At 42.9% G+C, this 65,838-nt stretch overlaps 3 protein-coding genes across 3 annotated transcripts; all 3 read left to right on the top strand.

The window, feature by feature from the left end:
* The first annotated feature begins 13,957 nt into the window (after window positions 1-13,957).
* LOC141612599 (mavicyanin-like) lies at window positions 13,958-16,629 on the top strand. The gene is made up of 2 exons (XM_074431410.1): window positions 13,958-14,096; window positions 16,229-16,629. Exons 1-2 carry the CDS (start codon window positions 13,958-13,960, stop codon window positions 16,627-16,629), a joined length of 540 nt encoding a protein of 179 aa, XP_074287511.1.
* A 1,351-nt stretch (window positions 16,630-17,980) lies between these two features.
* Window positions 17,981-20,534, top strand: LOC141610654 (tyrosine decarboxylase-like). Its single transcript, XM_074428851.1, has 2 exons — window positions 17,981-18,888; window positions 19,601-20,534. Exons 1-2 carry the CDS (start codon window positions 18,073-18,075, stop codon window positions 20,309-20,311), a joined length of 1,527 nt encoding a protein of 508 aa, XP_074284952.1. The 5' UTR covers window positions 17,981-18,072; the 3' UTR covers window positions 20,312-20,534.
* Window positions 20,535-29,093: 8,559 nt separating this feature from the next.
* LOC141610653 (uncharacterized) lies at window positions 29,094-30,802 on the top strand. Its single transcript, XM_074428849.1, has one exon. It carries the CDS (start codon window positions 29,203-29,205, stop codon window positions 30,517-30,519), a length of 1,317 nt encoding a protein of 438 aa, XP_074284950.1. The 5' UTR covers window positions 29,094-29,202; the 3' UTR covers window positions 30,520-30,802.
* Window positions 30,803-65,838: the final 35,036 nt, after the last annotated feature.

The raw sequence follows: 65,838 nt of genomic DNA, 5'->3' as shown, positions 1-65,838 counted from the left end.
TTGTTGTCTGAACGGTTTATTCTCTCTTTTGTTCATTTTGCGATGTTGTTCTAAGTTGTGTATTAAGCTAAAACGATTTTACGATAAAATATTATAAAACTATATAACAAATATTTTATGCCCTTAAAAAGTGGTGGTTGATGAAAGTTTATTATAAAATTATTTAGGTAAATAATATCATTTGATTTTATAATAACATTTGTGTAAAACAAATTTATACCAGAAGTATTGTAAACTTATAAAGTACACTAAAAACAGTGAGAATTTATTGACCATGTTCTTGGAAATGGTCGCACATGAATACATGACAAATATTTAAGAGGGTGGTCTACATTTTGGTGATTGTGGTGATGATAACTCTATTCACCCAACGCAAATTTAAGAGGATTTTAAACGTGTTAGAAAACAAATATAAATAATTGCTATCAATACTTGGACGGAGATTATTCAATTGTCGATACCATAGAGGATATTCTAAGTAATATTCTCTCCGTTCCGATTATTTGTTATCTATTTTTATTTGGGTATATCAGTGAACTGTTATCTATTTTTATTTTCTGTAAGTTTTATATATAAAAGTTAGTGTGCAAGTAAGTGAAATAATAATATTGTATTACTTTGTTAGACATCCACTTGCTTTTTCCTGGTCTTTGGCTAAATATAATAGATGATAAATGATCAAGACGGAGAAAATATAAAAAATAAATAATTACTATAAATGTTCTACCTAGTATAAAGGGAATGTCTTTTAAAGGCTTCTTAATGGTCCCTTATTTTGAGAAAACAAAAAAAAGTCACTTTTTCTTTCTCGTGAATGTGCTCCACCATTTCTGGTAGACTTGGCAAAATGGGCCGGGTTAATTCGGGTCTTTCAGATTAATTCGGGTCGAGACAGGTCATTTTGGGTTTCTGTTGAGTTTGTTGGTCAGATCTGTTTCAGGTCAAACGGGTCGGGTTGTTGGGTTGTTCCGGGCCGGGTCGTTTTCGGGTCAATGAATAATAGAAAAATAGTCATTTCAAGTCGTTTTGGTTCAAATAGAGTTATATTTTGTTGGGTTATTTTCGGGTTTGGTGGTTTCAGATCGGGTTAGTTACGGGTCAAGAAAGCTCGAGTCGGGTCGGGTCGGGTCAATTCAGATTTTCGGGTCACATTCGGGTGATGTAGTTCGTCAGGTTAGTCTTTCGGGTCGGGTTGATTTTGCCAGGTCTAATTTCAAGGTGCTTAATTTAAAAGGACAATGCTAGGACACCACTGGATTTGTGACGTATTGAAAGGAGGGGCAGAAAAGTAAAAACTCATTTTGTCTCCACTATTAAGGTTTGTGCTGGAATTTACATAGCTACGGGCCTACGGCTTCTCTACTCGTTTCTTCCTTCCACATACAAGGTTCATACATACAATCATACCCATAAAACCATGTGCTAAAGGCATGAGTAGTTAAATGATGTACAATCATACCCATCAAGGTTTATAATGTTAATAAATGCTCTATACAATCATAGTTATCAATTATCATACCCATCAAGCCATGGGGTTTGTTCAAACTATACGACATACGTTGTGATTAGTTAATAAAAACCAGACAATTTTTAGGCCATGAATTTATTGGAATTCGTTTTGTTGCCAATCGTCACCATGCAACTCTATTACTCCCTCTGGCTTTTAATTTTCTTCCCGTTTCTCTAATATATGTGAGGAGTATTATAATGAAATGGGAAGAAAACAGCAAGCCGGAGGGAGTATATACTGTATATTTCAGTTTGAATTGTGATTCGATTTCCGTCCGAGGTTTGAATATCACATTTTGGTTTGAAAAGTTGAATGTGTTCTCCATCGTTTTGCTCATCTATGGCGAAAATGTGTGTCATTAGCATTGCGGCGGTGGCACATCGGAAATGAATTGGCGTTCCCGGGGAAGCGAGCGGGAGTTGAAGGCACTGATGTTCCAAAAACAAGGACTTAGTATTCCATTTCTACCCTTAACTAAATGATTTGACTAATCTTAAAAAAATATTCAAATGTTAATAAACTTACAATATATTAGAAAGCTCCCGAACAATCTAAGTACTTTCTGAGAAAAGCAAATGTTCCAATTGAAGATTCCTATCCCTATCCCGAGTGAAGGGAAAACTACCGCCTTCTTCGGACGTCGATCAATCTATCACTCGCGATGGACGAACAGACTTCTTAGATTGTTGGACCTTTCATTTCAAAGGATAAGGTTCTTGGTGGTACTCAAAATCGGTACGACAGGTGGCGTCATCTCATTTTCTTTTAATTTAATTGTACAATCATCTACAATTACAATCCTGGACACACTTACATGGAAACTCTATATTATACACAAAATTATCAAAAAGTTATCATATATACAATCCCTATTAACTAAAACAATAGGCGAAACTTCAATTTTTCCCGCCTAAAACATATTTCCTATAATAGTACTTGTTTTTTTTTGCATATACTATATGTATGAACATGATAAGTTATAAATGGACATAATTTTTTGCATTTAATTAAATATTTATAAACATTCAATATTTCACATTCTTCACAAATTTATCTCTGATCTTTTTATGAGAATTTTTTTTAAAAAAAAAAATTATGATAAAAATTCATTGATTTTTATGACAAAAAGTTGTGGCTAAAAAACACTATGTTATTAGTAAATATTTGTTAAAAATTCATTGAGTTTTTATGATTAAAAAGTTGCGGCTAAAAATATATTATTAGTAAATATTCGTAAATTATCATTAATTTCTCGATAAAAAAACAAAAAAATACTTCTTTCATTACTTCTTACTATTTAAATTTTTATTTTTCTAATAAAAATACAATGAGAAGAAGCATGAAAAATAAATGAATTGTCAATCTAAATTCCATAAATAATAAATAATACACTAATGAAAATGTTCCGGGTGTAATTCCAGAGCAAGTATAGTTACCACCCGTGGCTTGTTGAATGATGTCTTGAGTTGGATTCTCCCTTGGCCTTAATCGTTCCTCTCGGCCTCTCCTGCAACAATGAACGAACTGAGGGCTTGGCTTTGAGCCAAGCGTACCCACTCCGACGCCCAAGTCAGTAAACTTAGATGTATAAGTTGTATGCTAATTGGCTAGGAATATATTGTAGAGAGATAAGGAAGATTATACCAGATGAATAGTGTATTTAGGTTAAGTTGTATATTTCTGGATTGGATCCTTTCCTCAATGAAGGTTGAGGAGTATTTATAGACTTCACCTTTTGTCACGTAGTGGCCAAGTGGCCAAGTGGCTAGCGGTGGAAAGATCGATCTACCCCTCGGCCGAGGGACCTATGGCTGGCCGGCGGCTCTGTGACCCACCGCCGAGGGGTCTTGGATATGAGTACGCGGATATGTGCCCCGGCTGGCAGGTTGGCATGCCGGACCCGGCCGACAGCCGATGGGTCTGATCGGCTAGGTTGTCTAAGTCGTTGACTTGTTTGTGAATATCTTTGACCTTGTCTAATGTGTTGACTTGGTCGGCGGTGCGAATATGCCCCATCAATTTGCCCCCGCGTAGTCTATGCCGTGGTATGGGCTCATGTACGTACGTCGAGCGTATATTCTCGCAAGTAGTTTGTAGAAAATTTTACGCATCGGCTTCTTTTTGCTCTGCCTAGTCTCTCTTAGGCCGTACCATATCCCCCTCCACATGGATGTGTATTGGGCATCCGATGTGGATAAGAAAGGGACGCCGGCCGAGACCGGGGTTGAGACTAGGGTTATTTCGATTGCCCCGGCCGGCGGTGTGTCCGCTTGGTCGATCATGTGGCCGGGGAGAGAGCGGATGCTTGGGAATTTGTTGAGGAAGGTGAATAGGCGGAGAGATTTGAATAGGCGTGTTGAAGACGTTTGGTCACTGTTGCATTGATTGACACAATCGTTGCAACGATTGACATCCCCCGTTGCATGTCCGACACGTGTCCGCACGCCGATTGGTTGACGCTTCATGGGTCATTTCTCTCGATTGGTCCCGCTTCATGGGCTTTTCCCTATAAATAGGGCAGTTGCCCCGTGAAATTGCCCACCAATTTCATTCTTCAAAATTTTCTTCTCTCTAAACTTCCTAGGGTTTCTTTGTCTTCTAATTTCCATAGTTGTTACTCCGTGAGCGTTTTCTTCAAGGTAAACAAACAAACTTTCCAATTTTTAATTTTGTAAGTTCATTGTAAACATGTCTTCTGCTGACGCCGGGCCTAGTAAGCCGGGCCCTAGGTCTCCTTCTCCCGAAGTCGATCCTCGGATTCTGGAGGAATGGGAGGATGATTCTGATGTCGATGATGACGCGGACGATTTTGGTGATGATGCTTGAGGAGGCTCGTCCTAATACCGTGAGGCGACGTTATGGATCACGGCCTCGCTTTGTAAGGCACGCGTTGACCGAGTTTGGGCCCATAAGTTGGCGCTTCTTCCGGTGAGAAATTTTTCGAGGGCCATTTCTTCTTTGGCAGGGGATACAAGATTGTTATCCCCGAGGAGGGCCAGGCCGTCTGTTGCCCTCCACCGGGCCACACTGGCGTATATATGCGACATTTGGAGTACGGGCTCCGGTTTCCGCTGAATGGATATGTTGTGGCCATCCTTAAGGCCGTGAACGTTGCCGTTGCCCAATTGCACCCGTTGGCTATGAGGACCATAATCGGGTTTGTCTGGCTTTGTCTCTTCAAGGGGAGGCCCCAACGGTGAACTTATTTCGCCGACTTCATTACCTCCACCGTCATTCTCCGGCCGCGCCGGTTGGCACGATGTGCACACGGAGAAGGGTTATGTCTCTGTGACAAACTTTCCTCTTGCAAGGGCCGACGGGTCGGTGGGTGTACGTTAAGGTGCCGGACGACTATCCGCGCCCCTCCTTTTTCAAAGATCAAGTTAACTTGCGGTGTGAGACTAAGGCGGAGCATGACAGGATGGGTCTCCGGAAGAAACTCAAAATGGATCTTTGGCGGGGTTCTTCTCTCGGAGGACGAGAGGCTGGCAATGCGGCTTTTTGAGGTAGACAAGGGTGGGCTGCCGAAAAGATGGATTCCTCCAACGCAGATCATTCTTCAGGATGAGCCGCTTTGCCATGTCGGCCTCATACCGGCCCTAGCGCAGGGTGAGTGGGGTCGGTGTGAGGCCCATCACCGTTCTCTTGTGTCTTTGAACTTTGATTTATTTCTTCTACTTAACTCTTGCTTCGTTTCCTTCGCAGCCATTTTGGACCGGACTGCGAGGATATCCTCCGAGAATGGGACTGAACAAAGATAAGACCGTTGCTAACTTACATCCCAAAGCTCTCCCCAATGACCGCAGGAGGTCGCCGACCGATCTCATAGAGCAGCGGCTGAAAAGCTTAAGTGCGGTGGAGACCCAGGCGAAGGTTGTTAGTAACGTGCCGCGCCACACGCGAAAAACGAAGTCCTCGGCGGTGGTGGCGTCGACATCGGCTCCGCCTTCCATCCCCCCTGTTCAGAAGAAGACGGTGGAGATTGTTTGTATCTCCAACGGGGATGACTCCGACGAGGAGGAGGGGTCGCCCCTTGTCCGTAAAAGAAAGCAGACGGCCTTTACCGCGACCGTTGATTCTGCTGCTGACGAGGAGACGCGCGTTTCGGCCAAGAAGGCCAAGCACGGTATTGTTCTTTCTGTGGCTTCAGATTTAGCCGGTTCCTTAGGCGCTGCTTGTGGCAGGCTCTTCGGCATGTCTGCGTATGTCGATACTTATGCTTACTTTAAATTTTGTAGATCGACCGCAGTCGTCCGCCGCTCCCGTTGGGCAGCAAGTGGAGGGGAGTTCTGTGCGTGCTGGTGATCAACACGTCACCGCGGACTCTCCATCCCAGAAGGTTTTCCTCTCCCACCGCAGTAGGTGATCAAAATGTCACCACTTGTCCCTTCATCCCGAAGGTTTCCTTCTCCCGCCTCTGACAGGTGATCAAAATGTCATCACTGTTTCCTCATCCCAGAAGGTTTCCTTCTCCCAACTCATAGATGAAGGCACGGAGCTTATCAAGGAGCTGGCGAGGTGGAACGGTCTTACCGGTGCTCGTATCGTAGAGCAGGAGAAGGCCTTGGCTCAATCCGCTTTTGAGCTTAATGCCACTAAGAAGGTGGCCGCGAAGGCAAAGCAGGATCTTCTCAATGAGCGAGAGGCTTAGGGGGAATGCCGAGAGGGCGCTCTCGGCCGAAAGAAAACTTAGGCGGGACGTTGAAAAGGAGGTCCTTCTTGAGAGAGCCAAGGCCGAGGTCTGCGGCAGCCCAAGCGCTAAGTCTGGGAAGTGTACACTTGTTCGTAGGCACGCCGACCTCTACCTCCAGCAGAGGAATGAATCCAGGGACCTGTTTAAGGCCCAAAGGAGGTGGTTCGGATCAGAGATGCCGTCATTAGGCAAAAGGAGAAGGACATTGAGATGCTCCAAACCGTCATGCTCCCTAACATGTGTGCTTTGAATTCCGGATTTAGCCGAAGGAGCTGCTAGGGAAGTGATTGAGGAGCTCTTCCCTCTTGATGGTTCCTTTCCGTGGGACAGGTATGACAAGTCGCTTGATGACAAGCTCGAAGCCAAGGAGAAGGCCGTGGCGGAGAAGGCTAAAGAGGCGGTGAGGGCGAAGGCGAGAGAAGGAGGCGGCGCCGAGAAGGCGCTACGGGTGAAAAGCTTAAAGAGGCCCAGGAGGAAGCCAAGCGGGCAAAGGCGGCCGAGGCCGCCGAGGCTAAAGCCGAGGCCGCTTTGAAGCCGAGGTCGCTAAGGAGCCGCCGGGTTACCCATCGAAGAAAGTGCGCCGCGCCGATGGCGAGCAACAACGGACATAGGGAGATAATATCTGTAACCTTTTGTCTTTTGGCTTATGCTTGTAATTTCTTGTAATTCATTGAATATATTTAATAAGAGTTCGTTTTTACTTCACTTCTTTTCCTTGCGCTAGTATTTGAGCTTCGATCGCCCTTTTAGCGTCTCCGTCTTTGTATGCGGTTGTCTCCTTCCGTTATTAATTGAGTGTCTCTTTTGTTCCCGCCTCGGCTTGGCCGAGGCGGTCTAGAGTGCGTGTCTCAATTGTGTTAACGCTTCTAAGGCATTGTGAACGCTCCGCGCGTATCACCTGCGTCGATGATTGCCGCTCTTGTCGGTGTGTGACAAAGTGTGAGCTCGCATTCGCTTCTTGTTATCGATCGCCGTGGCGTCTACCACTTGGAGGATCACGACGGCGTCAAACCTCTTGGGGTGACGGCCGTGGCATCTACTACTTGGGGTGACTGCGACGGCGCTGTTTTCTTCATAGAGACGCTGTGTGGCGTCTACCACTTGGAGTGACTGCGACGGCGTCAAACCTCTTGGGGTGACGGCCGTGGCGTCTACTACTTGGGGTGACTGCGACGGCGCTTTGTTTCTTCATAGAGATCTGCCGTGGCGTCTACCACTTGGAGTGACTGCGACGGCGTCAAACCTCTTGGGGTGACGGCCGTGGCGTCTACTACTTGGGGTGACCGCGACGGCGCTGTTTCTTCATAGAGATCGCCGTGGCGTCTACCACTTGGAGTGACTGCGACGGCGTCAAACCTCTTGGGGTGACGGCCGTGGCGTCTACTACTTGGGGTGACTGCGACGGCGCTGTTTCTTCATAGAGATCGCCGTGGCGTCTACCACTTGGAGTGACTGCGACGGCGTCAAACCTCTTGGGGTGACGGCCGTGGCGTCTACTACTACTGGGTGACTAACGACGCCTTTGTTTCTTCATAGAGATCGCCGTGGCGTCTACCACTTGGAGTGACTGCGACGGCGTCAAACCTCTTGGGGTGACGGTCGTGGCGTCTACTACTTGGGGTGACTGCGACGGCGCCTGTTTCTTCATAGAGACTGTCGTGGCGTCTACCACTTGGAGTGACTGCGACGGCGTCAAACCTCTTGGGGTGACGGCCGTGGCGTCTACTACTTGGGGTGACTGCGACGGCGCCTGTTTCTTCATAGAGACTGCCGTGGCGTCTACCACTTGGAGTGACTGCGACGGCGTCAAACCTCTTGGGGTGACGGCCGTGGCGTCTACTACTTGGGGTGACTGCGACGGCGCCTGTTTCTTCATAGAGACTGCCGCTCTTGTCGGTATGACAGTGTGAGTCGGTGTCTGCTGCTTCCTAGTGACTATGGGAAGAGCGAACATTCTGATGAAAGACTTGGATGATTTTTCATTTAGGTAAAAACATGCGTCGGGATGCCCACAGCTGTTTTGGACACCTCCGCCGCTACATAGATTATTCCCGAGATTACCAGCGTCCTAATGGCCTAGTCAGCCACTAGTTACATCCATGAGGTCGCCCTCCTGTTGTAAGGATAGACCCTTCCCTTTTTCTCGATTTCTTTGCCACTTTGAGGGATTGCATGTTGCATCCTCCGCGGCTATCCGGACGTTGACCACCTCGTCATTCTCGTCTTTGGAGACGAGCTTATGCGCTTCCCCCGGTCCGAGACATACATCGTGTTAGGGCCCGGATGGACATTATCGCGTCGCCTCGCTCGGGTGACTCGGCCTATGAGAACGTTGTAGGCGGACGAGCCGTCGATGACCACGAACTCGGCTAGGACATTCTTAGCCGCTTTCTTTTCGCCGAACGTTACGGAGTCCGATTGATCCCAGTGGCACCAGGCCGGCCCCGAGAAGCCGTATAGTGGGTTGGTGCGGGGGCTCAAGTCCTTGACTTTCAGTAGAGGCCGAGGAAGCACTCCCGAACATGATGTTCGTGTACGCGCTTTGTGTCAATCGGCACCTCTTGACCAGGTGGTTGGATATGTCCAAATTGACTACAAGTGGGTCGCTGTGAGGAGCGATGACTCCTTCGTAGTCCTTCCTTCCGATGGTTATATCGGGGATGTTGGAAGCGGGGATCGCTGTGTTGGGCACAAAGTTGATGGCCTGATATAGCTCGTTCAGGTGTCGTTTGTGCCCATGAGCGGACCCTCCGTTCTCGTTGCCCCCGATGACAACATGGATCACTCCTATCCGTTCGAAGACGGATTTCTTACCCGTGCTGCCGGCGTCAGTCTTTTGGCCTTTGGCAACGTACTTGCCGAGGCTCCCCTTCCGGATCAGCTCTTCAATGGCATTCTTTAGATGCCGGCAGTCGTTGGTTAAATGGCCGGTGTGGCCGTGGTACTCACAGTACTGGCTCGTGTCACCGTCACTTTTTGGCTTGGGGGGTTTCTCCCACTTCTGGCCCTCGCTTTTGCTCAGGGCAAAGACCTCGGCGGCTGACACGACGAGTGGGGTTTTGTCACTATACCGCCTCTGGTGGTACGTTCCCGAACTCCACCCGGTGCCCGTCGAGTCCTGTCTCCTGGCAGATTTGTCCGACCGTGACCTATTATTCTCACGGCGTCGTTCATCGGGCCGTGACCTATTGTCGTCACGGCGTCTTTCATCCGGATTATCCCCCCGGCGGCTCTTCTTTTCTAAGTGCTCAGCCTCGCTGGGGCCTACCCAAGTCTTGTGGTAGTCCTCCACCTTAATGGCTTGGTCGGCCATCTTCCTGGCGGCATCCAAGCCCAGGCCTCCGCACTTGATGAGCTCATTTTTCAGATCTCCCCTTGGGAGGCCCTTCATCGCGCGAAGGCCGCCGCCGGGATTAATCTCTCGAATCTGTTGGACCTTTCCGTCGAACCTCTTCATGTAGCTTCGTAGAGACTCGCCCCCCTCCTGTTTGATAGTTAGGAGGTCCGATGTCTCCACGGCCCTTCTCTTGTTGCAAGAGTACTGGGCTAAAAAGGCGTCCCTTAGGTCGGCGTAGTAGTACACCGAGCCGTCGGGAAGCCCCTTGTACCAACTTTGAGCCATCCCATGCAACGTTGTTGGGAAAACTAGGCACCACACTTCATCGGGCTGCTCCCATACCGACATGTGAGACTCGAAAGCCTCAGCGTGGTCGGCTGGATCACCTTCCCCTTTGTATGATATGGGCGGCAACTTGAGCTTAGTTGGCACCTGGATTTTTAGGACATAGTCGCTGAGGGGCTGTCTGACCACGTGTCGAACGGCACGCGGCGATCGGCTCCTCACGTCCCTAGTTCGGCTCCTCTCCCCGTGGCGGGTAGGACTTCTTCCCTGACTCTGGCGAGTCGGGCTTCTTCTTCTCCGACTCTGATGGGTCGGACTTCTTTCATTTCTCCGGGGCAGGCCTCGTGGCTGCTGCGGTGACGCTGTCCCCCCGCGAGCGCGGTCAGGACTTGTGTCCACCACTTGCATTCTGGGCTCTTCCGGCGTTTTGACAGGGCCAACTTCTTCTAGCGCTCCATTCAAGTCTCTTGGAGTCACATTCTGGGCCCTGGTCTCCTGTGCGGGTTCCGCCGCTCTTGTCGGTGTGACAGTGTGAGCCGACGTACTACCAATGAGGTCTAGAAGTTGCTTTAGTAATGCCACGTCGACCACATGTCCCATGAGGGTGACTTGGTTGGCGGGCAGCGGCGCATCTGGTGTTATTGGCATCCCGAACTCCGGTTGGATCACTCCGCCGGTGGAGGGCTGCATGACTCCAGAATTGTTGAAGGTATCATCTGGGTGGAGGGGCTCGTCGGTTACGAACACCTCTTGCTGTTTCGACATCTTCTTGGCTTTTTGGGTGGGTTTTTGTGTTTTTAAGGGATTTTATTAGCTTTTAGTATGCGCTTTCCCACAGACGGCGCCAATTGTTCCGGGTGTAATTCCAGAGCAAGTATAGTTACCACCCGTGGCTTGTTGAATGATGTCTTGAGTTGGATTCTCCCTTGGCCTTAATCGTTCCTCTCGGCCTCTCCTGCAACAATGAACGAACTGAGGGCTTGGCTTTGAGCCAAGCGTACCCACTCCGACGCCCAAGTCAGTAAACTTAGATGTATAAGTTGTATGCTAATTGGCTAGGAATATATTGTAGAGAGATAAGGAAGATTATACCAGATGAATAGTGTATTTAGGTTAAGTTGTATATTTCTGGATTGGATCCTTTCCTCAATGAAGGTTGAGGAGTATTTATAGACTTCACCTTTTGTCACGTAGTGGCCAAGTGGCCAAGTGGCTAGCAGGTGGAAAGACTGATCTACCCCTCGGCCGAGGGACCTATGGCTGGCCGGCGGGCTCTGTTGACCCACCGCCGAGGGGTCTTGGATATGAGTACGCGGATATGTGCCCCGGCTGGCAGGTTGGCATGCCGGGACCCAGGCTGACAGGCCGATGGGCTGCATCGGCTAGGTTGTCTAAGTCGTTGACTTGCTGTGAATATCTTTGACCTTGTCTAATGTGTTGACTTGGTCAGCGGTGCAGAATATGCCCCATCAGAAAAGTAAAACTCTACAGATACCGTGTATACATTGCACGGGGTCTATACTAGTATTCTCATAATAGAAATTAAAACATTAGAATCTCAAGCTCTGAAAAATAAACATCTCAAGATCTGAAAAATTACTCCGAAAAAAACGATTTTGAGTTAATACTCCATATAATCTAATCTGATTGAATTAATATAATCTAATTATTTTAAATGATCTCAAGAAAGTGATTACAAATATTTAACATCTAAATGAAAAAATTGTTTTAAAATCTTCAAAAAAAATACAATTCCAAAAAAAATTGACCTCTTGAATACCTTGCAAATAAAAAATAGTAAAATAAAAATGTCATCACCGTCATCATCAAAGTCATCGGCATCATCGTCCCTCTCATCATCATCATCCTCCCAATTCTCCAAAGCTTTCGGATCAACTTCGGGAGAAGGAGACTTAGGGCCCCCAGACCTTATCGGGATGGCGTCTAGTATCTCCTCCTCATCAAGACGCGACGGGAACCCCCGGGCGGATTACTAGTCCGGCGTCAAATGAGAAGACATGTTTACAACAAAAACTTAAAAAGTTAAAAAGTTGGAAAATTTATTTGTTTACCTTGAAGAAAAAGTGCTACGCCGAGTAACGCTTCGAAGAATAGAGAGAAGCTTCGTCAAAGAAAATTAAGCAAGAAGAAGGAAATTTTTTGAAGGAGAAATTTTTTTGAGAAAATGAATTTGGAAGGCCAAATTCAAAGGCTAACTCTCCTATTTATAGGGCAAAGCCCACTCAATCCGACCAATCAGGGCAAAGCCCATGAAGCGTCAACCAATCAACACTGAGCCACGTGTCAAGCATGCAGCCGTGGAATGTCAATCGACAAACAGTTGCAAAGCTTCTTCAACACGCTCCTTGACAGAATACCAATCGACGAATCTTCTTCGACACGCTCCTTAAATAATCTACTTGCCAAACGGCCAGCTGATCATCCAAGCTTGGCAGCACCGGCCGGGGGCAATCAAAGCATCCGCCACTCTCAACCTTGGACCCGCCGGCCAGCGACATCTTCTCTTCCACATTTGATGTCCATTACACATCCATGTGGAGGGGGGATGTGGTACGGCCTGAACAGAGCCATGCCGAGGTAGAGGAAGCCGGGGCAGAAAATTTTTACTTGCGCAGAATACGCTCAACACTCATCGAAGGTCCATACCACGGCATAGATTACGCTGGGGGCAAATTAATGGGGCATATTCTGCACCCGCTGACCAAGTCAACATATTGAGCAAGGTCAAAGATATCCACAGCAAGTCAACGAGTTAGACAGTCTCACCGACGCAACCTGTCGGCCAGTCACCTATGTCCCGGCCACGGCGACTAGCCAGCCGGGGCACATATCCGCGTACTCATATCCAAGACCCCTCGGCATGGAGTCAACAGGGCCCGCCGGCCTACCATGGGTCCCTCGGCCGAGGGTACATCAGTCTTTCCACCTGCTAGCCACTTGGCCACTACGTGACAAAAGGTGGAAGTCTATAAATACTCCTCAACTCTCATTGAGGAAAGGATCCACAATTTAACCTAAACACCTCATAATCTGATAATATCTTCCTTATCTCTCTACAATACATACTTCGCCAAGTAACACATAACTTAATCCCTTTAAGTTTATTGACTTTAGCGTCGGAGTGAGTACGTTCGGTGCAAAGCCGAGCCCGCAGTTTGTTCATTGTTTCAGGAGAGACCGAGAGAAGGATTCGATCAAAGACGTCATTCTATAAGCAAGTGTGGTAGCAAATAACTGCTCTGGAATTACACCCGGAACAATATTTATTTTCTATTACGCTCTCTCACTCGAATGCCCATTGGGCTCGAAGAGTGGTTAGTGCACAGGCTCCCCCATACCACCATGTGCTGAAAGTCCACTTCGTGAGTTATTGGAGGCTGCCAGAATTTGAACCTGTAACTACCTTTAGTCACACTGGCTCTAATACCATGATAGACGGTGTAAGACGATATAAGGCGATATAATCAGGTGATCATTATTAACTGAGACGATTACAATATATAGGAGAATGCCTTAGAGAACAATCCAAGGATATTCCACAAGATAATATCCTAACAAATACTTAATTTTAGAACCTGCAAGCAAATTAAATGTGCCTAGACACTCACATGTAGGTTTATATTCCAACACTTAATACTCGTGACTCGTGAGTCGTGAGGGAGAGCTTTATCGTCCTTCCAATTCAACCCGACTCAAATCCGAACTAAATCAGATGGTATACACCAAAGAAAACAAGCAATTAGATTAAAATTCACAAATTTTTCATCATATACAACCTATACAATAACAAGCTAACAACAATGATAGATCAATCTAAACAACGAAGTCGGTGACAAATTGTCAAAGGAAAACACATTACATACAGTTGTATAACTTCTGTTTTCTCTGTCATATTTTATTTCATTATTAATCAATCATATAAGATGCCCCAAATAATAATGCAATTAATCACTACTAAATATAATAATAAGAATGAAAAGACTTGTATCATTGTATGTTGCATGCATAGCACTATATAAACTTTACTATGCTAAAACATTCCTATACAAATATACTTTGTCAAAAATATACAAACGGGAGTAAAATGAGAATGCACAAGTTTTTGATGACAATGGCTGTTTGTGCCATGATTGTTCGGTTTTCGATGGCGGAAACTTATGTTGTGGGTGATCCTAAGGGTGCTTGGGATGAAAGAACTAAAATGCAAGAATGGGTGAAACCTATTAAGTTTGTTGCCGGTGATAAACTAGGTGAGATTCTTCATTTTCTAATTAATATTCCATTATGTAATTGAGGGGCGGCCTAAAGAATTTGGAGGCGCTGTTCCGAATTTTATTTTAGGTCCCAAATGTTATCTTTGTGATTCTTGTTACAAAAACATTTGAACTTTATTTTAGCCTACTTTATGTCAATAGTCCCCGTAAACAAATTACACTGCTAGTAAAAAGAGAAGGTGGGGCCTACAGTAACAATTTGTACTCCGTACAAATTGTTACAACGAAATGAATAGTTGCAAATTTACAATAATGAATGAATTTGTGATTAAAGGAGGCCCCTCATTCTGTTGGGCCCCGGTTCCTAGGACCAAATTGCACACTTAAGGAGCCGCCCCTATGGCCTATGTAATGTTCCCTCCGTCTTAATTATTTTTGGCGTGGTTAAATAATGTGAGTTTTCCCGTAAATATGTTTATGTAAGATAATTCTAATCTATGGTAAGATGTCACGTGTGAGTATTCCACATTTGACACTCCCACATTAACGAACTAAGAGGGTATAAATAAACCCTGTTGGCTGTTGCGCTAGTAAAACGAACTCTCCTTTCTTTCAATGGTCATGTCTCGGGTTCATACATCAGTACATGTACTTCCTTCATTCAACTCCACTCTACCACTTTCCTTTTTCACGTTTGCCAACGCGTGTTTTACGCGCTAAATATCGTTAGCTACGTATTTGTAAAAAATATAAAAGTTAGATATTTTTAATGTACTCGTAAAGACGAATCAAACAAGATTTCACATGAATATATTTTCACTTACGTATAGAGAGAAAATTGAAACTGAATACTCACTCGTGAATAGTGTTCAAAAATGAAATAGGTAAAGTAGAGTTGAATGGAGGTAGTATTAAACATGGTAGCCGGCCGCCGGGCCCATAATTGTGTGACTTTCTCCTCCTATTGTATAAAGCTTAAGTTTTAAATGTTTTGTTGTTGAGAGAACTATATGGTAAATAACTAAATAAGTAAATATGATGTTAACGGGATTTAAATTCAAGTAAGGTTAGAAATATTGTTGTCAGAATCCCGATTCGATCCTATGATTCTACGATTTTACGATCTAAAAATGCTTGACCGATCCCGGATCCTACGATTCTATCATGTTTGTAGAATCTTACGATTCTATCTATTCGAAATTTTCTAGAGGTAGGATCATAATACGATTCTACGATCTTACGATCTACGATCCGACTCCATAACAAACATATTAAAATATATTTTTATATAATAACATCGTAAAATCCAAATTTCATGTAATTTGTAGAAACATGTTCATGAAATGATACTAAACTTATTAATTATCAATATTTTGTGTATAAATAAGTGTTTTGATGTTCAATTATATATTTTTACCAAATAAAAAACCATATTTAGTAAATTTGTAGAATCTTACGATTCAACGATCCGATTCTAGCGATTCGATCCTACCCCCAACGATTCAAAGTAGAATCCCGATCCTAACAACATTTCACTTAGAAACATACATTATTGTCTAAATTAGATGCATCTAAAAATAGGATTAATAATAGTAGGACCTCAATAATAGATGAGCACGTTTTACAGTCTTTACAAGTGATTAGAGTGCATCAATTATTCATTATTCATAATAATGACTAGTTTAAATTACTATCAGATTTTTACAGCTTGTATATATCTCCAAATTGGATGTATCAATCGACACTATTGCAGGAAATTTTTTAGAAAAGGCGGTAGTTTTTAAAAACGTGTAAAGAATGTAAAATATTTTATAAAATTAATAAATAAGTATTATAATAATATTTAATTTAGTTATTATTTTATAAAAATTGAATTGGTCCATTATATTGTTAGAAAAGATCAGTTAACGTATTATACAACTAAATGTATATACAACTTATTCAATATAGTTAAGCTTTGTTACAAACTTGTCGAGTTTTATTAACAAAATTATCGAGTTATGCTACGAAGTTATTGAGTTTAATAAAATAATTATTAAACTAAATAACTTCGTAAAATAACTTAATAACTTGTAAAATAGCTCAACAACTTTGTGTAAAAACTCAACGACTTGGATTTGATCAACAATTTTCCAATACAGTAACTAACATTTGGATTTGATCAACAGTTTTCCTATACTCGAAATCCCACGACGTACTTGAAGTCTCAAAATCAGACTACGATGCCTGCGAAACAAGCAATGCAATCGTTTCAGACAACAGTGGTAAAACTGTCGTCCCATTAAAAAAGCCGGGAAAGCGATACTTCATCTGTGGCGTACCGGGTCATTGTAAAATGGGCATGAAATTAGAAGTCAATGTTATACCATCAACTATTTCTGCAATTGCAACATCCCCTGTCACATTGCCAGGCATGCCTCCTTCGACTATGCCTGGGTCGCCTTTGACGGGTCCTAGTGAATCTCCGCTCTCATTGCCGCCTGCACAGCCCTCTTCGGCTGACCTAGGCAGCAATGTTAATGTTTTCCTAATGTTTTTCGTCTCTGCATTTGTTGTTCTTGCATTCTGAGAGTGTTAGAATTATTATACTCCTATGTCAATTGATTGATTCATTGTCTAATGTATATGGATTATTTTATTTATTATATTTCGAGTATTAAATTAAGTAATTATTTTAAAACGTATTTTTTGTTTGTATCCAGTTGTTAGAGGACCTGGACATTTCAGTGGTAGAGTTAGAATTCAAAGTTTATGGTTATTTTCTGACTCATATCATTTGCCTAAAATAATCATATTACAGAAAAACGTAACAATATAAACGTCACGTTTAAATATGTGAGATCTCAAGATCCATGTAACCTATATATCGCTCTGCCACTGAGTAGTTGATAATAATAGCGGACTTATTGACAAGGAAAATGAAATAACGTCACTAGTTAGCATCAAGTCTTGATAACACCCTCTCACATACCTTTACATAAGATCTTTCATAAGGGCATGTGACAGGTTGATACCGAGACTTGGTATCACACTATCACCTAGGTCCTAGGGTCACCCTAAGAGCTGATCAAGTGCAGGCCGACCTATTTGGCCCGTCCCGCTTAATAGCGGGCTTGGACATAAAAATATATTAAATTATCGGGTAACAGATAACAAAAATTGGCCTGCTATAATTAATGGGCGGGTATGGACTAAAAGAAATGCCAATGGCCCGCCCGCTAGGCCCGCTTTAAAAAAATATTTTCCAATTTTTATTAATATGATAACTTCATTAACATAAAAAAAAAAATGTATTATAACAATATGCTAACTATTTTCTTAGATAAATTTAAGCAAAATGAAGTTGAGCTAAAAAAAAAATCAATTAGTCTCATTGTAGACGGGTGTATCCGTCTAAAGATGTAGACGGGTCAAATAATCTCATTTTTGCATGAATAATAACCCGCACCATCCCACATGTTGTGTGTTATTATGTAAGTGGTCACATATTTGACCCATCTACAACTTTAGACGGATAGTGTTCGTCTAAAGTGAGATTTTGTGAATTTTGTTATAGCTTGAGCCCACGAGCCCATGGATAGGCCCGCCAATTTTAATGGGCGGATATGGACAATCAAACTAGGCCCGCTATAAAGAACACGAGCAACAAATTTAGGTCTACCAAACAATTCTTGTAAGTTTGGGCCCATTTATATCGGCCCAAACCCGCTCTTGATCACCTCTAAGTCCCGAACACGGTCCGTCTAAACTTTGTCATGGATAAAAGATGGTCAAAAGGGATGAGAATTTTGATCATGGGCTCTTGACCAATCATATATAGTGAGAATATCCAATTTTTAACAATTAAAATAAGAAATAAATATTTGACTAGCCTGCTGCACCGGCCACAACTCTATATAAATAGAAAGTACTCTTAATATTTTCTCACATCATTCTCCTCATACACATTTCTCTCTACCAATTAAGAAATAAATATTTCTTCTTACCATTTTCACATTTTTTTCCCTCAAAAATGGGTTTACTAGACATTAACAACCTTGAATCAACACCATTACTAAAAAATCCCCTAGACCCGGAAGAATTCCGAAAACAAGGCTACATGGTCATTGATTTCCTCACTGAATACTTCAAAACCGTTCAAAAATACCCGGTCCGAAGTCAAATGGAGCCGGGTTACCTCAAAAAACTCATACCCACATCCGCCCCATATGACCCTGAGTCAATGGAAACCATCCTCAAGGATGTACAAAATGACATTGTACCGGGGATAACACATTGGCAAAGCCCTAATTACTTTGCATATTATCCCAGCAGTGGTAGCACTGCTGGGTTGCTAGGTGAAACCCTAGCTGCTGGTTTTAATGTGGTGGGATTTAATTGGATATCGTCTCCAGCTGCAACAGAGCTGGAGACGATAGTTATGGAATGGCTAGCAAAAATGTTAAGTTTACCAACTTGTTTTACAAAACAAGGTCATGGCGGTGGTGTTATGATGGGGACCACATGTGAAGCCCTATTAACCACCATTGCCGCCGCCAGAGACCGTGTACTAGACAAGATCGGAGCTGATAATATTAATAAATTGGTGGTTTATGGGTCGGATCAAACACATTGTTCGCTTTTTAAGTCAGCTAAAATAGCGGGTATTTCACCTAAGAATTTTCGAGCTGTGACTACGTCAAGAGCTCATGCGTTCGCGTTAAGCGCTCACGATCTTAGAGCCGCCATACGACATGACGTTGAAGACGGGTTGATACCGTTCTTTCTTTGTGCAACCGTTGGGACAACTTCAACTGCTGCTGTGGACCAACTTCGTCCTCTTTGTCAGGTAACATATATAGTGCTTGATGTTTAATTTGAATTGAATTTGTACTATTTTGCACGTTTTTAATACTCAGAATTATATTTGTCGGTGAATACTAGTAGTTTATGCTGGTTTTGTTTTGCAAGAAAAAAAACAAAGTAAATGTAAACTTTTTCCTTAACGGGAAGGATGAGACGGATGAAATACTTTTTTTAAACAAAATAAAGTAAATGTAAACTATTAACTGGGAGGATGAGACGGATGAAATACTTTTTTTAAACAAAACAAAGTAAATGTAAACTATATAAAATACTTTTTTTAATACTTTTTTTAAATGCATCAAGTTCTTTTTTTTTCTTGGTAGCGGTGCGCACTGAGTAAATAAGATACAAGGTGGAAAGACTTAACGAAAAATGTTTACTAAAACCAAATATAAAAGTAGGAAACCGATTATGAAAGATCGTACAAATTTTATGTACAAGTATTATATTATTATTGTAATATATTTCAGTTTGAATATAATACCCTCTACTACGGATTACAGTGTACATACTACATAGGAACATGGCAAGTACTCGGTACTTCTTAATATTGAATTAGAAATGAAAAAAATTACTAATAAACATTTTAATTACAAGTTTAAAAGGTTTAATTGAGGTATAAATAAATGATTATACGCTTAATTACGTTCAATCGATAGTTCTATACCTTAATTACGAATTTAATCTTATTCCAGGTTGCCAAGGAATATGACATATGGGTCCACGTAGACGCAGCTTATGGTGGAAATGCATGCATATGCCCAGAGCTCCGACACAACATAGACGGCGTAGAGCACGCCGATTCCTTCAGCTTCAATGCACACAAGTGGTTCCTAACCACACTTGATTGTTGTTGCCTGTGGGTGCAACACCCAAGTGCACTTATCAAGTGTCTCTCTACAAACCCTGAGTACCTTAACAACCACGCAACCGATTCTCAACAAGTTGTGGACTACAAAGACTGGCAAATCACCCTGAGTCGTCGTTTCCGATCCCTCAAAATGTGGATCGTGATTCGAAGCTACGGTGTCACTTATCTCCGCGATTTCCTTAGGAGCCATATCAGTATGGCTATCCATTTTGAGGATCTGGTCGTGGCAGATCCAAGATTTGAAATTGTTGTTCCCAGAAAGTTTGCCCTGGTCTGCTTCAGGCTCTCAGCCAGAGCCCTCAATAAGGGCCCAGGCCGAGAGCCAGTCGAGCCAGAGACGCTGAACCAAGTGAATGCTGAGTTACTCGACTCTGTTAACTCGTGTGGTCGTGTGTATATGACTCATAGCATTGTTGGCGGAATTTTCTTGATTAGGTTTGCGGTTGGTGCGACATTAACGGAGACTCACCATGTTACGTCTGCATGGAGGATCGTTCAAGAGCATGCAAACGTTGTTTTGGCTCGTAGAACATGACTTAATACGTACGGAACCCAAGAATGTACGTAACATGTCATTTTAAAATGTGTCAATGTATATTTTGATGCATTTCTTTTAATTATTTTTTCCTTTTTCTTCCTCCTACGTCATATTATTTGCAATTTTATTGTCAACGTGTATTCGTAAATCGTAATAATCGAGTCCATGTCAATTTTATTGTTAATTTCTCCGAATAAATATGTCAAAATTCATGTTGTCACATTCCGAATCTGAGCATTATTAATTATACTGTTTTTATGTTACTTTCTTTGTCTTACTAATTTGTTTACCTCTAATTATGACACAAAGATTCAGAGAAGAGTAGAAGGGAATTATTTGTAGATATAATTGTTGGATGATAAGTGAATCAAGATGAGGTGAGTGATCAAATAATTCAGGAAAAACATTCCAAAATTAGAAATAAACAAATAAATGAAACACCGAAAAATGAAATAGGTAACTAATAAATGACAGAATTGGTAAATATAGATGGAGCACTTTTATTTGTTTAACTTGTACCTCATGCATGGGTGATGGGTGATGGGTGATGAACGTAAATTGAATATACAAAATATGTATTATTTTTTCACATACTAAATTTACTCTTTCACATACGTTATTTATAATATTACCTTTGTCATTTTATCATCCCTTGCCCAATTTCCTATGTCTCCCCTAATCTCCCTTCACCACTAATGACTGACACTCATCTCTGGTCAGTCCAATCGCCGGCAACACTCACTCCGGAAGACTTACCCCGGCCAGCCGACCTTCCCTCTCCCCCCGCACTCTCCACCCCACGTGCCCTCCCCTCGGTTTTCTGCCGCCACCACCACCCGACCACATGCCGACTCCTGGCATCCTCCTTCAATCGCTCCCTTCCCCGCACTCCCTCTCCCTGGGCCGACCACCATAGCCTCTCTGCTCCGATCCGACCACCATCGCCCCAACAATTAAATCACCATGCCTTCTTCTTGTAACCTAATTGAAAAACTTGAAGATAAACCCTAATTATGATTCAAAATAATTAATAAAAAATTATTTTTTAATTGCTAGACAAAATAATTACTTCACTGGTTGAGAGTTGAAAAATTGTAATCCATGGTCAAGTTTTTAGAGCAATTTAGTTTTAATTTGTTTAGATTTTTTTGAACGAGACTAATTTATTTAATTTAGGAAAAGGGTATAGTATAGAAACTTTGTGAAAAAATATATGTGAAAGAGTAAAGTCCGTGTGTGAAAAAACAACACCCAATCTCAAATAAATCGTTTTATGGCGAACAACAACCTCATAACTATGTGTTACTTCCTCTAGTCAACAACTACTTTCCAAATTAAAATATGGAAGTTGTACGGTTTAAAAAAAATAAATGTAAACAATAAAACACATATATATATAATGATGAAAGTGGGTCAAATTGGTAAATGAATGGCTTTGATAAAATGCAAATGGAATATTGTAAGGTAATTTAGAAACAACCAAATAGTAACAAATAGAACTCCGTTATACATTTTCATGTAATGATAAATATAATAATTTTATAGAACAATTTTATACTACAACACCAATGCAAATTGATTAGGTAACTTTATTAACACTTTTATTCTAGGAATGAACATTAATAGGCCGTTTCAAAACAAAATAAATCATCTTCATTTCCTAAAAGGAATTAAACGTTCATTTCCATCAACGCTATAAAATGCTCTCAGATTTCATCGTACGATGTTTAAAATCTTGTGTCTGTCACTAGAACAAATATGGTCCATTGAATAAGGTATGGATGTTTAAAATCTTGGGTCAGTCACTAAAACAAATATCGTCCATTGAACAAGGTATGGACCTCCTGATCTCTTTAGGGAAACAGAAATCAATTTCCGCCTCATCAAAGGGCTAACCACCTTATAATCTCATATACCTCATGTATAGGGTGTGTTGATGGAGATCGATGTCAATGTCAAAGGGCTACAATAATCAATGCTACCCACATTATGTCGTTGCATATTATGCCATGTTTAGTGTGTGCTAGATTAGTGTGGTGCTTTTCTAAGAATTAAGAATGAAATATCTTTGTCATTTATGGCAAATTACTAATTTAACAATCACAAACTAGAGTTTGTGACGAGTAACATCCGTCATAAATTTGTGACGGGTCAAATAAAAAAAACTCATTTGGATGAATAAAATTATAAAAATAAGTCATTTGTGATTTCCTAGGCATTCTTACTTTTGTCTTATCTTCCTATGTGGATAATATTTGACCTGTTACAAGAGAGACTTATTGTTTAACAATATACTCTTTTCATTTCAATTATGTATTTACCGTTATTTTATAAGAGAGAGAAAGATCATTTGTAATTATTGTTATTGGATGTCAAGTGAATAATAACATATATGGAAGATCAAATTACAGATTGAAAGCATGACTAATATAAAAGATATATAAATGAATGAGACGCGCAAAAATAAAAAGGGAAAACAAATGATCATAATAGAGACAGTGGGGATTGTAGGAATTCATTGTTGGGGGTGCAAAAAATGAAATATCATTATTTAGACGAATAATGAAAAGGGTAAACAAATAACCATGCAACTTTTATACAAAAATAATTGTAATAGCGATTTTTTTTTTTTTTTGATAATTTTACAAGTGTTAGACAATTTATTACTCGTATAAATATAAGAATAATTTAATATATACTTTTAAGGTAGCAGAAGCCATGATTATGTGACTTTCTCCTCCTATTGTATAAAGTTTAAGTTTTAATTTTTTTTGGTGTTGAGAGAGCCACATGGTAAATAACTAAATAAGTAAATATAATAATTTTTTTTTTTTTTTTGTTGAAATGTGAGAAATATAATAATGTTAGAAACATACAATATCGTCTAAATTAGATGCATCTAATAATAGGGTTAATAATAGTAGGACCTCAATAACAGATTAACAGATTTGCATGATTTACATTCTTCACAGTGATTAGAGTACACCAGTTATTCATAATAATGATTAGATTAAATTATTATTAGATTCTTACAGCTTGTATATCTCCAAATTGGATGTATCAATCGACACTGTTGCGGGAAATTTTTTAGAAAAGGTAGGAGTTTTAAAAAACGTGTAAAGAATATAAAATATTTTATAAAATTAATAAATAAGTATTATAATAATATTTAATTAAGTTATTTTATGAAAATTGAATTGGTCCATTATGATGTTAGAAAATATACAATGGCTTTGTTTGGTAAAACTAACTGAAAAGGTACCAGAAAACTGAAAAGTTAACTGAAACCAGAAAAGATAGCTTATAAGGTAACTGAAAATTAGGAGCCGAAAAGGTAACTGATTATATAAAAAATGTTTGGCAAATTAGTGGCTCTGTTTTTTCACAATTTCATATATGATACTTATATTTTTATTCCGCTAAATAAAATGCATTAAAATAATTAGACGACTTTTTGTATGAAAATCATTGACAATACTAATTTATAATGTCTTTTGAAGATAAAATGTTAATTTAATTCATAATATTTTAATGATTAGTCTTTACAAACAGGATATTTGGTCCATTCGGTCAGGACCTAAATTTATCGGTCTTGGATCAGACCGGGCCAAAGACTGAAATTTTAGAAAATGAGGACCAAGGATCGGACCAAAATAATTCGGTCCGGGTTTGGTCCAAACCAAATGGTCCGGTCCGGTCCATTTTTCTGGTCCGGACCTAAATTTGCTCACGTTTACTCACATACCTTTACATAAGATCTTTCGTAAGGGCATGTGACAGGTTGATACCGAGACTCGGTATCACCTAGGTCCTGGGGTCACCCTGAGAGCTGATAAAGTGCAGGCCGACCCGCTTGGCACGCTATTTAAGCAGGCTTGGATATACAAATATATTAAATTATCGGGTAACGGATAACGAAAATAGGCCCGCTATAATTAATGGACGGGTATGGACTAAGAGAAATGTTCATGGGCCGACCTGCTTTAAAAAATATTTTCCAATTTTCTTAGATAAATTTAAGCAAACGAAGTTGAGCCCCCAAAAAAAATCAATTAGTCTCATTGTAGACGGGTATATCCGTCTAAAGATGTAGGCGGGTCAAATAATCTCATTTTTGCATGAATAGTAACCTCCACCAGCCCACTTAAGGATGTCAATGGTTCGGGTTGGATCGGGTTTTGCAAAATTCTAACCCGATCCACTTACTTATGTGATATAACCGATCTATATCCAAACTCGATCCATATCCAAAATTTTAAAATCCATACCACCCAAAATCCATACCCGATCCACAAATCCAATTCGAAACTTGATTTATTATATAAAAAATTTATTTTATATGAAAAAAAATCCAAATTTCTAGCTTAATAAAGCCTAAATTTTGAAAAATATTTGATTGGATCGGTTTGGATAGAGTCCGGGTTTTCTAATAGTGGATTTGGATATAGGTTTTTAAGTAGTGGATCGATTATGAATTTTTAAAAGGGTGGGTTTGGATCGAATTTTCTCCTTCAGTTCGATTCGGGTTCGGTTTGGGCCACAGTTGTCATCCCTAAGCCCACTTGTTATTTGTCTTATCATGTGAGTGGTCACATATTTGACTCATCTACAATTTTAGACGAATAGTGTCGGTCTAAAGTGAAATTTTGTGAAAAAAAAATCATAAACCTATTTTGTTATAGCTTGAGCCCAAGAGCCCACGAGTAGGCCTGCCTATTTGAATGGGCGGGTATGAACAATCAAACTAGACCCATTATAATAGATATGGGCAACAAATTTAGGTCCACTAGAAGTTTTTTTAAAGTTTAGGCCCATCTGTATCGGTCCAAGTCCGCTCTTAATCACCTCTAACACGGTCCGTCTAAACTTTGTCTTGGATAAAAGGTGGTTCAAAAGGGATGAGAATTTTGATCATGGGCTTTTGGCCAATCATATACTAGTGAGAATATCCACTTTTCAACAATGTGGACTAGCCTGCTGCACCACAACGATACCAGGGAGCCCACTTCCCTTTCACAACTCGTAATAGTCGTGTCAAAAGCAAATGTTGTAAAGAGTGTATTACTTTATTATGGCTTCCCATGATTAGAGGTGAAAATCGGGTTAACTAGGCCAGATTTGGGTTGGGATGGGTCATATCGAGTCAGCCTACACATCAAATCAAGTCGTTATCGGGCCGCACAATTTTGAGACAAATGATGTATCAGATCGGGTCGAATCAGGTTCGGTTACTTTATCGTACTACTTCAATTTCTAACCATTAATTTTACTTTTCAACTATTTGGTTTAGTTACTTTAATGTTACTCCCTCCGTCCTAATTAATAATTTACACTTTCTTTATTTTTCTCTCACAAAATAAAACAAATGTACACTATTCACTAGAACAAAGTGAATAAGTCAAAAGGTATCAAACTAAACACTAAGGCCATGATCTTTTGGACTGAAACTAATCTGATCTCGAATCAATCAACTTATAGGATCTCAATTGAATCAACTTATATTATCTCAAATCAATCAACTTATAGAATCTCAATCGAATCAACTTATAGGATCTCGAATCAACTTATAGGATCTCGAACTAAATCAATCAACTTATAGGATCTCAAGTGAACTTAAATTAAGTGAGGTATAGGATCTCGAATCAACTTATAGGATCTCGAATCAACTTATAAGATCTCGAATCAATCAACTTATATGATCTCGAATCAATCAACTAATAGGATTCAATCAATCGAATCAACTTATAGGATCTGAAGTGAACTTAAATTAAGTGACTTTAAGTCCAAAAGAACAGAGCCTAAATCACATTCATTTGATCAATATTAAGCTTATTTATAATTGTCAGGACATCAATTTAATTGGACTTATATTGGTTGTGTCGGGTTCGAGTTTGCGTCACTGATCATCAGACCGTACCGAGTTACAGCTCAGATCGGTTTCGGTTCGCAACATTCTCGGGTCACTCGTATCAGGACAGACTTGTCAGCTTTACATGGTAAAATAGCAGTAAGAAGCGGGCCTGTGGGCCCAACTACAAGTCTACAATAATCAAGTGACACTGCAGATTATACAATAGACCTGTTCACCTGCATAACAGAATGTAAAGGCAAACGTGAAAAAAAAAAAAAAAAAAAAAAAGGTGACAAAAGTAGTCCTCGACTCCTCGTAATAATCGACTTTCAAGTTTCATCAGTTGGTTGAACACATAAAAACGAACTCGAGACCTGGCAATTGCCAATTACACTCAGAAAAAATAAATTAACCAATTCCGAGTTTCCAAACACAACCGCCTGTAACTAACCAATTAAATCTCGTAAAATAATGAAGCTGCAATGCTGCATTAATCACTGATCAATTCCATCATCTTTCAAAACTCCCTAGGAGCATTTCAGAATCTCGAGACACTCCGTCTTTTGAGTTCTGACTGTAAATCCTGGTTCCGCTACAGCAAAAAAGCAGAAGGCAATCTTATATCAATGCAGCAACTGGACCCGGAGTGGACCCCGCTGGCGGCGTAGGTGGGACCGGTGTGGACCCAGCTGGCGTACTCGGCGGACTTACAATTGGTGGATTAGCTGCTGTTCCTGCAGTTGGAGGTACTGGCGATGGCGGACTTACGATTGGCGGTGGCGGTGGCAAAACCGGTTCGGACGGCGGTATTGGCGGTGGCGGAGGAAATTGGTTCGGTACTAGGTTCGGAGGCGGCGGAGATGAATCCTGGCTCGGTGGTGGTAGGTTCGGATAAGGTATGGATGAGCTTGGTGGTGGCGGTGGTAGGTTCGGAGTTGGGGTTGTGGTAGGAAATGGGGTGGGGTTTAGGTTCGGGTTTTGGTCTGGGAAGTTGTCCGAACCACATGAGGAGGAGGAGGAGTCATCCGAAGCACATTTTTGGGATTTGGTGTTATGGTGTTTGATAAGAGTGAAGCCCAATACAATGCCGGTGATGACGAGGACGACGACGATGAAGATGAAGATCTTGGTTGCTTTGCCAATATAACACATTTTCTGATCTTTAAATGGGTCATATACTAGAAATATATGAATATGAATTGAACTAAAAAATAAAAAAAAATTGTGTTTTGTGTTTGTATTGATTCAATGATGATTAAGAGAGAAAGGAATCCAAGGAAAGTGAGTGAAATGAGATGAGTGCATTTGGTGGTTGTGTGTTTGGACGTTGTAAATTGTAAGTTTGTAAGAGTTGTAAAAGGGTTAGTAATTAGTGGCATGTGACACCAATTAAATTGGGATAGAGGTAACTAGTGAAGGAAGGGGTGGTGATTTCAAGACAACTAGACAAGCATGATAGTATTATATTATCACAAAATAGAGGTGGTCATTTGGGCGGGTTGGTCGACTTTTCATGGCATGTGTGGCTCGGCCTGGTCTCAGAACTAGGCCGGTTATGGGGTGTAACTTCCCCAATTTGTTATGCCTTGCTGCTAAAAAGAGCAAAAAGAAAAAAGTTGGTTTGGATCGGCCCAACCTAGCCAATAGCCATGGGTCGATATAAACTTTATAAAGGTCGGTCTGATCAAATCCAGCCTTGTTTGATGACCACTTTTGCTACACCAAAGAAAAATACTAAGAATATGGGTTGTTTTCTTTAATAATTAGAAGTTAAAAATTGGGTAAGGTTGAATTTAGAGTTAAGGTCGTAAAAATCGTGATTATGAATGAGTAATTCGAAACGAAGAACTATAAAGACTTGTTTGGTTGACATAAGGGAACTAAAGTTCCCGGGAACTTCAAGTTCACATGAATTTCCAATTCATGTGAATTCCCAAAAAGTGTTTGGTTTGCATGTGGGAAGTTAATTCATGTGGGAAGTTCCAATGACCAAGGGGGGGCTTGATGAGTGACTTCCCACATAATGGAGGAAGTAGATTCATGTGGGAAGTTCTACTTCCCATGATTTTGGCAATCAAACAACATCATGGTTTTACACTTCCTAGGAAGTTTAAAATCCATGATTTTAATGGACAACCAAACAAGCCCTAAAATGAAATAAACTAGAAATTACGTAGATAAGAGGGTGAAGGGAACATGTTAGTTGTCATTTATAAATACCTCCATCTTCTTAAATACTTGACTAGGGAACTTGCTCGTCGGAGTTTCGACTTGCCTACTCTTGTTCAACACCTTATTTAACACCACGTTTTATTAGGTTCATGGTTGGAACACCATTGAACAAGCCTTTAGTAATTTCAATTACCAACATCAGCAGCACCTCGCAAGTGCCCTCTTAGTGGTTGTCAAAGTGCGCATAGTGATAATACAACTTTGGACTCCGGTGTTGTTTGGGAGTCGACAAACTTGTCGAGGCAACTTCTATTAAATACATGACTCGTTTGGTTCGCCATAGGAAGATAAAATTCTCGGGAAGATTAAATTCATATGAACTTGAAAATCACGTGAATTGGTTAAATGTTGTTTGGTTGAATGTGGGAAGTTCAATTCATGTGAGAATTCCCACTTGCCTAAGAGGGGTTGATAAGTGACATCCTATATTATCTAGGAATTGGAGTTCCATTGGAAGTTCTACTTCCCATGAATTGGGCAACCAAACAAGGCTCCATTTAGCCATTTTCCATGATTTTTCAATTCCCGTGATTTTAAAAGGCAACCAAACAACCCAGTGTTTTACAAGATAAAATAAATAATAACCGACCCATACCGCGAATATAGGATGAACACCATACCGGACCAACCGGATCAAATATGTGGGCCGAACGGCCCTTCCCAAGAACCCCTCTTTCTATAAACCTCCCCCAAATTTCCCCCCTTTCCATAAACCCTAGTTCTTATAAATCCCTCTTCCCCCTTCTTAATTCCACCATTCGCCTCAATCAAACCCTAATTCAACACAAACCCTAATCGATTAACAATGTCGTCGAAACGATCGCGCCCTTACGACGACCCACCTTCCCCCGAATCCTCTGAAGAAGAAGAGGAGGAAGAAGAAGAACAAGAAGAACAAGCCTCAATTCAAAACCCTAAAAAAACTCAATCTGATGAAGAAGAAGAAGAGGAAGAGGAGGAAGAAGAAGAAGTTGAAGAAGAAGTAGAGGAAGAAGTAGAGGAAGAGGAAGAAGAGGAAGAAGAAGAAGAAACCAATGCGGATTTGATGAAGAAATCAACTAATAATTATACTACCAAGGTTTCAAAACCCGAAGCGGAATCTGGGTCGGATTCGGAATCCGAACCCGAACCCGAAACCAATTACATTGCCAAGCCAATCGCGAAGGAATCGCCTTTGCCGAAAGTTAAGAATGTAGCTAAAACGACGTCGGTGGTGGAGGAGAAATTGAAGAAAGCGGCGAAGGCGGTGAAACCGTCGCCAAAGCTAAGCAATGGTGGTGGTGAAGATGATGAAGATGGCGGCGAAAAGAAAGCCCTTTTTGCTAGGGTTTGGAGTTATGAAGACGAAATTGCGGTTTTGCAAGGTATGATTGATTTTAGAAAGGGGAATGGTAAAGACCCGCATTCGAATTCTGATGAGTTTTATAATTTTGTTAAGTTTAAGATTAGTAATGGGAAATTTACGAAATCCCAAGTTGTTGATAAAGTTAGGAGATTGAAGAAAAAGTATATGACTAATGTAGGGAAATCGAGTAAAGGTAAGCCTGTTGAATTCTCTAATCCCCATGATCTTGAGGCTTATAAGTTAAGCGAAATAATTTGGGGCGAAAACGATGGAGAGAATGCTGCTAATGTTAGTTATAAAGTTAAGAGCAGTAGTTCCAATGCTAAGAGTGGGAATTCTGTTGCTACCATTGGTGTGGTTGCGCTTCCGGCTTCAGATAATGAGAATGTTGGTAATGTGGTTAGGGGTGGTGGTGGTGGTAGGAGTGCTAAAAAGCCGAAAATTTCGGAAGTGAGTCATGCAATGGAGGTGGATGAGGTGAAGAAAGTGAAGGTGGGAAAGGTTGAAGGTGAGGGGAGTGGTGGGGAGAAGGGTTTTGCGGAATTGTATCCGAATTTGATGAAGTCGTTTGAGGGTAATTGTGCTCCTAAGGCGCCGGTTGTGCATGAGTTGATGAGTTGTTTGGGTATGGTTGATGCTTCGGTTTTGGAGGACTGGGATAGGAAGTGGCAGAATGTTCGTATTTCTGAGATGAATGCTTTTATTAGTAGGAGTGCTGTGATTCAGGAGCAAGCTAGTTGGTATGCTGCTAATGCTATGAAATCGTTTAAATCTTAGGGTGATGTCGGTTTTAGTACTCCTTTGTTCTTTTTATATGGTGCTTAATTGACTTTCTGCTTAAGCGGTGTCGTTTTGGGAATTTTGATGGGGACATGTGGAACAAAGGGAGTATCTTTTGTTGATATGATTGGTTATAGTATATGGCTTGTGTTTTGTTTTGCTGTTGGATTAGATTGTTGTCCAATTTTGCAATGCCATACTATTTGCGGTGTAATCAAACTCGTTTCGTTTGCCTTATGTGGCTGAATCTTTGTGGTATAAAATGTTGCGATTTTAATTACTTGTTCTTTGTTTGAGCATTATCTTGATTTAATTAACTGTTGATGTTACTTTGTGAAATCTACTATCTGAATGACTGAGATGCAGTCTCAGTTACTCTTACTGATAACTGATTGAGACAGGTTATGCATTCTAGTATTGACGGGCAGATGTCTCACTGTCTCTGCTACTGTTCTTTGTGCGGGTTAGACAGTCTTTTTTTTTTCTTTCGGGGATGATGAGGTACTAGCTACTAGGCCGTACAATACAAGGAAAAGGGAGGATTTGAACTTGCTACCTATAGTTGCATGGATCACACCTCCTCGGTTCTTCCTAACCGAATCTGATGCAGTTAAAACCCGAGTCTGAGTTTTAAGTGAAATCTAGCATATGAACGATAAGAAAGCAGTCTGAGGTACCCTTGTTGATGACTGATTTTGGAATTTGTTACGATGAATTGTGAGAAAGATAGGTTATGTATGCATGATGCTCCGCACATCAGAAGCGGACTGTAACACTGTATAACATCACTGTAGTCCTGCTGAACCGCAGGCATATACTGGGTATTCAACTTCCTACGTTTGTATCTTCCACCATTTAAAATTGAATGTGTTGAGTTATTATGAGGAAACGTCTGAGAAAATCGAACTCTGCATTACTTTTTCCTGAAGCAGTGCTCGGGGACGGCTGTTGTGTAACCCATTGTTTGCAGGATTGCGGGGGTCGAGTCCGCAAGAGATGTATTGCTCTTGTGAACACGGGGCGTATATATGTTTCAACTTGTTGGACAGGAATCTTGTGTAGATGGTATGTTTCTCTTTGGTAATTTGGCTGCCTAGTAAAATTAGCAATTGGTCTCCCTTGTGACGGGTTACCATTTGTGACGGATATTTTGTGAGAGAAAATGGTAACAAAATGGGTTAGTGGAGAAAGGGGACCACATGAATAGTGTTGCAGAGAGAGAAAAAGTGGGTACATTGTGAGGTAAAATGGTATCCGTCTTCAGCTTGTGACGGATATGTCATGTCTTCAATGAGAATTTGTGTAAAATTAGTTGCTTCGATATATTATCGCACTCCCGTATTGACGGGAAGATGTCTCGGGTTCTCAGCTGCTGTTTTTTGTGCCGGTTTGACTGTCGTTTTTTTCTTGTTTATTTTTCTTTTCCGGATATGACGAAGGCGGTAAGTCGTACGATACTGGAAATGGAAGATTTGAACCTGCTATATATAGTTGCATGTATCTCACCTCTTCCCATCCGAAATCAGACTCTATTAAAATCTCACCTCACCGCTTACATTCTTCTTCTGAGATATTTATCACATGGTACCCTTGTATTTTTTTGATTTCTATGTGGTACCCTCGTCTTTTTAAAACATCAATGGTACCTATAAATTTTGTAAACCGTCCATAAAATACCTGTACTATTAAAATTTGAGTTTCGTAACAGTTAAATTTAGTAAAGAAAATATATTCCCTCACATCAACTCCAAAGGTAACAGTTGCTGATTTCTCTACAACCATTGGAGTGGAGGGGACTTGGGAGGGAGTATTTAACATTGAGTCAATTAAGTTATACACGGTTTCTAGATTCCATGGTACTGGAACAAAAATATTTGTAAATCACACGGTGATTACACGGGTCAAATAAGAAATGAAATAAGATTAAACAATAAGGAACACTAGATGATTTTAAGGGTCCCGGTATAAGAAAAACCATCCTAGTTGAAAATCTGAAAATTGTGAAAACTCGTTATTTAGGGCTGAAATCGAATGGAGAAACTATGGAAGCGGCCCCGGACACGTGGTATAGAACCGGGAGAAAAAAAACCGTGACCCGATACGACTTCCTGAACGGCTTAAATTGAAGTATATAATATATAGTATTCGGATTCGAGGGTTCCAAAACAAAAACATCCATAAATTACACGGACAATTCCTCCGAGCACTAAGCGGTCACACAAATTTTGAGGAACAAAAGAAGATATTTAAGGTTGCGGGTATGCGATAAACCGGTCAAGGCAAAAATCAGATAATCGTAAAAACTAGATTAATACTTGCTTTTTTGGAGCTGAAGTCGAATAAAATAATTATTGAAGCGGCCCCAGATAAGTAGTATAAAAACCAGGAGAATAAGAAACGTTGTCCCGATAGTCCAATACGACCTCCTGGAATACAAACGTCCGTAAATCACACAGACAACTCCTCGGACCACATAAAGCAGCCACACAATTTTTGAGAAACAACAGAAGATATTTAAGGGTGACGATATGCGATAAACTTATGTGGAAGAAAATCGAATAATTGTGAAAGCTTGACTAATAGCTGTTATTTGGGCCTAAAGTCGAATATAGTAATTGTTGAAGGGTTCCCGGGGAAGTGGCAGAAAAATCGAGAGAAAAAAAAGTGACTTGGTACAACCTCCCGAACAGCTCAAATGGAAGTGTATAATACACGATTTTTCGGATTCCAGGATATCGCAACAAAAACGTACACAAACTACACAAAAACGTACACAAATTACACAGACGACTTCTCGGGTCACAAAAAGTAGCCACAAAAATTTTGAGAAACAATAGGAGATATTTAAGGGTGACGGTATGCGATAAACCAACGTGGACGAAAATCGGGTAATTGTGAAAACTTGAGTAATATCTGTTATTTGGGGCCGAAGTCGAATATGGTAACTGTTGAAGGGCCCCCGAACAAGTGGTAGAAAAATGTAGAGAAAAAGAAACGTGACCTGCTACGACCTCCCGAACAGCTCAAATTACTTTAGGGTGCCGATAGTTCCTCCGGTCAGATAAAGCGATCACACAAATTTTAAGGATCGAAAGTAAGTATTTAAGGCTGCCGGTATGGCGGTATGCGATAAACCACCCAAGGCGAAAATCGGAGGGTCGTGAAAACTTGATTAATAGTTGTTTTTTTATTGCTGAAGTCGAATAAGGTAACTCATGAAGCGGGTAGGACAAGTGGTAAAAAAAACGTTCGAATAAGAAACGTTGCCCGATACAACCTCCCGAATGGTCAAATTGAAGTGTATAATACGCAGTTTTTGGGATTTTAGGGTTCCGGAACAAAATCGTTTGTAAATCATATGTACGGTTCCTTGGGTCAGATAAAGCAGCTGAAGAAATTTTGGGATACAATAGAGCTTTAGGGTGCTAGTATGCGAAAACCAGCCTCGGCAAAAATCGACGAACAGGTCAAATTGAAGTGTATAGTACACGGTTTTCTAGATTCCAGTGCCTAAACAAAAACGTCCGTAAATCACACAAACGACTTCTCGGGTTACATAAAGCAATCACACATATTTTGCGGAACAAAAGAAGATATTTAAGGGTGACGGTATGCAATAAAAATGCGTTGGCAAAAATCGAATAATTGTGAAAACCTAATTAATACCTGTTATTCAGGGTTGAAGTCAAATATAGTAGTTCTTGAAGGGGTCTCGGGACTCCGGAATCCCGAAAAACCGTGTATCATACACTTCAATTTCAGCCGTTCGGAAGGTCATACCGGACCCTGTTTCTTTTTCTCCATGTTTTTCAATCACGCGTCCGAGCTCATTTCAGAAATCAACATGTTCGATTTCAACCTCAAATAACGAGCTTTAACACATTTTTCACGATAATCCGAGTTTCGGCGAATGCTGGTTTGTGGAACACCGGTACCCTTAAATGTCTTCCGTTGGTGCTCAAACTTTGCGTGGCCGCTTTATCTGACCCGAGGAACTTTCTATGTGATTTCCGGAGAATTTTGTTCCGGGACCCCGGAATCCCGAAAAACCGTGTCTTATACACTTCAATTTCAGTCGTTCGAAGGTCGTACCGGACCCTGTTTTTTTTTCTCCCTGTTTTTCAATCAGACGTCCGAGCTCATTTCAGGAATCAACCTGTTCGATTTCAGGAATCAACCTGTTTGATTTCAGGAATCAAACTGTTCGATTTCAGCCTTAAATAACGAGCTTTAACACATTTTTCACGATAATCCGAGTTTCGGCAATTGCTGGTTTGTGGCACAGCGGAACCCCCAAATGTCTTCCGTTGGTGATCAAACTTTGCGTGGCCGCTTTATCTGACCCGATGAACTTTCTATGTGATTTCCGGAGAATTTAGTTCCGGGACCCCGGAATCCCGAAAAACCGTGTATTATACACTTCAATTTCAGCCGTTCGGAAGGACGTACCGTACCCGTTTCTTTTTCTATCTGTTTTTCAATCACGCGTCCGAGCTCATTTCAGGAATCAACATGTTCGATTTCAACCTCAAATAACGAGTTTTAACACATTTTTCACGATAATCCGAGTTTCGGCGAATGCTGGTTTGTAGCACACCGGTACCCCCCAAATGTCTTCCGTTGGTGCTCAAACATTGCGTGGCCGCTTTATCTGACCCGAGAAACTTTCTATGTGATTTCCGGAGAATTTTGTTCCGGGGCCCCGGAATCCCGAAAAACCTTGTATTATACACTTCTATTTCAGCCGTTCGGAAGGTCGTACCGGACCCTGTTTCTTTTTCTCCCTGTTTTTCAATCACGCGTCCGAGCTCATTTCAGGAATCAACCTGTTTGATTTCAGCCTCAAATAACGAGCTTAAAAACATTTTTCACGATAATCCGAGTTTCGGCGAATGCTGGTTTGTGGCACACCGGCACCCCCAAATGTCTTCCGTTATTGCTCAAACTTTGTGTGGCCGCTTTATCTGACCAGGGGAACTTTCTATGTGATTTCCGGAGAATTTTGTTCAGGGACCCCGAAATCCCGAAAAACCGTGTCTTATACGCTTCAATTTCAGCCGTTCGAAGGTCGTACCGGACCCTGTTTCTTTTTCTCCCTATTTTTCAATCACGCGTCCGAGCTCATTTTAGTAATCAACCTGTTCGATCTCAGGAATCAACCTGTTCGATTTCAGCCTCAAATAACGAGCTTTAACACATTTTTCAGGATAATCCGAGTTTCGGCGAATGCTGGTTTGTGGCACACCGGCACCCCCAAATGTCTTCCGTCGGTCCTCAAACTTTTGCGTGGCCGCTTTATCTGACCCGAGGAACTTTCTATGTGATTTCCGGAGAATTTTGTTCTGGGACCCCGGAATCCCGAAAAACCGTGTATTATACACTTCAATTTCAGCCGTTCGGAAGGTCGTACCGGACCGTGTTTCCTTTTCTCCCTGTTTTTCAATCACACGTCCGAGCTCATTTCAGGAATCAACCTGTTCGATTTCAGCCTCAAATAACGAGCTTTAACACATTTTTCACGATAATCCGAGTTTCGGGGAATGCTGGTTTTTGGCACACAGGCACCCCCAAATGTCTTCTGTTGGTGCTCAAACTTTGCGTGGCCGCTTTATCGGACCCGAGGAACTTTCTATGTGATTTCCGGAGAATTTTGTTCCGGGACCCCGGAATCCCGAAAAACTGTGTATTATACACTTCAATTTCAGTCGTTCGGAAGGTCGTACCGGACCCTGTTTATTTTTCTCCCTGTTTTTCAATCACGCGTCCGAGGTCATTTTAGGAATCAACCTGTTCGATTTCAGAAATCAACCTGTTCAATTTCAGCTTCAAATAACGAGCTTTAACACATTTTTCACGATAATCCGAGTTTCGGCGAATTCTGGTTTGTGGCACACCGGCACCCCCAAATATCTTCCGTTGGTGCTCAAACTTTGCGTGGCCGCTTTATCTGACCCGAGGAACTTTCTATGTGATTTCCGTAGAATTTTGTTCCGGGACCCCGGAATCCCGAAAAACCGTGTATTATATACTTCAGTTTCAGCCGTTCGGAAGGTCGTACCGGTCCCTGTTTATTTTTCTCACTGTTTTTCAATCACGCATCCGAGCTCATTTCAGGAATCAACCTGTTCGACTTCAGCCTCAAATAACGAGATTTAACACATTTTTCACGATAATCCGAGTCTCGGCGAATGCTGGTTTTTGACACACTGGCACCCCCAAATGTCTTCTGTTGGTGTTCAAACTTTGCGTGGCCGCTTTATTTGACCCTAGGAACTTTCTATGTGATTTCCGGAGAATTTTGTTCCGGGACCCCGAAATTCCGAAAAACCGTGTATTATACACTTCAATTTCAACCGTTCGGAAGGTCGTACAGGACCCTGTTTCTTTTTCTCCTTGTTTTTCAATCACGCGTCCGAGCTCATTTCAAGAATCAACCTGTTCGATTTCAGCCTCAAATAACGAGCTTTAACACATTTTTCTCGATAATGCGAGTTTCGGCGAATGCTGGTTTGTGGCACACCGGCACCCCCAAATGTCTTCCATTAGTGCTCAAACTTTGCGTGGCCGCTTTATCTGACCCGATGAACTTTCTATGTGATTTCCGGAGAATTTTGTTCCGGGACCCCGGAATCCCGAAAAACCGTGTATTATACACTTCAATTTCAGCCGTTCGGAAGGTCGTACTGGACCCCGTTTCTTTTTCTCCCTATTTTTCAATCACACGTCCGAGCTCATTTCAGGAATCAACCTGTTCGATTTCAGCCTTAAATAACGAGCTTTAACACATTTTTCACGATAATCCGAGTTTCGGTGAATGCTGGTTTGTGGCACACCGGCACCCCAAATGTCTTCCGTTGGTGTTCAAACTTTGTGTGACCGCTTTATATGACCAAAGAAACTTTCTATGTGATTTCCGGAAAATTTTGTTCCGGGACCCCGGAATCCCGAAAAACTGTGTATTATACACTTCAATTTCAGCCGTTCGGAAGGTCGTACCTGACCCTGTTTCTTTTTCTCTCTGTTTTTCAATCACGCGTCCGAGCTCATTTTATGATTCAACCTGTTCGATATCAGGAATCAACATGTTCGATTTCAGCCTCAAATAACGAGCTTTAACACATTTTTCACGATAATCTGAGTTTCGGCGAATGCTGGTTTGTGGCACACCGGCACCCCCAAATGTCTTCCGTTGGTGCTCAAACATTGCGTGGCCGCTTTATCTGACCCGAGGAACTTTCTATTTGATTTCCGGAGAATTTTTATCCGGGACCCCGGAACCCCGAAAAACCGTGTCTTATACACTTCAATTTCAGCAGTTCGGAAGATCGTACCGGACCATGTTTCTTTTTCTACCTGTTTTTTTAATCACGCGTCCGAGCTCATTTCAGGATCTAACCTGTTCGATTTCAGCCTCAAATAACGAGCTTTAAACATTTTTCACGATAATCCGAATTTCGGCGAATGCTGGTTTTTGGCACACCGGCACCCCCAAATGTCTTCCGTTGGTGCTCAAACTTTGCGTGGCCGCTTTATCTAACCCGAGGAACATTCTATGTGATTTCCGGAGAATTTTTATCCGAGACCCCGGAATCCTGAAAAATCGTGTCTTATACACTTCAATTCCAGCCGTTCGGAAGGTCGTACCGGACCATGTTTTTTTTTTCTACCTGTTTTTCAATCACGCGTCCAAGCTCATTTCAGGAATCAACCTATTCGATTTCAGCCTCAAATAACGAGCTTTAACACATTTTTCACGATAATCCGAGTTTCGGCGAATGCTGGTTTTTCGCACACCGGCACCCCCAAATGTCTTCTGTTGGTGCTCAAACTTTGCGTGACCGCTTTATCGGACCCGAGGAACTTTCTATGTGATTTCCGGAGAATTTTGTTTCGGGACCCCGAAATCCCGAAAAACTGTGTATTATACACTTCAATTTCAGTCGTTCGGAAGGTCGTACCGGACCCTGTTTCTTTTTCTCCCTGTTTTTCAATAACGCGTCCGAGATCATTTTAGGAATCAACCTGTTCGATTTCAGGAATCAACCTGTTCGATTTCAGCCTCAAATAACGAGATTTAACACATTTTTCACGATAATCCGAGTTTCGGCGAATGCTGGTTTGTGCACACCGGCACCCCCAAATGTCTTCCGTTGGTGCTCAAACTTTGCGTGGCCGCTTTATCGACCCGAGGAACTTTCTATGTGATTTCCGGAGAATTTTGTTCCGGGACCCAGGAATCCCGAAAAACCGTGTATTATACACTTCAGTTTCAGCCGTTCGGAAGGTCGTACCGGACCCTATTTCTTTTTCTCACTGTTTTTCAATCACGCGTCCGAGCTCATTTCAGGAATCAACCTGTTCGATTTCAGCCTCAAATAACGAGATTTAACACATTTTTCACGATAATCCGAGTTTCGGCGAATACTGGTTTTTGACACACCGGCACCCCTAAATGTCTTCCGTTGGTGTTCAAACTTTGCGTGGCCGCTTTATTTGACCCTAGGAACTTTCTATGTGATTTCCGGAGAATTTTGTTCCGGGACCCCGGAATCCCGAAAAACCGTGTATTATACACTTCAATTTCAACCGTTTGGAAGATAGTACCGGACCCTATTTCTTTTTCTCCTTGTTTTTCTATCACGCGTCCGAGCTCATTTCAAGAATTAACCTGTTCGATTTCAGCCTCAAATAACGAGCTTTAACACAATTTTCTCGATAATACGAGTTTCGGCGAATGCTGGTTTTTGACACACCGGCACACCCAAATGTCTTCCGTTGGTGTTCAAACTTTGCGTGGCCGCTTTATTTGACCCTAGGAACTTTCTATGTGATTTCCGGAGAATTTTGTTCCGGGACCCCGAAATCCCGAAAAACTGTGTATTATACACTTCAATTTCAGTCGTTCGGAAGGTCGTACCGGATCCTGTTTCTTTTTCTCCCTGTTTTTAAATCACGCGTCTGAGATCATTTTAGGAATCAACCTGTTCGATTTCAGCCTCAAATAACGAGCTTTAACACATTTTTCACGATAATCCGAGTTTCGGCGAATGCTGGTTTGTGGCACACCGGCACCCCCAAATGTCTTCCGTTGGTGCTCAAACTTTGCGTGGCCGCTTTATCTGACCCGAGGAACTTTCTATGTGATTTCCGGAAAATTTTGTTCCGGGACCTCGGAATCCCGAAAAACTGTGTATTATACACTTCAATTTCAGCCGTTCGGAAGGTCGTACCGGACCATGTTTTTTTTTCTACCTGTTTTTCAATCACGCGTCCGAGCTCATTTCAGGAATTAACCTATCCGATTTCAGCCTCAAATAACAAGCTTTAACACATTTTTCACGATAATCCGAGTTTCGGCGAATGCTGGTTTTTGGCACACCGGCACCCCCAAATGTCTTCTGTTGGTGCTCAAACTTTGCGTGACCGCTTTATCGGACCCGAGGAACTTTCTATGTGACTTCCGTAGAATTTTGTTCCGGGACCTCTGAATCCCGAAAAACTATGTATTATACACTTCAATTTCAGTCGTTCGGAAGGTCGTACCGGACCCTGTTTCTTTTTCTCCCTGTTTTTCAATCACGCGTCCGAGCTCATTTTAGGAATCAACCTGTTCGATTTCAGGAATCAACCTTGTTCCGGGTGTAATTCCAGAGCAGTATCGTTTACCACGCAAGCTTGGTGAATGGATGTCTTTCCCCTCTCGGTCTCTCCTGAAACAATGAACGAACTGAGGGCTCGGCTTTGCATCGAGCGTACTCACTCCGACGCTCAAGTCAGTGAACTTAAAGGGATTAAGTTGTGTGTTACTTGACAAAGTATGTTGTAGAGAGATAAAAGGGTTTATACCAGATGAATAGTGAGTTTTAGGTTAGAATGTGGATCCTTTCCTCAATGAGGGTTGAGGAGTATTTATAGACCTTCACCTTTTGTCACGTAGTGGCCAAGTGGGCCAAGTGGCGTAGCAGGTGGAAAGTCTGTTCTACCCTCGGCCGAGGGACCCATGGCAGGCCGGCGGGCCCTATTGACTCCGTGCCGAGGGGTCTTGGATATGAGTACGCGGATATGTCTCCCTACCGGCGGTTGCCAGTAGAGACCTAAAGTGACCGGCCGACAGGCTGCGTCGGTTAGGCGGTCTAACATGTTGACTTGCTGTCTCTTGATCTTTGACCTTGCTCAATATGTTGACTCGGTCAGCGGGTGAAGAATATGCCCCATCAAACCTGTTCGATTTCAGCCTCAAATAACGAGCTTTAACACATTTTTCACGATAATCCGAGTTTCGGCGAATGCTGGTTTGTGGCACATTGGCACCTCCAAATGTCTTCCATTGGTGCTCAAACTTTGCGTGGCCGCTTTATCTGACCCGATGAACTTTCTATGTGATTTCCGGAGAATTTTGTTCAGGGACCCCGGAATCCCGAAAAACCGTGTATTATACACTTCAATTTCAGCCGTTCGGAAGGTCGTACTGGACCCCGTTTCTTTTTCTCCCTATTTTTCAATCACACGTCCGAGCTCATTTCAGGAATCAACCTGTTCGATTTCAGCCTCAAATAACGAGCTTTTACACATTTTTCAAGATAATCCGAGTCTCGGCGAATGCTGGTTTGTGGCACACCGGCACCTCCAAATGTCTTCCGTTGGTGCTCAAACATTGCGTGGCCGCTTTATCTGACCCGAGGAACTTTCTATGTGATTTCCGGAGAATTTTTATCCGGGACCCCGGAATCCCGAAAAACCGTGTCTTATACACTTCAATTTCAGCCGTTCGGAAGGTCGTACCGGACCATGTTTCTTTTTCTACCTGTTTTTCAATCACGCGTCCGATCTTATTTCAGGATTCAACCTGTTCGATTTCAGCCTCAAATAACGAGCTTTAACACATTTTTCACGATAATCCGAATTTCGGCGAATGTTGGTTTTTGGCACACCGGCACCCCCAAATGTCTTCCGTTGGTGCTCAAACTTTGCGTGGCCGCTTTATCTGACCCGAGGAACTTTCTATGTGATTTCCGGAGAATTTTTATCCGGGACCCCGGAATCCCGAAAAACCGTGTCTTATACACTTCAATTTCAGCCGTTCGTAAGGTCGTACCGGACCATGTTTCATTTTCTACCTGTTTTTCAATCACGCGTCCGAGCTCATTTCAGGAATCAACCTGTTCGATTACAGTTTCAAATAATGAGCTTTAACACATTTTTCACGATAATCCGAGTTTCGGCGAATGCTGGTTTGTGGCACACCGGCACCCCCAAATGTCTTCCGTTGGTGCTCAAACTTTGCGTGGCCGCTTTATCTGACCCGAGGAACTTTCTATGTGATTTCCGGAGAATTTTTATCCGGGACCCCGGAATCCCGAAAAACCGTGTCTTATACACTTCAATTTTAGCCGTTCGGAAGGTCTTACCGAACCCTGTTTCTTTTTCTCCCTGTTTTTCAATCACGCGTCTGAGCTCATTTCAGGAATCAACCTGTTCGATTACAGTCTCAAATAATGAGCTTTAACACATTTTTCACGATAATCCGATTTTCGGCGAATGCTGGTTTTTGGCACACCGGCACCCCCAAATGTCTTCCGTTAGTGCTCAAACTTTGCGTGGCCGCTTTATCTGACCAGATGAACTTTCTATGTGATTTCCGGAGAATTTTGTTCCGTGAATCCGGAATCCCGAAAAACAGTGTATTATACACTTCAATTTCAGCCGTTCGGAAGGTCGTATCGGACCCAGTTTCTTTTTCTCCCTGTTTTTCAATCACGCGTCCGAGCTCATTTCAGAAATCAACCTGTTCGATTTCAGCCTCAAATAATGAGCTTTAACACATTTTTCACGATAATCCGAGTTTCGGCGAATGCTGGTTTTTGGCACACCGGCACCCCCAAATGTCTTCCGTTGGTATTCAAACTTTGCGTGGCCGCTTTATCTGACCTGAGGAACTTTCTATGTGATTTCCGGAGAATTTTGTTCCGTGACCCCGGAATCCCGAAAAACCGTGCATTATACACTTCAATTTCAGCCGTTCGGAAGGTCGTACCGGACCCAGATTCTTTTTCTCCCTGTTTTTCAATCACGCGTTCGAGCTCATTTCAGGAATCAACCTGTTCGATTTCAGCCTCAAATAACGAGCTTTAACACATTTTTCACGATAATCCGAGTTTCGGCGAATGCTAGTTTATGGCACACCGGCACTCCCAAATGTCTTCCGTTGGTGCTCAAACTTTCCGTGACCGCTTTATCTGACCCGAGGAACTTTCTATGTGATTTCCGGAGAATTTTATTCCGTGACCCCGGTATCCCCAAAAACCGTGTATTATACACTTCAATTTCAGCCGTTCGGAAGGTCGTACCGGACCCAGTTTCTTTTTCTCCCTGTTTTTCAATCACGCGTCCGAGCTCATTTCAGGAATCAACCTGTTCGATTTCAGCCTCAAATAACGAGGTTTTACACATTTTTCATGATAATCCGAATTTCGGCGAATGCTGGTTTGTGGCACACCGGCACCCCCAAATGTCTTCCGTTGGTGCTCAAACTTTGCGTGGCCGCTTTATCTGACCCGAGAAACTTTCTATATGATTTCCGGAGAATTTTTATCCGGGACCCCGGAATCCCGAAAAACCGTGTCTTATACACTTCAATTTTAGCCGTTCGGAAGGTCGTACTGAACCCTATTTTTTTTTCTCCCTGTTTTTCAATCACGCGTCCGAGCTCATTTCAGGAATGAACCTGTTCGATTTCAGTCTCAAATAATCAGCTTTAACGCATTTTTCACGATAATCCGATTTTCGGCGAATGCTGGTTTTTGGCACACCGGCACCCCAAATGTCTTCCGTTAGTGCTCAAACTTTGCGTGGCCGCTTTATCTGACCCGTGGAACTTTCTATGTGATTTCCGTAGAATTTTGTTCCGTGACCCCGGAATCCCGAAAAACCGTGTATTACACTTCAATTTCAGCCGTTCGGAAGGTCGTACCGGACCCAGTTTCTTTTTCTCCCTGTTTTTCAATTACGCGTCCGAGCTCATGTCAGGAATCAACCTGTTCGATTTCAGCCTCCAATAACGAGCTTTAACACATTTTTCACGATAATCCGAGTTTCGCGAATCTTTGGTATCCGCACACCGCACCCCCAAATGTTTTCCGTTGGTGGTCAAACTTTGCGTGGCCGCTTTATCTGACCCGAGGAACTTTCTATGTGATTTCCGGAGAATTTTTATCCGAGACCCCGGAATCCCGAAAAACCGTGTTTATACACTTCAATTTTAGCCGTTCGTAAGGTCGTACCGGACCCTGTTTCTTTTTCTCCCTGTTTTTCAATCACGATTCCGAGCTCATTTCAGGAATCAACCTGTTCGATTTCAGCCTCAAATAATGAGCTTTAACACAATTTTCACGATAATCCGAGTTTCGGCGAATGCTGGTTTTTGGCACACCGGCACCCCCAAATGTCTTCCGTTGGTGCTCAAACTTTGTGTGGCTGCTTCATCTGACCCGAGGAACTTTCTATGTCATTTCCGGAGAATTTTGTTCCGTGACCCCTAATCCCGAAAACCGTGTATTATACACTTCAATTTTAGACGTTCCCAAGGTCGTGCAGGACCACTGTTTCTTTTTCTCCCGTTTTTCAATCACGCGTCCGAGCTTATTCCAGAATCAACCTTTTCGATTTCCGGAATCAACCTTCCATTTCACCTCAAATAGCGCTTTAACACATTTTTCACGATAATCGAGTTTCGGCGAATCTTTGGTTTATGGCACACCGGCACCCCCAAATGTCTTCCGTTGGTGCTCAAACTTTGCTTGGCGGCTTTATCTGACCCGAGGAACTTTCTATGTTATTTTCGGAGAATTTGGTTCCGTGACCTCGGAATCCCGAAAAACCGTGTATTATACACTTCAATTTCAGCCGTTCGGAAGGTCGTACCGGACCCAGTTTCTTTTTCTACCTATTTTTCAATCACGCGTCCGAGCTTATTTCAGGAATCAACCTGTTCGATTTCAGCCTCAAATAACGAGCTTTAACACATTTTTCACGATAATCCGAGTTTCGGCGAATGTGGTTTATGGCACACCGGCACCCCCAAATGTCTTCCGTTGGTGCTCAAACTTTGTGTGACGGCTTTATCTGACCCGAGAAACTTTCTATGTTATTTTCGGAGAATTTTGTTCCGTGACCCCGAATTCAAAAAACCGTGTATTATACACTTCAATTTCACCGTTCGAAAGGTTGTCTGGACCTGTTTCTTTTTCTCCCTGTTTTTCAATCACGCGTCCGAGCTCATTTCAGAATCAACCTGTTCGATTTCAGAATCAACTTTGTTCGATTTCACCTCAAATAACGAGCTTTAACACATTTTTCACGATAATCCGAGTTTCGGCGAATGCTGGTTTATGGCACACCGGCACCCCCAAATGTCTTCCGTTGGTGCTCAAACTTTGCGTGGCGGCTTTATCTGACCCGAGGAACTTTCTATGTGATTTTCGGAAAATTTTGTTCCGTGACTCCGGAATCCCGAAAAACCGTGTATTATACACTTCAATTTTAGCCGTTTGGAAGGTTGTACCGGACCCAGTTTCTTTTTCTCCCTGTTTTTCAATCACGCGTCCGAGCTCATGTCAGGAATCAGCCTGTTCGATTTCAGCCTAGAATAACGAGCTTTAACACATTTTTCACGATAATCCGAGTTTCGGCGAATGCTGGTTAATGGCACACCGGCACCCCCAAATGTCTTCCGTTGGAGCTCAAACTTTGCGTGGCCGCTTTATCCGACCCGAGGAACTTTCTATGTGATTTCCGGAAAATTTTGTTCTGGGACCCCGGAATCCCAAAAAACCGTGTATTATACACTTCAATTTCAGCCGTTCGGAAGGTCGTAATGCGGACCACTTTCTTTTTTTCCTGTTTTTCAATAACGCGTCCTAGCTTATTTCAGGAATCAACCTGTTCGATTTCAGGAATCAACCTGTTCGATTTCAGCCTCAAATAGCGAGCTTTAACACATTTTTCACGATAATTCGAGTTTCGGCGAATCTTTGGTTTGTACACACCGGCACCCCCAAATGTCTTCCGTTGGTGCTCAAACTGTGCGTGGCCGCATTATCTGACCCGAGGAGATTTCTATGTGATTTCCAGAGAATTTTTATCCGGGACCCCGGAATCCCGAAAAACCGTGTTTATACACTTCAATTTTAGCCGTTCGGAAGGTCGTACCAGACCCTATTTCTTTTTCTCCCTGTTTTTCAATCACGTTTCCGAGCTCATTTCAGGAATCAACCTGTTCGATTTCAGCCTCAAATAATGAGCATTAACACATTTTCACGATAATCCGAGTTTCGGCGAATGCTGGTTTTTGGCACACCGGCACCCCCAAATGTTTTCCGTTGGTGCTCAAACTTTGCGTGGCAGCTTTATCTGACCCGTGGAACTTTCTATGTGATTTCCGGAGAATTTTGTTCCGTGACCTCGGAATCCCAAAAAACCGTGTATTATACACTTCAATTTCAAATGTAGTTCGGAAGGTCGTCTGACCCAATTTCTTTTTCTCCCTGTTTTTCAATCACGCGTCCGAGCTTATTTCAGGAATCAACCTGTTCGATTTCAGCCTCAAATAACGAGCTTTAACACATTTTTCACGATAATCCGAGTTTCGGCGAATGCTGGTTTATGGCACACCGGCACCCCCAAATGTCTTTCGTTGGTGCTCAAACTTTGCGTGGCGGCTTTATCTGACCCGAGGAACTTTCTATGTGATTTTCGGAAAATTTTGTTCCGTGACCCCGGAATCCCGAAAAACCGTGTATTATACACTTCAATTTTAGCCGTTTGGAAGGTTGTACCGGACCCTGTTTCTTTTTCTCCCTGTTTTTCAATCACGCGTCCGAGCTTATTCCAGGAATAAACCTTTTCGATTTCCGGAATCAACCTGTTTCATTTCATTTCAAATAGCGCTTTAACACATTTTTCACGATAATCCGAGTTTCGGCGAATGCTGGTTTATGGCACACCGGCACCCCCAAATGTCTTCCGTTGTTGCTCAAACTTTGCGTGGCGGCTTTATCTGACCCGAGGAACTTTCTATGATATTTTCGGAGAATTTTGTTCCGTGACCTCGGAATCCCGAAAAACCGTGTATTATACACTTCAATTTCAGCCGTTCGGAAGGTCGTACCGGACCCAGTTTCTTTTTCTCCCTAATTTTCAATCACGCGTCCGAGCTTATTTCAGGAATCAACCTGTTCGATTTCAGCCTCAAATAACGAGCTTTAACACATTTTTCACGATAATCCGAGTTTCGGCGAATGCTGGTTTATGGCACACCGGCACCCCCAAATGTCTTCCGTTGGTGCTCAAACTTTGCGTGACGGCTTTATCTGACCCGAGGAACTTTCTATGTTATTTTCGGAGAATTTTGTTCCGTGTCCCCGGAATCCCGATAAACCGTGTATTATACACTTCAATTTCAGCCGTTCGGAAGGTCGTGCGGGACCACTGTTTTTTTCTCCTGTTTTTCAATCACGCGTCCGAGCTCATTTAGGAATCAACCTTGTTCGATTTCAGGAATCAACCTGTTCGATTTCAGCCTCAAATAGCGAGCTTTAATAAATTTTTCACGATAATTCGAGTTTCGGCGAATGCTGGTTTGTGGCACACCGGCACCCCCAAATGTCTTCCGTTGGTGCTCAAACTGTGCGTGGCCGCATTATCTGACCCGAGGAATTTTCTATGTGATTTCCTGAGAATTTTTATCCGGGACCCCGGAATCCCGAAAAACCGTGTTTATACACTTCAATTTTAGCCGTTCGGAAGGTCGTACCAGACCCTATTTCTTTTTCTCTCTGTTTTTCAATCACGCTTCCGAGCTCATTTCAGGAATCAACCTGTTCGATTTCAGCCTCAAATAATGAGCTTTAACACATTTTTCACGATAAACCGAGTTTCGGCGAATGCTGGTTTTTGGCACACCGGCACCCCCAAATGTTTTCCGTTGGTGCTCAAACTTTGCGTGGCCGCTTTATCTGACCCGTGGAACTTTCTATGTGATTTTCGGAGAATTTTGTTCCGTGACCTCGGAATCCCGAAAAACCGTGTATTATACACTTCAATTTTAGCCGTTCGGAAGGTTGTACCGGACCCTGTTTCTTTTTCTCCCTGTTTTTCAATCACGCGTCCGAGCTTATTCCAGGAATAAACCTTTTCGATTTCCGGAATCAACCTGTTTCATTTCAGCCTCAAATAGCGCGCTTTAACACATTTTTCACGATAATCCGAGTTTCGGCGAATGCTGGTTTATGGCGCACCGGCACCCCCAAATGTCTTCCGTTGGTGCTCAAACTTTGCGCGGCGGCTTTATCTGACCCGAGGAACATTCTATGTTATTTTCGGAGAATTTTGTTCCGTGACCTCGGAATCCCGAAAAACCGTGTATTATACACTTCAATTTCAGCCGTTCGGAAGGTCGTACCGGACCCAGTTTCTTTTTCTCCCTAATTTTCAATCACGCTTCCGAGCTCATTTCAGGAATCAACCTGTTCGATTTCAGCCTCAAATAACGAGCTTTAACACATTTTTCACGATAATCCGAGTTTCGGCGAATGCTGGTTTATGGCACACCGGCACCCCCAAATGTCTTCCGTTGGTGCTCAAACTTTGCGTGACGGCTTTATCTGACCCGAGGAACTTTCTATGTTATTTTCGGAGAATTTTGTTCCGTGTCCCCGGAATCCCGAAAAACCGTGTATTATACACTTCAATTTCAGCCGTTCGGAAGGTCGTACCGGACCCTGTTTCTTTTTCTCCCTGTTTTTCAATCACGCGTCCGAGCTCATTTCAGGAATCAACCTGTTCGATTTCAGGAATCAACCTGTTCCATTTCAGCCTCAAATAGCGTGCTTTAATACATTTTTCACGATAATCCGAGTATCGGCGAATGCTGGTTTGTGGCACACCGGCACCCCCAAATGTCTTCCGTTGGAGCTCAAACTTTGCGTGGCCGCCTTATCTGACCCGAGGAACTTTCTATGTGATTTCCGGAGAATTTTTATCCGGGACCCCGGAATCCCGAAAAACCGTGTTTATACACTTCAATTTTAGCCGTTCGGAAGGTCGTACCGGACCCTGTTTCTTTTTCTCCCTGTTTTTCAATCACGATTCCGAGCTCATTTCAGGAATCAACCTGTTCGATTTCAGCCTCAAATAATGAGCTTTAACACATTTCTCACGATAATCCGAGTTTCGGCGAATGCTGGTTTTTGGCACACCGGCACCCCCAAATGTCTTCCGTTGGTGCTCAAACTTTGCGTGGCCGCCTTATCTGACCCGAGGAACTTTCTATGTGATTTCCGGAGAATTTTTATCCGGGACCCCGGAATCCCGAAAAACCGGGTTTATACACTTCAATTTTAGCCGTTCGGAAGGTCGTACCAGACCCTGTTTCTTTTTCTCCCTGTTTTTCAATCACGCGTCCGAGCTTATTTCAGGAATCAACCTGTTCGATTTCAGGAATCAACCTGTTCGATTTCAGCCTCAAATAGCGAGCTTTAACACATTTTTCACGATAATTCGAGTTTCGGCGAATGCTGGTTTGTGGCACACCGGCACCTCCAAATGTCTTCCGTTGGTGCTCAAACTGTGCGTGGCCGCATTATCTGACCCGAGGAGATTTCTATGTGATTTCCAGAGAATTTTTATACGGGACCCCGGAATCCCGAAAAACCGTGTTTATACACTTCAATTTTAGCCGTTCGGAAGGTCGTACCAGACCCTATTTCTTTTTCTCCCTGTTTTTCAATCACGTTTCCGAGCTCATTTCAGGAATCTACCTGTTCGATTTCAGCCTCAAATAATGAGCTTTAACACATTTTTCACGATAATCCGAGTTTCGGCGAATGCTGGTTTTTGGCACACCGGCACCCCCAAATGTCTTCCGTTGGTGCTCAAACTTTGCGTGACGGCTTTATCTGACCCGAGGAACTTTCTATGTTATTTTCGGAGAATTTTGTTCCGTGTCCCCGGAATCCCGATAAACCGTGTATTATACACTTCAATTTCAGCCGTTCGGAAGGTCGTACCGGACCCTGTTTCTTTTTCTCCCTGTTTTTCAATCACGCGTCCGAGCTCATTTAGGAATCAACCTGTTCGATTTCAGGAATCAACCTGTTCGATTTCAGCCTCAAATAGCGAGCTTTAATAAATTTTTCACGATAATTCGAGTTTCGGCGAATGCTGGTTTGTGGCACACCGGCACCCCCAAATGTCTTCCGTTGGTGCTCAAACTGTGCGTGGCCGCATTATCTGACCCGAGGAATTTTCTATGTGATTTCCTGAGAATTTTTATCCGGGACCCCGGAATCCCGAAAAACCGTGTTTATACACTTCAATTTTAGCCGTTCGGAAGGTCGTACCAGACCCTATTTCTTTTTCTCTCTGTTTTTCAATCACGCTTCCGAGCTCATTTCAGGAATCAACCTGTTCGATTTCAGCCTCAAATAATGAGCTTTAACACATTTTTCACGATAAACCGAGTTTCGGCGAATGCTGGTTTTTGGCACACCGGCACCCCCAAATGTTTTCCGTTGGTGCTCAAACTTTGCGTGGCCGCTTTATCTGACCCGTGGAACTTTCTATGTGATTTTCGGAGAATTTTGTTCCGTGACCTCGGAATCCCGAAAAACCGTGTATTATACACTTCAATTTTAGCCGTTCGGAAGGTTGTACCGGACCCTGTTTCTTTTTCTCCCTGTTTTTCAATCACGCGTCCGAGCTTATTCCAGGAATAAACCTTTTCGATTTCCGGAATCAACCTTTTTTTCATTTCGGCCTCAAATAGCGCGCTTTAACACATTTTTCACGATAATCCGAGTTTCGGCGAATGCTGGTTTATGGCGCACCGGCACCCCCAAATGTCTTCCGTTGGTGCTCAAACTTTGCGCGGCGGCTTTATCTGACCCGAGGAACATTCTATGTTATTTTCGGAGAATTTTGTTCCGTGACCTCGGAATCCCGAAAAACCGTGTATTATACACTTCAATTTCAGCCGTTCGGAAGGTCGTACCGGACCCAGTTTCTTTTTCTCCCTGTTTTTCAATCACGCGTCCGAGCTCATTTCAGGAATCAACCTGTTCGATTTCAGCCTCAAATAACGAGCTTTAACACATTTTTCACGATAATCCGAGTATCGGCGAATGCTGGTTTGTGGCACACCGGCACCCCCAAATGTCTTCCGTTGGAGCTCAAACTTTGCGTGGCCGCCTTATCTGACCCGAGGAACTTTCTATGTGATTTCCGGAGAATTTTTATCCGGGACCCCGGAATCCCGAAAAACCGTGTTTATACACTTCAATTTTAGCCGTTCGGAAGGTCGTACCGGACCCTGTTTCTTTTTCTCCCTGTTTTTCAATCACGATTCCGAGCTCATTTCAGGAATCAACCTGTTCGATTTCAGCCTCAAATAATGAGCTTTAACACATTTCTCACGATAATCCGAGTTTCGGCGAATGCTTGTTTTTGGCACACCGGCACCCCCAAATGTCTTCCGTTGGTGCTCAAACTTTGCGTGGCCGCCTTATCTGACCCGAGGAACTTTCTATGTGATTTCCGGAGAATTTTTATCCGGGACCCCGGAATCCCGAAAAACCGGGTTTATACACTTCAATTTTAGCCGTTCGGAAGGTCGTACTGCACCTGTTTCTTTTTTCCTGTTTTCAATCACGCGTCCGAGCTCATTTCAGGAATCAACCTGTTCGATTTCGGAATCAACTTGTTCGATTTCAGCCTCAAATAGCGAGCTTTAACACATTTTTCACGATAATTCGAGTTTCGGCGAATGCTGGTTTGTGGCACACCGGCACCTCCAAATGTCTTCCGTTGGTGCTCAAACTGTGCGTGGCCGCATTATCTGACCCGAGGAGATTTCTATGTGATTTCCAGAGAATTTTTATCCGGACCCCGGAATCCGAAAAACGTGTTTATACACTTCAATTTTAGCCGTTCGGAAGGTCGTACTGACCCTATTTCTTTTTCTCCTGTTTTTCAATCACGTTTCCGAGCTCATTTCGGGAATCTACTGTTCGATTTCACCTCAAATAACGAGCTTTAACACATTTTTCACGATAATCCGAGTTTCGGCGAATGCTGGTTTTTGGCACACCGGCACCCCCAAATGTTTTCCGTTGGTGCTCAAACTTTGCGTGGCCGCTTTATCTAACCCGTGGAACTTTCTATGTGATTTCCGGAGAATTTTGTTCCGTGACCTCGGAATCCCGAAAACCGTGTATTATACACTTCAATTTCAAATAGTTCGGAAGGTCGTCGGACCCAATTTCTTTTTCTCCTGTTTTTCAATCACGCGTCCGAGCTTTTTTCAGAATCAACCTTGTTCGATTTCACCTCAAATAACGAGCTTTAACACATTTTTCACGATAATACGAGTTTCGGCGAATGCTGGTTTATGGCACACCGGCACCCCCAAATGTCTTCTGTTGGTGCTCAAACTTTGCGTGGCGGCTTTATCTGACCCGAGGAACTTTCTATGTGATTTTCGGAAAATTTTGTTCCGTGACCCCGGAATCCCGAAAAACCGTGTATTATACACTTCAATTTCAGCCGTTCGGAAGGTCGTACCGGACCCTGTTTCTTTTTCTCCCTGTTTTTCAATCACGCGTCCGAGCTCATTTCAGGAATCAACCTGTTCGATTTCAGGAATCAACCTGTTCAATTTCAGCCTCAAATAACGAGCTTTCACACATTTTTCACGATAATCCGAGTTTCGGCGAATGCTGGTATCTGGCACACCGGCACCCCCAAATGTTTTCCGTTGGTGGTCAAACTTTGCGTGGCCGCTTTATCTGACCCGAGGAACTTTCTATGTGATTTCCGGAGAATTTTTATCCGGGACCCCGGAATCCCGAAAAACCGTGTTTATACACTTCAATTTTAGCCGTTCGGAAGGTCGTACCGGACCCTGTTTCTTTTTCTCCCTGTTTTTCAATCACGATTCCGAGCTCATTTCAGGAATCAACCTGTTCGATTTCAGCCTCAAATAATGAGCTTTAACACATTTCTCACGATAATCCGAGTTTCGGCGAATGCTTGTTTTTGGCACACCGGCACCCCCAAATGTCTTCCGTTGGTGCTCAAACTTTGCGTGGCCGCCTTATCTGACCCGAGGAACTTTCTATGTGATTTCCGGAGAATTTTTATCCGGGACCCCGGAATCCCGAAAAACCGGGTTTATACACTTCAATTTTAGCCGTTCGGAAGGTCGTACCAGACCCTGTTTCTTTTTCTCCCTGTTTTTCAATCACGCGTCCGAGCTTATTTCAGGAATCAACCTGTTCGATTTCAGGAATCAACCTGTTCGATTTCAGCCTCAAATAGCGAGCTTTAACACATTTTTCACGATAATTCGAGTTTCGGCGAATGCTGGTTTGTGGCACACCGGCACCTCCAAATGTCTTCCGTTGGTGCTCAAACTGTGCGTGGCCGCATTATCTGACCCGAGGAGATTTCTATGTGATTTCCAGAGAATTTTTATCCGGGACCCCGGAATCCCGAAAAACCGTGTTTATACACTTCAATTTTAGCCGTTCGGAAGGTCGTACCAGACCCTATTTCTTTTTCTCCCTGTTTTTCAATCACGTTTCCGAGCTCATTTCAGGAATCTACCTGTTCGATTTCAGCCTCAAATAATGAGCTTTAACACATTTTTCACGATAATCCGAGTTTCGGCGAATGCTGGTTTTTGGCACACCGGCACCCCCAAATGTTTTCCGTTGGTGCTCAAACTTTGCGTGGCCGCTTTATCTAACCCGTGGAACTTTCTATGTGATTTCCGGAGAATTTTGTTCCGTGACCTCGGAATCCCGAAAAACCGTGTATTATACACTTCAATTTCAGCCGTTCGGAAGGTCGTACCGGACCCAATTTCTTTTTCTCCCTGTTTTTCAATCACGCGTCCGAGCTTTTTTCAGGAATCAACCTGTTCGATTTCAGCCTCAAATAACGAGCTTTAACACATTTTTCACGATAATACGAGTTTCGGCGAATGCTGGTTTATGGCACACCGGCACCCCCAAATGTCTTCTGTTGGTGCTCAAACTTTGCGTGGCGGCTTTATCTGACCCGAGGAACTTTCTATGTGATTTTCGGAAAATTTTGTTCCGTGACCCCGGAATCCCGAAAAACCGTGTATTATACACTTCAATTTCAGCCGTTCGGAAGGTCGTACCGGACCCTGTTTCTTTTTCTCCCTGTTTTTCAATCACGCGTCCGAGCTCATTTCAGGAATCAACTTTGTTCGATTTCGAGAATCAACTGTTCAATTTCACCTCAAATAACGAGCTTTCACACATTTTTCACGATAATCCGAGTTTCGGCGAATCTTTGTATCCGCACACCGCACCCCCAAATGTTTTCCGTTGGTGCTCAAACTTTGCGTGGCCGCTTTATCGACCCGAGGAACTTTCTATGTGATTTCCGGAGAATTTTTATCCGGACCCCGGAATCCCGAAAAACCGTGTTTATACACTTCAATTTTAGCCGTTCGTAAGGTCGTACCGGACCCTGTTTCTTTTTCTCCCTGTTTTTCAATCACGATTCCGAGCTCATTTGAGGAATCAACCTGTTCGATTTCAGCCTCAAATAATGAGCTTTAACACATTTTTCACGATAATCCGAGTTTCGGCGAATGCTGGTTTTTGGCACACCGGCACCCCCAAATGTCTTCCGTTGGTGCTCAAACTTTGTGTGGCTGCTTCATCTGACCCGAGGAACTTTCTATGTCATTTCCGGAGAATTTTGTTCCGTGACCCCGGAATCCCGAAAAACCGTGTATTATACACTTCAATTTTAGCCGTTCGGAAGGTTGTACCGGACCCTGTTTCTTTTTCTCCCTGTTTTTCAATCACGCGTCCGAGCTTATTCCAGGAATAAACCTTTTCGATTTCCGGAATCAACCTGTTTCATTTCAGCCTCAAATAGCGCGCTTTAACACATTTTTCACGATAATCCGAGTTTCGGCGAATGCTGGTTTATGGCACACCGGCACCCCCAAATGTCTTCCGTTGGTGCTCAAACTTTGCGTGGCGGCTTTATCTGACCCGAGGAACTTTCTATGTTATTTTCGGAGAATTTTGTTCCGTGACCTCGGAATCCCGAAAAACCGTGTATTATACACTTCAATTTCAGCCGTTCGGAAGGTCGTACCGGACCCAGTTTCTTTTTCTCCCTAATTTTCAATCACGCGTCCGAGCTTATTTCAGGAATCAACTTGTTCGATTTCAGCCTCAAATAACGAGCTTTAACACATTTTTCACGATAATCCGAGTTTCGGCGAATGCTGGTTTATGGCACACCGGCACCCCCAAATGTCTTCCGTTGGTGCTCAAACTTTGCGTGACGGCTTTATCTGACCCGAGGAACTTTCTATGTTATTTTCGGAGAATTTTGTTCCGTGTCCCCGGAATCCCGAAAAACCGTGTATTATACACTTCAATTTCAGCCGTTCGGAAGGTCGTACCGGACCCTGTTTCTTTTTCTCCCTGTTTTTCAATCACGCGTCCGAGCTCATTTCAGGAATCAACCTGTTCGATTTCAGGAATCAACCTGTTCGATTTCAGCCTCAAATAGCGAGCTTTAATACATTTTTCACGATAATTCGAGTTTCGGCGAATGCTGGTTTGTGGCACACCGGCACCCCCAAATGTCTTACGTTGGTGCTCAAACTGTGCGTGGCCGCATTATCTGACCCGAGGAACTTTCTATGTGATTTCTGAGAATTTTTATCCGGGACCCCGGAATCCCGAAAAACCGTGTTTATACACTTCAATTTTAGCCGTACGGAAGGTCGTACCAGACCCTATTTCTTTTTCTCCCTGTTTTTCAATCACGCTTCCGAGCTCATTTCAGGAATCAACCTGTTCGATTTCAGCCTCTAATAATGAGCTTTAACACATTTTTCACGATAAACCGAGTTTCGGCGAATGCTGGTTTTTGGCACACCGGCACCCCCAAATGTTTTCCGTTGGTGCTCAAACTTTGCGTGGCCGCTTTATCTGACCCGTGGAACTTTCTATGTGATTTTCGGAGAATTTTGTTCCGTGACCTCGGAATCCCGAAAAACCGTGTATTATACACTTCAATTTCAGCCGTTCGGAAGGTCGTACCGGACCCAGTTTCTTTTTCTCCCTGTTTTTCAATCACGCGTCCGAGCTTATTTCAGGAATCAACCTGTTCGATTTCAGCCTCAAATAACGAGCTTTAACACATTTTTCACGATAATCCGAGTTTCGGCGAATGCTGGTTTATGGCACACCGGCACCCCCAAATGTCTTTCGTTGGTGCTCAAACTTTGCGTGGCGGCTTTATCTGACCCGAGGAACTTTCTATGTTATTTTCGGAGAATTTTGTTCCGTGACCCCGGAATCCCGAAAAACCGTGTATTATACACTTTAATTTCAGCCGTTCGGAAGGTCGTACCGGACCCAGTTTCTTTTTCTCCCTGTTTTTCAATCACGCGTCCGAGCTTATTTAAGGAATCAACCTGTTCGATTTCAGCCTAGAATAACGAGCTTTAACACATTTTTCACGATAATCCGAGTTTCGGCGAATGCTGGTTAATGGCACACCAGCACCCCCAAATGTCTTCCGTTGGTGCTCAAACTTTGCGTGGCCGCTTTATCTGACCCGAGGAAGTTTCTATGTTATTTTCGGAGAATTTTGTTCCGTGACCTCGGAATCCCGAAAAACCGTGTATTATACACTTCAATTTCAGCCGTTCGGAAGGTCGTCTGGACCCGTTTCTTTTTCTCCTGTTTTTCAATCACGCGTCCGAGCTTATTTCAGAATCAACTGTTCGATTTCACCTCAAATAACGAGCTTTAACACATTTTTCACGATAATCCGAGTTTCGGCGAATGCTGGTTTATGGCACACCGGCACCCCCAAATGTCTTCCGTTGGTGCTCAAACTTTGCGTGGCGGCTTTATCTGACCCGAGGAACTTTCTATGTTATTTTCGGAGAATTTTGTTCCGTGACCCCGGAATCCCGAAAAACCGTGTATTATACACTTCAATTTCAGCCGTTCGGAAGGTCGTCTGGGACCACCTGTTTCTTTTTCTCCCGTTTTTCAATCACGCGTCCGAGCTCATTTCAGAATCAAGTCGTTTCGATTTGGAATCAACTTTGTTCGATTTCAGCCTCAAATAGCGAGCTTTAACACATTTTTCACGATAATTCGAGTTTCGGCGAATGCTGGTTTGTGGCTCACCGGCACCTCCAAATGTCTTCCGTTGGTGCTTAAACTTTGCGTGGCCGCTTTATCTGACCCGAGGAAGTTTCTATGTTATTTTCGGAGAATTTTGTTCCGTGACCTCGAAATCCCGAAAAACCGTGTATTATACACTTCAATTTCAGCCGTTCGGAAGGTCGTGCCGGACCCAGTTTCTTTATCTCCCTGTTTTTCAATCACGCGTCCGAGCTTATTTCAGGAATCAACCTGTTCGATTTCAGCCTCAAATAACGAGCTTTTACACATTTTTCACGATAATCCGAGTTTCGGCGAATGCTGGTTTTTGGCACACCGGCACCCCCAAATGTTTTCCGTTGGTGCTCAAACTTTGCGTGGCCGCTTTATCTGACCCGTGGAACTTTCTATGTGATTTCCGGAGAATTTTGTTCCGTGACCTCGAAATCCCGAAAAACCGTGTATTATACACTTCAATTTCAGCCGTTCGGAAGGTCGTGCCGGACCCAGTTTCTTTATCTCCCTGTTTTTCAATCACGCGTCCGAGCTTATTTCAGGTATCAACCTGTTCGATTTCAGCCTCAAATAACGAGCTTTTACACATTTTTCACGATAATCCGAGTTTCGGCGTATGCTGGTTTATGGCACACCGGCACCCCCAAATGTCTTCCGTTGGTGCTCAAACTTTGCGTGGCGGCTTTATCTGACCCAAGGATCTTTCTATGTTATTTTCGGAGAATTTTGTTCCGTGACCCCGGAATCCCGAAAAACCGTGTATTATACATTTCAATTTCAGCCGTTCAGAAGGTCGTACCGGACCCTGTTTCTTTTTCTTCCTGTTTTTCAATCACGCGTCCGAGCTCATTTCAGGAATCAACCTGTTCGATTTCAGCCTCAAATAGTGAGCTTTAACACATTTTTCACGATAATTCGAGTTTCGGCGAATGCTGGTTTGTGGCACACCGGCACCCCCGTTGGTGCTCAAACTGTGTGTGGCCGCATTATCTGACCCGAGGAACTTTCTATGTGATTTCCAGAGAATTTTTATCCGGGACCCCGGAATTCCGAAAAACCGTGTTTTTACACTTCAATTTTAGCCGTTCGGAAGGTCGTACCAAACCCCATTTCTTTTTCTCCCTGTTTTTCAATCACGCTTCCGAGCTCATTTCAGGAATCAACCTGTTCGATTTCAGCCTCAAATAATGAGCTTTAACACATTTTTCACGATAAACCGAGTTTCGGCGAATGCTGGTTTTTGGCACACCGGCCCCCCCAAATGTTTTCCGTTGGTGCTAAAACTTTGCGTGGCCGCTTTATCTGACCCATGGAACTTTCTATGTGATTTCCGGAGAATTTTGTTCCGTGACCTCGGAATCCCGAAAAACCGTGTATTATACACTTCAATTTCAGCCGTTCAGAAGGTCGTACCGGCCCAGTTTCTTTTTCTCCCTGTTTTTCAATCACGCGTCCGAGTTTATTTCAGAAATCAACCTGTTCGATTTCAGGAATCAACCTGTTCCATTTCAGCCTCAAATAGTGCGCTTTAACACATTTTTCACGATAATCCGAGTTTCGGCGAATGCTGGTTTGTGGCACACCGGCACCCCCAAATGTCTTCCGTTGGAGCTCAAACTTTGCGTGGCCGCCTTATCTGACCCGAGGAACTTTCTATGTGATTTCCGGAGAATTTTTATCCGGGACCCCGGAATCCCGAAAAACCGTGTTTATACACTTCAATTTTAGCCGTTCGGAAGGTCGTACCAGACCCTGTTTCTTTTTCTCCCTGTTTTTCAATCACGATTCCGAGCTCATTTCAGGAATCAACCTGTTCGATTTCAGCCTCAAATAATGAGCTTTAACACATTTCTCACGATAATCCGAGTTTCGGCGAATGCTTGTTTTTGGCACACCGGCACCCCCAAATGTCTTCCGTTGGTGCTCAAACTTTGCGTGGCCGCCTTATCTGACCCGAGGAACTTTCTATGTGATTTCCGGAGAATTTTTATCCGGGACCCCGGAATCCCGAAAAACCGTGTATTATACACTTTAATTTCCGCCGTTCGGAAGGTCGTACCAGACCCAGTTTCTTTTTCTCCCTGTTTTTCAATCACGCGTCCGAGCTCATTTCAGGAATCAACCCGTTCGATTTCAGCCTCAAATAACGAGCTTTTACACATTTTTCAAGATAATCAGAGTTTCGGCGAATGCTGGTTTGTGGCACACCGGCACCCCCAAATGTCTTCTGTTGGTGCTCAAACATTGCGTGGCCGCTTTATCTGACCCAGGAACTTTCTATGTGATTTCCGGAGAATTTTTATTCGGGACCCCGGAATCTCGAAAAACTGTGTCTTATACACTTCAATTTTAGCCGTTCGCAAGGTCGTACCAGACCCTGTTTCTTTTTCTCCCTGTTTTTCAATCACGCGTCCGAGCTCATTTCAGGAATCAACCTGTTCGATTTCAGCCTCAAATAATGAGCTTTAAAGCATTTTTCAAGATAATTCGAGTTTCGGCGAATCTTTGGTTTTTGCACACCGGCACCCCCAAATGTCTTCCGTTGGTGCTCAAACTTTGCGTGGCCGCTTTATCTGACCCGAGGAACTTTCTATGTGATTTCCGTAGAATTTTGTTCCGTGACCCCGGAATCCCGAAAAACCGTATATTATACACTTCAATTTCAGCCGTTCGGAAGGTCGTACCTGACCCAGTTTCTTTTTCTCCCTGTTTTTCAATCACGCGTTCGAGCTCATTTCAGGAATTAATCTGTTCGATTTCAGCTTCAAATAACGAGCTTTAACACATTTTTCACGATAATCCGAGTTTCGACGAATGCTAGTTTATGGCACACCGACACCCCCAAATGTCTTCCGTTGGTGCTCAAACTTTGCGTGGCCGCTTTATCTGACCCGAGGAACTTTTATGTGATTTCCGGAGAATTTTGTTCTGGGACCCCGGAATCCCAAAAAACCGTGTATTATACACTTCAATTTCAGCCGTTCGGAAGGTCGTACCGGACCCTGTTTCTTTTTATCCCTGTTTTTCAATCACGCGTCCGAGCTTATTCCAGGAATCAACCTATTCGATTTCAGGAATCAACCTGTTCAATTTCAGCCTCAAATAGCGAGCTTTAACACATTTTTCACGATAATCCGAGTTTCGGCGAATGCTGGATTGTGGCACACCGGCACCCCCAAATGTCTTCCGTTGGTGCTCAAACTTTGCGTGGCCGCTTTATCTGACCCGAGGAACTTTCTATGTGATTTTCGAAGAATTATGTTCCGTGACCCCGGTATCCCGAAAAACCGTGTATTATACACTTTAATTTCCGCTGTTCGGAGGGTCGTACCGGACCCAGTTTCTTTTTCTACTTATTTTTCAATCACGCGTCCGAGCTCATTTCAGGAATCAACCCGTTTGATTTCAGCCTCAAATAACGAGCTTTTACACATTTTTCACGATAATCAGAGTTTCGGCGAATGCTGGTTTGTGGCACACCGGCACCCCCAAATGCCTTCTGTTGGTGCTCAAACATTGCGTGGCCGCTTTATCTGACCCGAGGAACTTTCTATGTGATTTACGGAGAATTTTTATCCGGGACCCCGGAATCCCGAAAAACTGTGTCTTATACACTTCAATTTTAGCCGTTCGGAAGGTCGTACCAGACCCTGTTTCTTTTTCTCCCTGTTTTTCAATCACGCGTCCGAGCTCATTTTAGGAATCAACCTGTTCGATTTCAGCCTCAAATAATGAGCTTTAATGCATTTTTCAAGATAATTCGAGTTTCGGCGAATGCTGGTTTTTGGCACACCGGCACCCCCAAATGTCTTCCGTTGGTGCTCAAACTTTGCGTGGCCGCTTTATCTGACCCGAGGAACTTTCAATGTGATTTCCAGAGAATTTTGTTCCGTGACCCCGGAATCCTGAAAAACCGTGTATTATACACTTCAATTTCAGCCGTTCGGAAGGTCGTACCTGACCCAGTTTCTTTTTCTCCCTGTTTTTCAATCACGCGTTCGAGCTCATTTCAGGAATCAATCTGTTCGATTTCAGCTTCAAATAACGAGCTTTAACACATTTTTCACGATAATCCGAGTTTCGACGAATGCTAGTTTATGGCACACCGGCACCCCCAAATGTCTTCCGTTGGTGCTCAAACTTTGCGTGGCCGCTTTATCTGACCAGAGGAACTTTCTATGTGATTTCCGGAGAATTTTGTTCTGGGACCCCGGAATCCCAAAAAACCGTGTATTATACATTTCAATTTCAGCCGTTCGGAAGGTCGTACCGGACCCAGTTTATTTTTCTCCCTGTTTTTCAATCACGCGTTCGAGCTGATTTCAGGAATCAACCTGTTCGATTTCAGCCTCAAATAATGAGCTTTTACACATTTTTCAAGATAATCCGAGTTTCGGCGAATGCTGGTTTGTGGTACACCGGCACCCCCAAATGTCTTCCGTTGGTGCACAAACTTTGCGTGGCCGCTTTATCTGACCCGAGGAACTTTCTATGTGATTTCCGGAGAATTTTTATCCGGGATCCCGGAATCTCGAAAAATCGTGTCTTATACACTTCAATTTTAGCCGTTCGGAAGGTCGTACCGGACCCTGTTTGTTTTTCTCCCTGTTTTTCAATCACGCGTCCGAGCTCATTTCAGGAATCAACCTGTTCGATTTCAGCCTCAAATAATGAGCTTTAACGCATTTTTCACGATAATCCGAGTTTCGGCGAATGCTGGTTTTTGGCACACCGGCACCCCCAAATGTCACCCGTTGGTGCTCAAACTTTGCGTGGCCGCTTTATCTGACCCGAGGAACTTTCTATGTGATTTCCGGAGAATTTTGTTCCGTGACCCCGGAATCCCGAAAAACCGTGTATTATACACTTCAATTTCAACCGCTCGGAAGGTCGTACCGGACCCTGTTTCTTTTTCTCCCTGTTTTTCAATCACGTGTTTGAGCTCATTTCAAGAATCAATTCGTTCGATTTCAGGAATCAACCTGTTCGATTTCAGCCTCAAATAACGAGTTTTAACACATTTTTCATGATAATCCGAGTTTCGGCGAATGCTGATTTTTGGCACATTGACACCCCCAAATGTTTTCCGTTGGTGCTTAAACTTTGCGTGACCGCTTTATCTAACCCGAGGAACTTTTTATGTTATTTCCGGAGAATTTTGTTCCGGGACCCCGGAATTCCGAAAAACCGTGTATTATATACACTTCAATTTCAGCTGTTCGGAAGGTCGTACCGGACCCGGTATATTTTTCTCCCTGTTTTTTATTCTCGCGTCCGAGCTCATTTCAGGAGTCAACCTGTTCGATTTCAGCCTCAAATAACGAGCTTTAACACATTTTCACGATAATCCGAGTTTTGGCAAATGCTGGTTTGTGGCACACCGGCACCCCCAAATGTCTTCCGTTGGTGCTCAAACATTGCGTGACCGCTTTATCTGACCCGAGGAACTTTCAATGTGATTTCCGGAGAATTTTTTTTCCGGGACCCCGAAATTCCGAAAAACCGTGTATTATATACAAACGTCAATTTCAGTCGTTCGAAAGGTCGTACCAGACACTGTTTCTTTTTCTCCCTGTTTTTCAATCACGCTTCCGAGCTCATTTCAGGAATCAACCTGTTCGATTTCAGCTTCAAATAACGAGCTTTAACACATTTTTCACGATAATCCGAGTTTCGGTAAATGCTGGTTTGTGGCACAACGGCACCCCCAAATGTCTTATGTGGTGCTCAAACTTTTCACGGACGCTTTATTTGACCCGAGGAAGTTTCTATGTGATTTCCGGAGAATTTTGTTCCGGGACCCCGAAATCCCGAAACACCGTGTATTATATACTACAATTTCACCCGTTCGGAAGGTCGTACAAGACCCTGTTTCTTTTTCTCCCTGTTTTTCAATCACGCGTCCGAGATTATTTCAGGAATCAACCTGTTCGATTTAAGAAATCAACCTGTTCGATTTCAGCCTTAAATAACGAGCTTTAACACATTTTTCACGATAATCCGAATTTCGGCGAATGCTGGTTTGTGGCACCGGCACCCCCAAATGTCTTCCGTTGGTGCTCAAACTTTGCGTGGCCGCTTTATCTGACCCGAGAACTTCTATGTGATTTCCGGAGAATTTTGTTCTGGGACCCCGGAATCCCGAAAAACTGTGTATTATACACTCCAATTTCAGCCGTTTGAAATGTCGTACCGGGTCCGGTTTATTTTTCTCCCTGTTTTTAATTCACGCGTCCGAGCTCATTTCAGGAATCAACCTGTTTGATTTCAGGAATCAACCTGTTCGATTTCAGCCTCAAATAACGAGCTCTAACACATTTTCACGATAATCCGAGTTTCGGCAAATGCTGGTTTGTGGCACACCGGCACCCCCAAATGTCTTCCGTTGGTGCTCAAACATTGCGTGACCGCTTTATCTGACCCGAGAAACTTTCTATGTGATTTCCGGAGAATTTAGTTCCGGGACCCCGAAATCCCGAAAAACCGTGTATTATTCAAACGTCAATTTCAGTCGTTCGAAAGGTCGTACCGGAACCTGTTTCTTTTTCTCCCTGTTTTTCAATCACGCGTCCGAGCTCATTTCAGGAATCAACCTTATCGATTTCAGGAATCAACCTTATCGATTTCAGCCTTAAATAACGAGCTTTAACACATTTTTCACGATAATCCGAGTTTCGGCGAATGCTGGTTTGTGGCACACCGGCACCCCCAAATGTCTGCCGTTGGTGCTCAAACTTTGCGTGGCCGCTTTATCTGACCCGAGAACTTTCTATGTGATTTCCGGAGAATTTTCTTCCGAGACCCCGAAATCTCGAAAAACCGTGTATTATACAAACGTCAATTTCAGTCGTTCGAAATGTCGTACCGGACCCTGTTTCTTTTTCTCCCTGTTTTTCAATCACGCGTCCGAGCTCATTTCAGGAATCAACCTGTTCGATTTCAGCGTCAAATAATGAGCTTTAACACATTTTTCACGATAATCCGAGTTTCGGCGAATGCTGGTTTGTGGCACACCGGCACCCCCAAATGTCTTATGTGGTGCTCAAACTTTGCGTGGCCGCTTTATTTGACCCAAGGAAGTTTCAATGTGATTTCCGGAGAATTTTGTTCCGGGACCCCGAATTCCCGAAAAACCGTGTATTATATACTACAATTTCACCCGCTCGGAAGGTCGTACAGGACCCTGTTTCTTTTTCTCCCTGTTTTTCAATCACGCGTCTGAGCTCATTTCAGGAATCAACCTGATCGATTTCAAGAATCAACCTCTTCGATTTCAGCCTCAAATAACGAGCTTTAACACATTTTCACGATAATCCGAGTTTCGGCAATGCTGGTTTGTGGCACACCGGCACCCCCAAATGTCTTCCGTTGGTGCTCAAAGATTGCGTGACCGTGTATTATACACTTCAATTTCAGCCGTTCGGAAGGTCATACCGGACCCTGTTTCTTTTTCTCCCTGTTTTTCAATCACGCGACGGAGCTCATTTCAGGAATCAATCCGTTCGATTTCAGGAATCAACCTGTTCGATTTCAGCCTCAAATAACGAGCTTTAACACATTTTTCACGATAATCCGAGTTTCGGCGAATGCTAGTTTATGGCACACCGGCACTGATGCGTGCATATTATATAGACTTTTACGGTCTCTTTTGGCACGCATTTCTATGTATTTGAGTGATATTATGTCACTTTATACCCCGAATAGGCTACTTTGTGCGTCTGTTGTTATTTTGCAGATTTGTAGCAGAAACCAACCTTTAGTGGCCTCGAGATAGCATTTCTGGGAGATGGACGGAAAAGAAGACGAAGGACTCGTGCATGGGAAAGCGTGAAGACGAAAGTCAACCAAATTAAGCAAGTCAGAACTACTACGGAAGCTGAGAAGTGACTAAAGATCTCGATCGACCTTATTTGGCTGTCGATCGAGAACGCAGAGGAACACAAGCCTTCGATCGAGCTGCCCTGTGCTCGATCGAATTGTTAAGCCCTCGATCGAGCTGTCATGTGCTCGATCGAGCTGTCCTGTACTCGATCGAGAGCCTTAACCTCTCGATCGAGAGGTTATCCTTTACGTGGGCTATTAAAGCCCGTAGGTTAATAAAACAACTCGTGAGTTTTGTTATATAAACTATTAGACGAGTTGCTAGGTCATTATCTTTTACCGATCATTCAAATTTCTACATACATTTTTACTGCTTTTTACTGTTCACTGCTTGGAATTTTACGATCGGAGATTCGGTTGTTCTTTACGCCGGATTTGCTATTATAGTATAATTCTCTCCCTTAATCTCTTCTCTTGTTTATGTTTTATATTTGCTCTTTTAGTTTCATTGTTAATTCCTGCCTTAATCTCGTCATTGCTCTATACTATTGTTACATTATGTTTTCCGTTAGCATTTCATCATTAGTTATGTTAGTTAATATAATTAGCATGCGTAGCTAATTTCTTTATATGCCGGGATGAGGGAAACCGTGTTAGAAGCATGTTAGGACGACTACTGGGGTAGTTATGCGGTAGGAATCAGGTCTAAGCAATTTATTTGTAGTTCGGTTGAATGAGTGCACGCAGGAGACCGTCTGTTTAGTTAACCCCCGACCTGGATCGAAAGATTGGAAGGGTAGACTTGCTTAGTTCTGATAATTGACTCCTATGAGGGCGAAAGTTAAATAGGATGACCTTAGGGCGACTTTAGACCGAAAGGTGTAGTCGGGTTTGAGACCGAAAGGAGATAACCTAGCCCTTCCTACTAATAAACTCACCGACCTAGTTATTCCGATAGTATGTAGAACACGGCACACCGAAATCCTGGCATATCTCTCTCTATCTGATAGCTTATTTACGTCTCTCCCTATTTTTCTCTTATACCCTTATTTTCTCTTTCTCTTAAAACTTTAGTAGTTAGAATATCAAATTTAAAACCCCCAGTTTGTGACAGGCAGATTAGACTACAGTTAATAGAAAAGGCTCTCTGTGGAATCGACCCGACTTCCCTAGCTATTTATAGTATAGGCTTGTTGGCATTTATTTTTGGTGTTGAACGACACGCATCAGGCACCCCCAAATG

The sequence above is a fragment of the Silene latifolia genome, chromosome 11 (assembly GCF_048544455.1).
Source record: "Silene latifolia isolate original U9 population chromosome 11, ASM4854445v1, whole genome shotgun sequence".
Lineage (NCBI taxonomy): Eukaryota > Viridiplantae > Streptophyta > Magnoliopsida > Caryophyllales > Caryophyllaceae > Silene > Silene latifolia.
This window is presented reverse-complemented; position numbering and strand designations above follow the sequence as displayed.

Bases quoted from the DNA above. Each gene is read 5' to 3' on its own strand.
- LOC141612599 (XM_074431410.1), top strand. From the start codon at position 13,958: ATGGCTGTTTGTGCCATGATTGTTCGGTTTTCGATGGCGGAAACTTAT. The intron at 14,097-16,228 runs GTGAGATTCTTC...TTTGATCAACAG, and splicing joins TGTTGCCGGTGATAAACTAG to TTTTCCTATACTCGAAATCC.
- LOC141610654 (XM_074428851.1), top strand. From the start codon at position 18,073: ATGGGTTTACTAGACATTAACAACCTTGAATCAACACCATTACTAAAA. The intron at 18,889-19,600 runs GTAACATATATA...ATCTTATTCCAG, and splicing joins AACTTCGTCCTCTTTGTCAG to GTTGCCAAGGAATATGACAT.
- LOC141610653 (XM_074428849.1), top strand. From the start codon at position 29,203: ATGTCGTCGAAACGATCGCGCCCTTACGACGACCCACCTTCCCCCGAA.